The sequence below is a fragment of the Lolium perenne genome, chromosome 5 (assembly GCF_019359855.2).
Source record: "Lolium perenne isolate Kyuss_39 chromosome 5, Kyuss_2.0, whole genome shotgun sequence".
Lineage (NCBI taxonomy): Eukaryota > Viridiplantae > Streptophyta > Magnoliopsida > Poales > Poaceae > Lolium > Lolium perenne.
Window position 1 is genome coordinate 239,939,666 of NC_067248.2, and position 72,089 is coordinate 240,011,754.

The 72,089-nt window shown below is 42.7% G+C and overlaps 3 protein-coding genes across 7 annotated transcripts; 2 read left to right on the forward strand and 1 right to left on the reverse strand.

The window, feature by feature from the left end:
• Positions 1 to 13,251: 13,251 nt before the first annotated feature.
• On the forward strand, positions 13,252 to 19,933 carry LOC127302413 (uncharacterized). 3 transcript variants are annotated; one of them, XM_051332866.2, is made up of 12 exons: positions 13,252 to 13,583; positions 14,894 to 15,401; positions 16,109 to 16,259; positions 16,637 to 16,744; positions 16,836 to 17,395; positions 17,472 to 17,536; positions 18,303 to 18,375; positions 18,464 to 18,537; positions 18,647 to 18,716; positions 18,914 to 19,074; positions 19,150 to 19,222; positions 19,517 to 19,933. In XM_051332866.2, the coding sequence occupies exons 1-12, from the start codon at positions 13,425 to 13,427 to the stop codon at positions 19,681 to 19,683; spliced, it is 2,169 nt and encodes a 722-aa protein (XP_051188826.1). In that variant the 5' UTR covers positions 13,252 to 13,424; the 3' UTR covers positions 19,684 to 19,933. The 3 variants fall into 3 exon arrangements, with proteins under 3 accessions (XP_051188826.1, XP_051188827.1, XP_051188828.1); XM_051332867.1 differs by lacking the exon at positions 13,252 to 13,583 and adding an exon at positions 14,070 to 14,328; XM_051332868.1 differs by lacking the exon at positions 13,252 to 13,583 and adding an exon at positions 14,070 to 14,286.
• Positions 19,934 to 21,866: 1,933 nt separating this feature from the next.
• LOC127302414 (uncharacterized) lies at positions 21,867 to 27,277 on the forward strand. 3 transcript variants are annotated; one of them, XM_051332870.2, is made up of 5 exons: positions 21,867 to 22,344; positions 22,451 to 22,764; positions 23,091 to 23,288; positions 23,478 to 23,628; positions 24,776 to 27,277. In XM_051332870.2, the coding sequence occupies exon 5, from the start codon at positions 26,256 to 26,258 to the stop codon at positions 27,165 to 27,167; it is 912 nt and encodes a 303-aa protein (XP_051188830.1). In that variant the 5' UTR covers positions 21,867 to 22,344; positions 22,451 to 22,764; positions 23,091 to 23,288; positions 23,478 to 23,628; positions 24,776 to 26,255; the 3' UTR covers positions 27,168 to 27,277. The 3 variants fall into 3 exon arrangements, 2 of the variants coding, with proteins under 2 accessions (XP_051188830.1, XP_051188829.1); XM_051332869.2 differs by lacking the exon at positions 23,091 to 23,288; XR_007852890.2 differs by lacking the exons at positions 23,091 to 23,288; positions 24,776 to 27,277 and adding an exon at positions 24,122 to 24,462 and having other exon boundaries at positions 21,876 to 22,344.
• A 1,681-nt stretch (positions 27,278 to 28,958) lies between these two features.
• Positions 28,959 to 29,809, reverse strand: LOC127302416 (uncharacterized). Its single transcript, XM_051332872.2, has one exon. The coding sequence runs from the start codon at positions 29,737 to 29,739 to the stop codon at positions 29,257 to 29,259; it is 483 nt and encodes a 160-aa protein (XP_051188832.1). The 5' UTR covers positions 29,740 to 29,809; the 3' UTR covers positions 28,959 to 29,256.
• Between the last annotated feature and the right edge of the window lie 42,280 nt (positions 29,810 to 72,089).

The following is a 72,089-nucleotide window of genomic DNA, read 5'->3' on the forward strand; positions in this document are numbered from 1 at the left end:
GTATTTATTTGATCATTACAAGATAATACATAGACCGTAACCCAACTGTGTTTATGACTAATAATCCACCTTCAGGTTATCATCCGAACCCCTTCCAGTATTAAGTTGCAAGCAACAGATTATCGCATTAAGCAATATGCGTAAAGTAAACAGTAGAATCATCCTTAGACAAAACATTGTTGTCTTCTCCCTAGTAGCAACAACACATCTACAATCTTAGAAGTTATTGTCACTCTTTCAGAAAACTAGAGGCATGGACCCACTATCGAGCATAAATACTCCCTCTTGGAGATAGAGCCAACTACTTGATCAAGGTAACTACAAGTACCGGAGAGCATGCAAGATCTTAAATAATAGTAGTATGATAATATGATGAACAATCTGATCACAATTCCACAATTTATTGGATCCCAACAAACACAACACCAATTATATCATATAGATCTCAATCATGTAAGGCGGCTCATGAGATCATTGTATTGAAGTACATGGGAGAGAGAGTACCAACTAGCTACAGCCGAGAACCCGTAGTCCAAAGGGGGAACTACTCACGAACCATCATGGAGTCGAAGTGGAGGCGGTTGAGTCGATGGAGATGGCTCCAGGGGTCAATCCCCGTCCCGGCAGGATGCCAGAACAGGAAGTTCTAACCCCGAAACTTGTCTGGACGATGGCGGCGGCGATGGAACTTTTCGTGGACGGAGGCTGGTTGCTTTAGGGTTTTTGCGTTGAAGGCAATATATAGACGGAAGGGCGAGGTCGGTGGGCGCTGATACGTCTCAAACGTATCTATAATTTCTTATGTTCCATGCTAGTTATATGACAATACTCACATGTTTTATATACACTTTATATCATTTTGATGCATTTTCCGGCACTAACCTATTAACAAGATGCCGAAGTGCCAGTTCCTGTTTTCTGCTGTTTTTGGTTTCAGAAATCCTACACAGGAAATATTCTCAGAATTGGACGAAACAAAAGCCCACGGTCTTATTTTTCACGGAGCATTCCAGAAGTCCGAAGAGGAGACGAAGAGGGGCGACGAGGCGGCAACACCCTAGGGGGGCGTTGCCCCACCCCTGGGCGTGCCGCCCTATAGGGTGGGCCCCTCGAGAGTCCCCCGACTCTGCCCCTTCGCCTATTTATTCTCTTTGTCGCGAAAACCCTATCACCGAGAGCCACGATGCGAGAAAAGTTCCAGAGACGCCGCCGCCGCCAAATTCCATCTCGGGGGATTCAGGAGATCGCCTTCGGCACCCTGCCGGAGAGGGGAATCATCACCGGAGGGCTCTACATCACCATGCCCGCCTCCGGACTGATGCGTGAGTAGTTCATCCTTGGACTATGGGTCCATAGCAGTAGCTAGATGGTTGTCTTATCCTCTTGTGCTATCATGTTGAGATCTTGTGAGCTACCTATCATGATCAAGATCATCTATTTGTAATGCTACATGTTGTGTTTGTTGGGATCCGATGAATATTGAATACTATGTCAAGTTGATTATCAATCTATCATATATGTGTTGTTTATGTTCTTGCATGCTCTCCGTTGCTAGTAGAGGCTCTGGCCAAGTTGATATTTGTGACTCCAAGAGGGAGTATTTATGCTCGATAGTGGGTTCATGCCTCCATTGAATCTAGGACAGTGACAGAAAGTTCTAAGGTTGTGGATGTGCTGTTGCCACTAGGGATAAAACATCGATGCTTTGTCTAAGGATATTTGCGTTGATTACATTACGCGCAGTACTTAATGCAATTGTATGTTGTTTGCAACTTAATACTGGAAGGGGTGCGGATGCTAACCCGAAGGTGGACTTTTTAGGCATAGATGCATGCTGGATAGCGGTCTATGTTCTTTGTCGTAATGCCCTAATTAAATCTCATAGTAGTCATCATGATATATGTATGTGCATCTCTATTTGTCAATTGTCCAACTGTAATTTGTTCACCCAACATGCTATTTATCTTATTGGAGAGACACCACTAGTGAACTGTGGACCCCGGTCCATTCTTTTACATCTGAAATACAATCTACTGCAATCTCTGTTCTTTGTTGTTCATCGCAAACAAACATCATTCTCCACACCATACGTTTAATCCTTTGTTTTCAACAAGCCGGTGAGATTGATAACCTCACTGTTAAGTTGGGGCAAAGTATTGTGATTGTGTTGTGCAGGTTCCACGTTGGCGCCGGAATCCCTGGTGTTGCGCCGCACTACACTCCTTCACCAACAACCTTCATGTGGCCTTCATCTCCTACTGGTTCGATAACCTTGGTTTCTTACTGAGGGAAACTTGCTACTGTACGCATCACACCTTCCTCTTGGGGTTCCCAACGGACGTGTGCTTCACGCGCCATCAAGCATTTTTCTGGCGCCATTGCCGGGGAGATCAAGACACGCTGCAAGGGGAGTCTCTCACATCCAATCTCTTTACTTTGTTTATTGTCTTGCTTTACTTTACTTTACTTTCTGTTTTGTTTGCTTTCTTTATATCAAAAACGCAAAAAAATTAGTTACTTGCTTTACTTTATTTTATTTTCTGTCTTGTTCGTTTTCTTATATCAAAAACACACAAAAAATTAGTTACTTGCATTTACTTTATTGGTTTACTTTTGTTTATTTCATCATGCTTCACCCTAAGTTCACTTTGAAAGATATATCGGTAGGAAGTGGGTCTATCATTGGAAGAGATAATATAGAAGAATTTTTCACTCATGTTAGTAGAGTTAAAGATTTTGAAGATATATCCTTGGTAGAACTTGCTCCTAATTATGAAATTGCTACTGCCTCTTTAGCACACATGTTGGAAGCTAGATTTGTTAATCTTAATCCAATAATGCAACATATGTTTCTTACACTCGGTGATATGGAAGAAGGAGAGAAGAAAGATTTTGTTTTAGAAACCCTTCTTAGAGAATTTGGTGATGTAGCTAGAGAAGCTAGGAAAGTCTTTATTCGACATAAGATGCTAGGCTTTTGTACCAATTTTGCAAATATCCTTGAAAAGAGGGAAAAAGATAGGCTAAGATACACTAATAAAGCCAATTGTGAGGGGGAGATTAAAATACCAATACCTTATAAACTCATAGGAATGCATGAGGCATTAGAAAAGAATTTTGATTGGATTGTTCCTGAAAATTTATTTGAGGAGGATAGTAAGCCTAAAGTTAATGAAAAAGGAGTTTCTTACAAAGATAAGATACAATGCATAGTTGAGAAAACTCCAAACACCTCTGTTGATGCTTCTTCTCTTGATGTTACTTGATTTGCACTTTCTGCGCCTAGCTGAAAGGCGTTAAAGAAAAGCACTTCTTGGGAGATAACCCATGTATGTTTTTATTACTATTTTGTTGTGTCTGGGAAGTTGTTACTACTGTAGCAACCTCTCCTTATCATATTGTTGTGCCAAGTAAAGTCTCTGATAGTAAAGTTGATACTAGATTTGGATTCCTGCGCAGAAACAGATTTTTACCTGTCACAAATTTGAGTAGATCTATCTGTAGAAGAATCAAAAAAATCTGCGAAAATTCATGCGTGATCCTCAGATATGTACGCAATTTTCATTAGTTTTGAGCTTTTCCATCTGAGCCTGTTAAGTGCCTCTAAAAAATTCGTCTTTACGGACTATTCTGTTTTGACAGATTCTGCCTTTTATTTCGCATTGCCTCTTTTACTGTGTTGAGTAGATTTCTTTGTTCCATTAACTTTCAGTAGCTTTGGGTAATGTCCAGAAGTGTTAAGAATGATTGTGTCCCCTCTGAATTTTTGATTATGCACTAACCCTCTAATGAGTTTGTTTTGAGTTTGGTGTGGAGGAAGTTTTCAAGGGTCAAGAGAGGAGGATGATATACTATGATCAAGAAGAGTGAAAAGTCTAAGCTTGGGGATGCCCCCGTGGTTCATCCCTGCATATTTCAAGAAGACTCAAGCATCTAAGCTTGGGGATGCCCAAGGCATCCCCTTCTTCATCGACAACTTATCAGGTCACCTCTAGTGAAACTATATTTTTATTCCGTCACATTTTATGTGCTTTACTTGGAGCGTCTGTTTGTTTTTGTTTTTGTTTATGTTTGAATAAAATCGGATCCTAGCATTCCTTGTATTGGAGAAAGACACGCTCCGCTTTTTCATATGAACACTGGTGTTCTTAGCTTTACTTTTAATGTTCATGGCGGAGTTGAAAACCGCTTCGTTGATTGCTATTTGGTTGGAAACAGAAAATGCTTCATGTGGTAAATGGTATATGGTCTTGAATAATTTGATACTTGGCAATTGTTTTGAGCTCTCATAGATCATGTTTAAGCTCTTGCATCATGTAGTTTAAACCTATTAGTGGAGAACTACTGTAGAGCTTGTTGAAATTTGGTTTGCATGATTGGTCTCTCTATGGTCTAGATATTTTCTGGTAAAAGTGTTTGAGCAACAAGGAGACAATGTAGAGTCTTATAATGTTTGCAATATGTTCTTATGTAAGTTTTGCTGTACCGGTTCATACTTGTGTTTGCTTCAAACAACCTTGCTAGCCAAAGCCTTGTACTGAGAGGAAATGCTTCTCGTGCATCCAAAAACCTTGAGCCAAAACCCATGCCATTTGTGTCCACCATAACTACCTACTATGTGGTATTTCTCTGCCATTCCAAAGTAAATTGCTTGTGTGCTACCTTTAAAATTTCATTCCTTGTCTTTGCAATACATAGCTCATGGGAAAATAGCTTAAAAACTATTGTGGTATTGAATATGTTGTTTATGTATCTTATTTCTTATAAGTTGCTTGTTGAGCGGTAACCATGTTTCTGGGGACGCCATCAACTTTTTACACCTTTGTTGAATATCATGTGAGTTGCTATGCATGTTCGTCTTGTCTGAAGTAAGGGTGATTTATCATGATTAAATGGTTTGAGTATGCATATTGTTAGAGAAGAACATTGGGTCGCCAACCAAAGCCATGTATCATGGTGGAAGTTTCAGTTGGACATTAATCCTCAATCTCTTATGAGAATATTATCTGTTGTTGAATTCTTAAGCATTAAAGAGGAGTCCATTATCTGTTTTCTATGTTGTCCCGGTATGGATGTCCTCAAGTTGAGATCTATCAAAACTGAGAAATCAAATGCGATCTATCTCCTTGGACCTTTGTACAGGTGGCATAGAGGTACCCCTTTGTGACACTTGGTTGAAACATATGTAATGCAATGATAATCCATGGAAATCCGAGCTAATTAGGACAAGGTGCGAGCACTATTGGTATTCGATGCATGAGGCTTGCAACTTATAAGAGGTCTTATGCATAACACATATGAATTATTACTACCGTTGACAAAATTGTTTCCATGTTTTCAAAATAAAAAGCTCTAGCACATGAGTAATCCATGTTTCCCTCTGCGAAGGGCCTTTCTTTTACTTTATGTTGAGTCAGTTTACCTACTTCTTTCTATCTTAGAAGCAAACACTTGTGTCAACTGTGTGCATTGATTCTTACATGTTTACCTATTGCACTTGTTATATTGCTTTATGTTGATAACTATCCATGAGATATACATGTTACAAGTTGAAAGCAATTGCTGAAACTTAATCATCCTTTGTGTTGCTTCAAAACCTTCTATTAAGAATCTATTGCTTGATGAGTTAACTCTTATGCAAGACTTATTGATACTTGTCTTGAAAGTACTATTCATGAAAAGTCTTTGCTATATGATTCAGTTGTTTAGTCATTATCTTTACTATTGCTTCGAATCACTTCATTCACTTCATATGCTTTACAATAGTATTGATCAAGATTATGATGGTAGCATGTCACTTCAGAAATTATCCTTGTTATCATTTACCTACTCGAGGGCGAGTAGGAACTAAGCTTGGGGATGCTTGATACGTCTCATACGTATCTATAATTTCTTATGTTCCATGCTAGTTATATGACAATACTCACATGTTTTATATACACTTTATATCATTTTGATGCATTTTCCGGCACTAACCTATTAACAAGATGCCGAAGTGCCGCCTGTTTCCGCTGTTTTTGGTTTCAGAAATCCTACACAGGAAATATTCTCGGAATTGGACGAAACAAAAGCCCACGGTCTTATTTTGCACGGAGCCTTCCAGAAGTCCGAAGAGGAGACGAAGAGGGGCGACGAGGCGGCCACACCCTAGGGGGGCGCGGCCCCACCCCTAGGCGCGCCGCCCTATGGGGTGGGCCCCTCGAGCGTCCCCCGACTCTGCCCCTTCGCCTATTTATTCTCTCCGTCGTGAAAACCCTATCACCGAGAGCCACGATACGAGAAAAGTTCCGGAGACGCCGCCACCGCCAATCCCATCTCGGGGGATTCAGGAGATCGCCTCCGGCACCCTGCCGGAGAGGGGAATCATCACCGGAGGGCTCTACATCACCATGCCCGCCTCCGGACTGATGCGTGAGTAGTTCATCCTTGGACTATGGGTCCATAACAGTAGCTAGATGGTTGTCTTCTCCTCTTGTGCTATCATGTTTAGATCTTGTGAGCTGCCTATCATGATCAAGATCATCTATTTGTAATGCTACATGTTGTGTTTGTTGGGATCCGATGAATATTGAATACTATGTCAAGTTGATTATCAATCTATCATATATGTGTTGTTTATGTTCTTGCATGCTCTCTGTTGCTAGTAGAGGCTCTGGCCAAGTTGATACTTGTGACTCCAAGAGGGAGTATTTATGCTCGATAGTGGGTTCATGCCTCCATTGAATCTGGGACAGTGACAGAAAGTTCTAAGGTTGTGGATGTGCTGTTGCCACTAGGGATAAAACATCGATGTTTTGTCTAAGGATATTTGTGTTGATTACATTACGCGCAGTACTTAATGCAATTGTCTGTTGTTTGCAACTTAATACTGGAAGGAGTGCGGATGCTAACCCGAAGGTGGACTTTTTAGGCATAGATGCATGCTGGATAGCGGTCTATGTTCTTTGTCGTAATGCCCTAATTAAATCTCATAGTAGTCATCATGATATATGTATGTGCATCTCTATTTGTCAATTGCCCAACTGTAATTTTTTCACCCAACATGCTATTTATCTTATTGGAGAGACACCACTAGTGAACTGTGGACCCCGGTCCATTCTTTTACATCTGAAATACAATCTACTGCAATCTCTATTCTTTGTTGTTCATCGCAAACAAACATCATTCTCCACACCATACGTTTAATCCTTTGTTTTCAGCAAGCCGGTGAGATTAACAACCTCACTGTTAAGTTGGGGCAAAGTATTGTGATTGTGTTGTGCAGGTTCCACGTTGGCGCCGGAATCCCTGGTGTTGCGCCGCACTACACTCCTTCACCAACAACCTTCATGTGGCCTTCATCTCCTACTGGTTCGATAACCTTGGTTTCTTACTGAGGGAAACTTGCTGTTGTACGCATCACACCTTCCTCTTGGGGTTCCCAACGGACGTGTGCTTCACGCGCCATCAGGCGCCAGGAGGCCCCACACCACCCCATGGCGCGATCAGGGGTCGCGCCAAGGGTTGGTGTGGCCTCCCTGGTGCCCTCCTCTGTCTCTGCTCTGGACTTCGTCTTCGTGTTGGGAAAAATAGGAACTTTGGCTTTCGTCACGTCCAATTTCAAGAATATTTCATGTACAACTTTTCTGAAATACAAAAACAGCAAAAAATAGGAAGTGGCCCTGTGGTATCTTGTCAATAGGTTAGTTCCGAAAAATGCATAAAAGCTCCACAAAGTGTAGACAAAACATATAGAAATTGGTGTAGAACAAGTAAGGAGCATCAAAAATTATAGATACGTTTGCAACGTATCAGCCGACCACTTAATTGGCCTTCCTCCAGGAGGGGCCCATTTAGGTGGGCTCACCTTTTAATTAATTAATATATATATTTAATATTAAACCATTTAATTAATATATAATACATATTATTTAACTCCTGATGATCCGAGACATATCTTGTATCACTCCAAACATACTTTGGATTTTCCTGGAACCCTTTCCAGTTCTCTCTTCTCTCTTCTCTGGTGTTTCCGATGAATCCTAAACAATTTTAAATTTCGATGAACCCTTAAGTGTGTTTTCCTACGGTTCGAGAATAACACAGACATGATCGAGACATCTCTCTCTGATCAATGATTCTAGGGTATTCTGGAGAACAATAGCAGTCACTATGCATTATACGAAGATGTGATCATCGTTTGAACCATTACGTTGTATCCCATTCCCTTTGTTACTTTGATATTGGCACTTGTCCGAGACTTGATCATCGATATCACGATACCTAGTTCGATCTCGTTACTCAACTCGTTCCGTTCGATTCAATCCTCATGACCTGGTCATGCGTTGCAACTTGGATGTAATCTCACCGAGTGGGCCCATAGTATCTTCGCGCCACACGGATGAACAAATCACGCTCTTGACTCATACACCTCAACCCATCCCATTGGAATACCCAACTACACCTTTATGATCACCCTGTTACGGTGTGACGGTTGATGCAGTCAAAGCAGCCTCTGGTGATAGTGATTAGATATGATCTCACGATCTAAGGATTAGGTTACTACACTTCATAAACATCGTAAGTTTGAACTTGATGTGAATTTGATCGTGTTACAATACTTATATATGGGAATGTCCATCATATCATTCAATCAATGATATGACTCCATTGTCAGTGACTTGTGTGTCCATGATCGGGAAACCTCGATCATCAATTGACCTCAATGAACTAGTTTGCAAATGCTACCTAGGGACCCTTGTTTGTTTACAATACCACATGTGTATTAATGTTTCCGATTAATACAGTTATAGTATGACACTAAACTATTATGAACTATTGATATAATAATAAACATTCTTTATTATTTCCCTCTAGGGCACTATATCCAACACTTTGAGGCTTTGGTAGAGATGATATCTAATTGGGGCGGTGGAATGAGGTTTTTCTCTGCATGTGTTCGCTAAATGCCTCGGTCCCTTCATGGTTTATATTGGGTTTGACAAGGAGGAACCATCAACACATGGTATAGTCAAGCCGTACGGGAGGGCCTGGTCGTTCCAGTGGTTGTTAAGTCTTCTGTGAGTCGTCTCTCAACCCTAGTTTACTTGGTGATGATTTCAGTCTGTGATTCTTCACCAAATGCCCCTTATTTCCTCCTAATTGCTTTCATTTCTACACAAAACAAATAAATTAGAGCAAATGCACATATTGACATTGATTAGAATTTATTAGTGAGTCTAGGAAGATATTCGCTGCATATTGTAATGAAATATCCCGGTTTAGATGAAGACAATGTGGTCATTTTCATGAGCCATTATCTATCCAAGACGTCTCTCAAACATGGAGGACTCAAGTCCAAACGATCAGGGGGTGCCTCGACAACATATAGTTCTTCAATCCTTGCTAACAATGGGGTTATGTGGGAGTTGACGGGGTTGAGTCGGGCGGCCTCACTCTAGGTGTAATTTGCTTTAGAACTATCACCTTCATTAGCGTCAGGAGTCATGACTTTATTTCTTCACCAAGTTAATACATGCTTGGTTTCATCGAGGGTAGTCTCAACTTCATTTAGAACTATCTTAGGTGTCACCATGTAACTTCATTGGTTTTGTACGAGGGAATAAGTACCCCAAGGTCGGTGAAATTGTTTTTTTTTGTTATATAACAACAATTGAGTACAACTATCTATTCAACAATCATGGCACTATATGATTAGGGGTGTATACGACTGACCTAGCTTATGGGTAAAGCTTGTTGTATACTTTTGAGTTGACACAAGCGATGGTGTTTGAATAGGGTTGGCCACCTTGTGGGAGCAGGGATTAATCCTATGCTGGGAGAGGCCACGAGAGAAGCATTTCAACTAGTGTCTAAGGCCAAAAGTGATACCATGAAACTCTCCTTCGATCCCTCGTGGTGGATCCATGCCTTGTATAGGTCCACTAGACCACTTCTCGCGCGAGTCCCGTCAAAGCCTCTCCCCTCGATTTGTATTCCAAGTGAGGGTGATGGTTACATGCCCATGGGAGGGTCTTTATAGGATATGAGTCTTGAAAAATTAAATAACAATACAACCATTGATGGGGATATACATGAGGGGTACTTATGTCAATGTTGGTCTACAAGGTCCATGGTATGTGGTAGACCAAGCCTTCTCATCGCTTTTCCATGATGGTATCATTCTTCTTCGGCCTTCTCATTGGAGTTCTCTTTTACATTCTTTTTCTTGACCATGAGAAGTGGCATGCATAGAATTTGGTTGACCTAGCTTGACTTAACAAGCATCACTTACATGGATTCCCGCACTCACCAACTTAATGGTTGTTGGAGAGGCACCGGAAGCTCGGACTATAAGAAGTTTAGGTGGAGAACGAGCGTGACACATGCCTTCTATCCAATAGATGTGTGTATCACGTAACCCCTTCCACCATTCTTCCATGCATATACTCCAATTTTTCTTAATACAAGTCCGCTTTATATTTTCGGTCGCGCAAAAACAGAAAGAAACATAATGAGAAAATAAGAGGGACTCATTCTCATTTGCACCTTCCCTATAAATATCACAGTCCACCACCAACTTAACCCTCAACCTCCCCCTCCCCCGCGCCGCCACTTAACCTCCGTTCCTTCTTGTTGTCCTCCCTTGATCCTCCCATGGCCTCCTCACCGCCCCGAATACCTCAATAATACTCTCTCTCACCCCCATACCACTTATCCTGCAATCGCACCAAAGAACATAACACATACAGCTTGATACATGAACTCGTCACCCCAGGTTTCTAATTTCTAGGAATTAGTAACCATATCCGTCATCAATCTACCAGGTGACCTCTCATTACTGGTGTCCCTCCTCCATGCCGATCTCGACAATAGCCTCTACCAGGATCCAAAGCAAGAGTTCAAGGTATTGCGCCATGTTCCCAATTCAACGGTGAGGATGTGGTACTCATTAAAATGGTTAGATCTAGATTTCTAATGTTTATTATCTTCATTATTCTATTTCTTCTTCTAAGTTACACTCATGAATTATCATGCTAGTTTTCTGATTCCTAGCAATCATACCCACCAACAATCTTCTTGGTAATCTCTGGCCACCAGCATCATACCAGTCCTGGCATCTCCTCTATATCGCCCACAAGCAGAGCTATCAAAAATAATAACAATATTCGAAGGTATGGCATGTTATCGATTTTTGACTAATCTCTCTTTGGTAATTCTCACAAGTAGTTTATTTGTTTCCAATCTAGAATTTGAATTGTTAAGTATTGCCATTATTGTGTTTCTCCTTGTGAGTTGTACTCTTAGATTTAATAGTTCAAAGTTTTTTTGACATGCGGTATTTCGAAGGTTAGTTGGGGGTTTAGTGGTAACAGTTGGGGGTTTAGTGGCAACAGTTGGTGCTTTTATGGTCCTTCCGCTTATTTCTATCGGGCATTAGTTATTATCATTTGCTCGATCCCAATTGTAAAAGTACAAAATGATTTATTTCTTAAAATTATTGTGAAGACTTGAACAAAGAGCTTGTCAGCCGATATGTATCTCGTAACATGTTAGTGTCTTTCAGTTGGCCATATGATTTTTCAAAATGATAGTTATTTCACAAAAACATATTCAAATGCAGCCCATTTTGTGCTTAATTGCAAGAAGAGCTGCGGTGATTCCGTCTTATAATCGGTGGGTTTATTATCAACGAAGTTCGTAAAAGCATACAATGACCATTTTGAGAACCATAACTTTACCAATAGATCGCCGAATTTTGCAATCTACTACGTTTAAGTTCCTTATATAACAAGGATGCCATTATAATACAGGAACTTTGATCTCATCTGGTATGTGTATGAATTCTACAACGAGGTCCAAATTAATTGTACAGTTCACGTTGTCCCCTTTTTTGTTTAGATATAAGATAATATTTTAATTATCCATTAATTCATTCATTTGAATAAAATGAATGGGCAGTGCCATAAAAGAAACATTTAACATTCTTTCTTTATTTTTCCGTAAATCAATTAGGCATATTGTTTCAACAATACAAAGAAAAAATGAGTAACACTCGGGTTTCTCACGACACTCGGAAGAAAAGATCCTCGCGGATAGCTCTTGGCAAGAAATCTGACCACATTGTAGTTACTCGTGATGTTGCAATTAAAACACGTGGTCCAACATCGAGCTTAAATGGTATGACTTCTTCCGAACCAAATAAAGTTGCAGCTCCAAGCGGTAAGTTTCTTAGCACTCTTGTAACTATTGATAAATACAGCCAGTAAAATATTACGGAGCTCATGGTCAACCTTGTAAAATGGTAGGAAATTGTGCGAAAAGTGTCTTTGGGTTCTACGTGGAGTCGGACAAAGGGATTAATCTATCCGTGGACTTGGATACCACTCCACGAGAATTGGCTCAAAACTACCGTTCACTTGTTCAGATTGGCTCCGATGAAACCTGGCGTGTAGCATCCAAGGGAGAATTTAAAATTGGTGATATTCTGGAAGATGCTCAACTTAAAGCCTCAGTAAAAAGTGGATACATGAAAGAAGTGGCAATGAAAGAAGATATAGGTTCTGGTGACAAGTCACCTGTTTATGGAAGGGCTCGACTTAAAACCTCGATAAAAAATGAAAAACCGGTAGAAGTACCTATGGAAGAAGATATAGACTGTGGTGACAACTCGCCAGTTCATGGAGGGTCTCAACTTACTCGTCGAAGCGATAAACATGAGACTGAACCACCGAAAAGAGTGACAACATTTTGTAATGGTAAGCCGCCAGATTCTTGTCAAGTGTCAACGGACTACAGCCTTGCAGGGTTAAAACCATCATCTCTTGCTTCGGTAATTTCACCAAACCATTTGCACTACTACTATTATTTTGCGCTTGATTGTGCTATATCATTTTTATTGCTGTCTTATTTTTATATGTGTTTTGGAATTACTCTCAGTTTCTCTTATTTTCAGCAACTTGTAGGTCATAGAAACTGAATCATGCGTCAGTTTTCCTTCTTATTTTGTATACCCTATTTAGCCTAATTTTGTTTGAACGAGTTTGTGCGCCCAGACGCAGCTCATTTTTGGTAAAAAAAAAAAATAGGACCAACCCATTGCATATGTGGTCCCCTTGTGTAAGAGACACGAGCTGGAGAAACAGAGCAAAGCTGTCCTGTACCTCTTCAACACTTGCCCATTCCGTGGCCACGGCGATTGACGGCGGAGGTGACGAGCAACGAACGGCGGATGGATCGTCTCGCCCTTTCCACTTTCGCGTCACCGCGTTTGTTTCCATTTCTAGCTCTCTCCGGTCTCCACCCACCACTCCTCTCTCTCTACAAAAAACCCCAACCCACCGCAGAGCCGGCCACCCAGCCACGGCCGCCGCCACACAGAATCACAAACCCTAGAGATCGAGCCCCGCCTGACTCGTTTGTGCGGAAAATTGTGTCAGGGCGGCATGTCTGGCGGCGGCGGAGGAGGAAATGGGGCGGTGGTGCACATGGAGGAAGCGGTGAATCTGCTGGTGGAGCACCTGGTGCGGCCGGTGCTTCCGCGCCGCGCCGGCCAGGACGAGCGCCACATGACGCTGGAGAAGCAGCGGGCCGTCGCGCAGCAGGTGAGCACCCAACAATGCTAGCTTCTTTTCTTTCCGGATAATTAGTAATTAGGACGGGGGATTTTTGGTTGGGCTGTCTTGTCAATCTATGGTGGTAGAATTCCTCACTGTTCGTGCTGGGAGGGGAGGGATGGGGCGAAGATGCTCGTCATCTTTCTCGTACTGTACTGTGTCCTCGTTGGTGGCGGGTGTACATACCGGCCGCCCTTGCTAGATAGTAGGTTGGGTATCGCTCGCTGCGGAGTGGGGAAGTTGGGGGGTGACTTCCTTCCCGGAGACGGATAGGCACCTCGCCGGACGGCCGGAGGAGTTGCGGGGAATGGGAGGCGCCGGGCGGAGGAGCAAGAAGGCGAGGTGGTGGGCCTTAATCACGATGGTGGCGATAGATGACAGGGCTGCCTTAGTGATCCGGTAGTGGGCCTCGACGCGCACGTTTGAGGCCCAATTGGATAAGCCCAACCGAGAACCATGGTGGCCGGGCGATCAGAGCACACGCCACACCATCTGGCTCTATGGTACGAAGATGGCGGCGGCGGCGGCCATCCAGCCGGTTGCTTGGCGGCACATGCGGCGTGGTCTCGTTTACCGGTCGGCGGTGGAGAGCGGGCGTCGTGTAGGAGAGGGGTTGGTTGGAGGCGGAGCGATGGGCGGCAGCACGGGGTCATACGCCTGGGCGGCGATGGAGCGGCGCTAGGCAGCAAAGGCAAGCTGCCAGCGCCCCGTATGCAGTTCTCTTCTCACCATTGTCAGTAGAAATTTCCGGTTCTGCTTTGTTTGTTTGTTTGTTTACTTGCAAAATTGGAGGAGACAGCTCTGTCAATTTGTTGTTGACAATACGGTTGTTGGTAGTAGCCGTGCAAATAGACAGCTGAAGCAGTTGTCTATCTGTCAACAGACTGAGCATTGCAGAAAGATTTGGCTGGCATGCGTAGTTCCAAGGAAATTATTTTCCCATCTAGTGGACCTTGTGACGCCTTTCAAATTTCTCTATGAATTTGGATGTGATTGGATTGGGATTGTGTGAGATAGTTAAATATATGTTTAGTTTACCAATGTAATTACTTAGTCTGTTGGATTGCAGCACTTGCTAGGTAATGCTTACAGTTTGCCTGTCAACTGAGCATTGTAGTTGTATTACAGTACTTTATTTCCTTTGCTATCCATGACAATATCCTCAGTGTAGCCATGAAATGCTCGTCTCCTTTTGCTTGTGTGCAGTGTAATGTGTTTCTTATTCTATTGCTGCTTAAATACATTTAAGATGGTATTCCTCAGCTGCTAACTCATCACACGGCTGTGTCGTTTTGCAGGTTCACACGGCTATCATTATGTACAACTACTACCACAGGAAGGTGTCTCCGAAGCTTGCTTTTGCTGATCCCAAGCGGTTTTTTACGTGCGCTTCTCTTTCTGTTGGAGAAGATTTGTTGCCATACCTGAGCATAGCCCATGCGCGTGAGAATGATTCTGGAGATGATGCCACCTTATCTGTTACTGATAAAGGAGCAATACAAGCTTGTAAGATTGCTGCAGAACTCGATGCGACTAAAATTTATCCAGACATGGGAGTGTGGCCAATAGGCAAAGTTGCTGTGCTTCTTCTGGACCCGACAAAGAAAAAATGTTTGATTGAGTATGGTGCTGACACCAAGGGTGTCTGGTCATTCATAGAAAAGGAATATGATGCTGCATCCGGTATTTCACACAGTACCAACCAACCAGCAGGCGAGGAGTCGACAAATAAAACAACATTTGGTGCTTTGGATGGTCCATTAATTCTTCAACAACTAGCAATGTCAGAGGTGCAGCGTAGAACAGGTCAGTTTTTTTTATCACTACAGCCTTTAATTTATATATCCGTATCTGCAGTTCTCATTTTTTCGTTGGCGAGGTTTTCCTCACTTCGATCAGATTATTAGCAGTTTGCCAACAATATTTCTCATACCATCAAAGATACTTGCGAGAAACAAGAAGAATTGTATGGATCAGAGTTTCTGTTAATTTTGTAAATAGAAGTTTACTATTGTTCCGAATTGTACTAAATTTGAACTTCTAATGAACCCAAAAATGAATTTGAGGTTCACACTTTCTTTACAGAAAACAAGAACGTGCATGGTCCTAGTATGTACCCCAAAATTGTACTTCTCACTTGCTTAGTTAGTGTAAAACCATTTAGTCTCAGGCAGAACAATAACATCAGCAAATAATTTTTGTTAATTATTTGCCTTGGCACTACTCCTCTGATTTGTTTTGGTTGTCTACAAGCTACTAATAATGAAACTTGATTGGAGTTTATCAACTAGCTGATTAAATATAACTTGGGAGACTATGAAGGTTAATTCCCTTGTACATGAACTAATAGCAGCTCATTGTTTGCTAGAGATGTTGTTTATATGTTTGTATAAATATGATCGTGTAAAAGTGTGATACATGAACTTGATTTTGTTAATAATTTGTGCCTTTTCTGTTTGATCCAACCTATGCATCGTTTGCTGCTCCTTATGGTAAACTTATTGTCTTAATAGGTATGGATGGCTCAGACTTGCTTGTTCTTGACGAAGATTTGACATACTCATTGAGTAAAGGAAGGACGACTACCAAGTTGTTCATCGTGGAATATAAGAAAACAACAATGGGCAAACTTGTGGAAGTGTCTCTAGAAGACTTGATTCTCAGGTTTGCTTTTACCTACTAGATAGTTCTATGATTGTAGGTCAGATCCTTTATGATCAACCACTCCTTAGTTTATTAAATAAGACCATAGTATGGTACATCTTGATGCTACGTGAGGCCATTTAAAATGTGTGGCTTGCTTTGTGACCCATTTATTGCATATGTCGGCGCAAGTTGCTTTGCTATAGCTCTTCCCTTTTTTTCTCTGGCGGTAACGCATTCCATGTATATGTGATGTTGTTCTACTGATGCGTATTGCGTAAATCATGTTTTTTTTTTTTTGCCATTTTCCTGTAAAACGAGGATATTTTGCTCAATGTTGTATATTTTGCTATTTCTCGACAATACTGACTTTTTTCCCCCTTTTCCCTCTTCGACAGTATGAACGGTCCAGTATTTGTAAATGATCCGTTCCTGAAAACAACATCGGTAGTCGAGTACTATCACATTCTTCCATATAAGGAGATTTTACAAGGACTCCTCCACAGGTAACATTAGATTTGTTCTCAGCTATTTATGCGTGAAACTTGGACTCCTCCACAGGTAACACAATTGGTCGTAACACTTGACATGTTTCAGGAAATGGCCTGATGTCCCCAGACATAGGTTGAACTCTGGGATAGATGAAAAATTGGAAGAGCAAGGAGAGAATAGCATGTCAAAGATGAAAAAACAAACTGCAGAAGTGTCAACTCCAAAGCAAAACAAACGAGCAATAAAAGCAACTGATGCCAATAGTAAGCAGAACTCCAACATCAGCAAGAACAAGAAAAGTTTCAAAAGAAAAGCTGAAGCCTCCAGGGATACAGCAGCTGAGGGTCTAGATGGTGAGAGCCCCATAATAGAAAACAAGCACAAGAAAAGTTGCAAAGGAAAAGCTGAAGCCTCCAGGACTACAGCAGCGCAGGGTCTAGATGATGAGATCCCCGTAATAGAAAACAAGCACAATAAAAGTTGCAAAAGGAAACCTGAAGCCTCCAGAATTACAGCAACGGAGGGTCCAGATGGTGAGAGCCCCATAACAGAAAATGAATCACTTGTTGTTCCTGATGTCAAAACTTCAGGACTCCCGACTAATAAGTCAATAAATACAAAAGCAACAACAGTAGTAAGTGGAGGACCCATACTCCTACAGTCCGGTGAGTCATTCTTAACCGTATTTTGATATTACAGATATATTGTTTGTTATTAGTGTTCTGATACAATGAACTCTAGGTGGTCAAGTGGACAAGCACAAAACACAGAATGACAATATGCCCCAAGATGTCCTTCTGCCAATGGTAAGCTAAATTACAGCTTGTAAGTATTGAAAAAAAATACAATAATAGTGGCCATTACGAACAACTCTGAAATGGTTATAGAAGTAAACATTCAAATATGGTGACCTAGTAGTAAATATTAATTGTATGGTTCCGTCCTTATCTATACAATATTATTGTGATGTTTGTTGTGCTTTATTCTATTTTTTGTGTTTTCCTACACACTTTATTATATTATATAATATGGAGTTTCGGCATCTGTCATGTTGCAACGTGAATGTTTTGGAAAGTGTGATAGAACACACTTCGTTTGTTAGGGGTTAGGGTGCGGGGAGGAAGCGGACCTAATCCAATATTACCAAATATAAGGAATAATATCCCATTACTTTTTTTTTCGAGAATACACCTTGGTTAGGTGTATTGATCGTATAGAAGAGAGAGCCTAGAAGCCCATACAACACCGTAGAGCGGCTAGGAAAAGATCCATGGGTTAAGATTAATCCTACTGTTAGGGGCTAGTCATCTCAATATAAAGAAAGGAGCCACACTGTACATGTTTAATCAACCAAATAAGTATTTATCCTTTTCATAGGTCAGTTTCTGTCTCGAGCCTTGTCTGATCTACGCTATGATCTAGCGACGAAACACCTTCTGGCGACCAAATAGCCACCATAAGTTAGGCAAATCTTGGCTAACAGTTGTGTTTGATGAGTAGATGATGAGTAGGCTGAGTTTTTATTTGGTTTATTTACTCTGGTTCAACTTAAATAACTAACTGTTGTATCAGGCACCATATGTTGATAACGCAATCGAGAACTGTTCTTCGAAACACCAAAATATGGAAATGACGGGAAACTCAGGTTGCAATAAACCACCCAAGACAGCTTATTTTTCTTATTATTAGTTATTTGTCAGTTCTTAACCAACGTGCTACCAATCTCATTGTAGGCGGCATCACTGAGAACAATAATGACCAGATGTATGAGTCACTACGATCACTTCAGAAAATACGGGATGAAATTGTATGTTATATGTCTTCCCTTTTATTTCAGTCAAAATGGTGCATGTTTCCTTTAATTTTTTCTAGTTGAGAAGCTGATGTGAACTCGTGCCTTTCTCTCTTTGTTTCAGCTTCGCAAGGAATGCATACTTCAGGAACGAAGTATTCAAATTGATATGGAAATTCATACAATCTTGAATGGTAGTGTTTTTCTAGGAGCCATACATTTCCAAAAGTTCTGTACTAAGTTGTCGTGTGGCACACTTCTCATTGCGGACGAATTGTCCACCGCACTCTGTGACAAACAAATCGTCTAGCGGAAGTGGCAAGATTTGGCAAGAAGTTGTTTCTATATCAGTTCCAGTTTCTAGTACTCATCATGTTTAAACCTTATGCAGAAGGGAAGGTGACACCCAAAGCGCTGGCAATAGTGGACAGCTATAAGGGAACTTGCTCAAATATGACGGCAGTTGCCAATTCTGCTTGCTCTGGAGATGGCGGTCAAACCAGGAGCATTAAGAGGAATAAACTGAAGCAGGCATTCCTCAATAAATGCGAGGTAAGAAACCTCGAGCAGAACTGATGTATTAGAATTTTTAAATGCCACCTGTAATTTTGACACCTGTCAATGCAGGAGCTTGATGCCATCTGCAAAAAGTGTGAGTGGATGCTCCCAAGATATGCAATAGTACTTTCAGTGGCGGATGGTATGTATAAATATTTACTTTTATCTCTTTATTTTTCTGCATGGACAAGCATTTGGTCCTTGAACCATATAAGAATAAGAATTAAGAATATCGTACAAGTAGGTCTTGTTCCATGGTACTTTTTGATTACCATTATTGAGTTCAGTCCCTACAGTTGCCTGTAAGTCCTGTGCATTGAAGTGACAACATGTATAGTGTAACTTCTGTTTGATTGACTATCATCGTCTCCCTTTCAGAGCTCTCACACATTGTTTCAAACACTTCTTCACTAGTCATTATCCTATATTTTTTCAGGAATGTTCCGTGCCACTGTACACCTCGCATGCTCTGAGTTTGACATGAGCATCGTTGGTGATCCTAGTCCGACCCCACGCAAGGCGAGGTACTCTGCAGCCGCCAATATGATAGCGGAGCTTGAGAAGAACAAGGAAGAAGAAGATGAAGAAGAGCAGGATAGCTGATGCAAAAGTTGCCTAGTTAAACTCCCAATGCTGGAAGAGCAGGCGGGCTTGAACCCATTAGTCATTAAAACTTTGAACCAAACTCCGTGGGAACCTCGTCTAGCTACTTCACCTTCCAGAGGTTGAATCCTCATGTTGTTATTTGTGTGGAGTTTTCTTAAGGTCGTGATAAACCACAGAATGTTATTTTAAAATCATGTGCTGCTGCAGCCGCAAATTATCGATCTGGTTGGCCAATGTTGGCGTGATATTCAGCTGTTGCTGCCATTGAGCTAAGTTTAATATCTTATCTTTGGGTTTTTTTTTCTGTAAAGGGCCAGTAGATATTTGCCAATAGGGCAATATTGTGAACAGCCGAGGTATTTCAGGTTCATGAAGCTAGAACAGCTGGTGATCTCTTCGAGCATGGAGCCTTCATCCTTCCAGTTCCGGGTACTCGATGATGTAGTTCGAATCTGCAACAGCTCTCTACCTGTGACTGATTTCGAAGTCTTCAACCAAGGCAACGGGGAACAAGACATTGATGAATGGGTCCGTTTGAACGGGGAGCAAGACATGTGAGATAGCTGAAGAAGTTGTTGTCAGTAGAGATAGTCCAGTATCGAATGAATTTTATGTGAGTAAAGAAACCTCAACGTGGCCAATATGAAAAGTTGTCTGCTTCTCCTCAGCCTGACAAGGAAAGAATGTTTGATTGAGTACGGTGCTATTACCAAGGGTGTCTCGTCAATCATTGAGAAGGAATTTGATGCAGCAATTGGTCATTCACACAGTACCAACCAACCAGGAGGCCTGAGTCAAGGTGGAGAAACTATCTTGTCGAGGGTGTGAAGCACTATGGTGGCTACTTCATAGTTCATATGATGACTATTTCAAGTTGAAGAGGCATTGTGGTGGGCTACTTGGGTTGTTTTCTATTCAGAAGTGCACTGTTGTTGTCTAGATGCTTACCTATGGAGCTGCAGATGATCAGACTGATGAGTACATTCGCATGGGTGAGCCACATGCCTTGCTGACACGTAATGTTTTTTTTTCTTTTTTCGCTTCTGCGATGGCAATGTTTACAAAAGAATACAGGAGAGAACCAAATGCTCAAGCCTCAAGGCACAACATGATTGATGGCTAGAAGTTTCCCCGGGATGCTTGAAAGCATCGGTTGTTTGTACTTGAATGGAACAATTGTTCATATGCTTTGCAAGGGCAATATAAAGGTCATGCTGGTGAGGCAACGGGCAACACCTAGAGTCATGCCATCCTTTTTTTGGTATGGTAGGGTCCCACAGCATTAACATGCTTCAACGATCTCTGGTGTTTGCAAGGCTTGCTGAAGAAAATGCTCGGGAGTGCAACTATAAAACCAATGGTCACCACTAGGATAAGGGATACTATCTAGCTAATGGTACCATATCCTCCATGGGCTGACATTTGTGAAGATTATTTCCAACACACGAGTAACAAGAAATCTCTCTCTGCACAACAACAAGAAGGTGCGAGGAGGGATGTGGAACGGGCATTTGAAAGTAACAAGAAATCTCTCTCTGCACAACAACAAGAAGGTGCGAGGAGGGATGTGGAACGGGCATTTGAAATGCTCCAAGATTGTTGAGCAATTGTTCACCATCCGGAAGGACTTGGTCTTCGCAACTGCGGGAGGCCATGGTTGCTTGTGTCGCCATGGACATTATGATCACGGGGATGAGCATGATCTAACTCGCCAATCTTGATATTGATTTAGAATTTTTGTACAGTACATCAACAATTTCAAGACAATTTAGTTGAGCACACGTGGATACATCAAGGCAACCAATGGTGCTAGCTCTCTATTTGCGAATTTGGATCATTGAATTTAAACTACGTAATTTTACTCACCTGAATTATTGTTGATTTCATTTGCACTCTAAAATATTTATGCTTGAATTGATATTGCTGAATAAGTAGTTGTTCAAAATCGGATTGCCTCGAACATCGATTTTGGCAATTTTAGAAGTGGACAAATGGTAGACCACCCTTGGGAAAGTACGAGGCTGATGTGCTTAGACAGAAAAGTGACGGAGTAAAATTAAACTGAGATTTTTCAGCGGAGCAGAGCAGTATTGGTATTTTGACTGTTAAATTATTAAAAATTATTATTGTTGTGAGATACTACTCTCACTAGGACTGAGTCGTGTCTAGCTGGACAAGAAACAACGAACATCGAGTCGACTAGTTCCCCATTTCCCTCTGCTTGTGAGCTGTCGAGACAGGAACGGAAATCCCCATCCTGTCGTCGTCCTCCTCCCGCAGGCATCTCTTCCTCCTGCTGGCTGCTGCCCCGCGGCTCCCCACGATTCCTTCCCTTCCAGCTCGAGGCCAAGCTCTGCTCTCTCTCTCTCCTCCTTCCGATCCATTCCCCGTGTTTTCATTCCTTCCCAAGAGAAAGGGAGGCATGGAGTCCGATCCCAACAGTAATCAGGAGGAGCAGCACCGCATCTTGTTGCCTAGCGATACTGATAGTGCAACAGCAGCCGCAGCAAAGGCCGACCACGGCGAACAAGTTGCCGATCTCGATCTGGATCCCGTTGTGATTGAAGGAGAAGAGGTCAAGGTGGAGAAGAAGAGGAGTAGCCGGAAAGTACGGTTCAACGACTGCAGCCTCACCCAGGTCCTGGAGTTCCAGCCAAGGTACCCACTCACCCTCCCTCCTTTCACCCTTAATCTCATCAGCTGACTCGAGCGAGCGACTCCTCTCCTCGGTGCATGATACTACCTGCACGTCTTATTTTCACAGCACCCAGGAGGACGCCATTTCCCTGTGTGCCCAGCTTTGCACTTGGCTCTGTGGACAGAGGCCAGAAACATAGGCATGCATGCCTGCTTCAAGGAGAAGAGGTCAAGGTGGAGAAGACAAGGAGTATATGCTTGTGTTGATTCTTGGAGTTCACTGATATGGCAACAACAAGAAGCCGGAATTTAGCTGAATGAGGGATGGAGGGATGGTCAGAGATACAAGGAAACATGCATGGATGTGTATATGTATGGTCGCTCCATTTCCTCGCAGGCATCCAGCTAATGTCCTCGCCTCAGTTTTGGTGGTTCCATCTTGTGAGTGTAATCAATCAATTCGTTGCATCAGTACCTTGTAGTTCTTGCTAGTTTGCTTCAGCTGTATTAGGTCCTTTTAGATATATCTGTATAAAGAAAGGAGCCACACCCTCCATGGCCAGTCATCAATCGCTAAATATTTATTCTTTTCATAGCTCAGTTTCTGTCTCCAGCCTACCCTACGATCTACTAGCAATTATAACATCTTTTGGTGACCAAATTAGCTGCCATAAGTTCTTGGCTGACACTTGTGTATGATCTGTAGGGCAAGTTTTTGTGTGATTCATTTACCCTGCTTCAACTTGAATAACTAATCCTTGCATCAGGCGCCTTGTCTTGGATCCTGTAATGAAGAACGGTGCTTTCGAACGCCAAAATGGCATCTTGTCTTTCCTATTATTGGTTATTGCTCATCCATGTTCATAAACTACGTGTTCCAAGTTTCGTTACCCCTCTTCACATCTGAACATGGAATTGACAATCACGCTGTAGAACTACTACAGTTTTTTGGCAAACATTTGTGGGTATGTTCTGCTGGGAGCCATAAATTTTCAAAATTTCTGCGCTAATTGTGGTGTGCCACACTTTTCACCGTGGACAAATCCTTCTCCGCACTTTGTGACGAACAAATCGTCCAGCGGAAGTGTGGCAAGAATAATTTTATACATAATTTCCACATTTCTAGTTACTCACCATGTCTAAAACTTATGCAGAAGGGAAGAGACACCAAAAGCGCTCTCAGTAATAGACAAATATAAGTAAACTTCCTCAAATTTGATGAAGTGGCCAAAGGAGATGGTGGTCAAACCATGAGCACAAAGAGGAAGTGAATGAGGGGGGCACTCCTCGTACAAGAGATGCCAGGTACGGAACCTCAAGCTTGAATGGACCATATAAGCATAAGAATTAAGAATGGCATATGGAGGGGGTTTTCTGCCACCTACTTCCTGATAATCATATATTGAATTCAATCCCTACAGATACAGGTTAGTTTCGTGCATTGAGATGATAACATACACAGTGTGCTGCCATAACCATGCTTAGGCCAAAAGAGTTCTCAAGGTTTCAGATCAATAGACTGCTTGTTTGTTTACCAATTGGTGTGGTTCATTGAAGTGTTAGGCCTATTTAATGTCAGGGTTCAGTTCATTGTTACTGAATATGTGTACACCTTTGTAGGCTTTATTAGCCATACTGCCATAGCATTGCAATCACTTGTAAATAACTGACTACTTGATTAGGTTCCTAGCTAGCAATAACCAGTAACTGCTGTTTGATTGACAATCATTGTCTCTCTTTTAGAACTCACACATTGTTCTGAGCACTTCTTCACTAGTCACTTTCCTATGTTTTCAAGAATGTTTCATGCCAGTGTACATCTTACAAGCCCCCCATGCGAGGTCAGGTGATCTGCAGCTACCAATATGATAGTGGAGCTTCACAGAAAGGCAGAGGATAAGAACAGCAGGATACCTGATGCAAATATGCCTGGTTAAACTCCCAAAGTTGGGAACTTGCGGCCACTGAAACCAGTAGTAGTCACCGACCTCTGTTAAAAACATAATCGTCTTGGTGCCTTGTCTAGCTATTTTACCTTCTGAGAGTTTGCCTGCTCGTGTTGTTGTTCTTATTGTGGCTGTTTTAAGGTCGTTGTAAACTCCAGACTTTTATTTCATAATCTTCTGATCTTGAAAATTCTGGGACGCTGCAGCTGCACTATTAATTTTGTGATGTGAGTGAACACAAGCTGTTTCTGGAATTCTGGTTGGTTGATAATGTTTGCTGTGTATTCCGAATATTTTTTGCGAAGTTCTTAGCTGTTGCTATCTTTGTTCGACAAATTGTTTGGTGGCGTAGCAAGTGAACAGCCTATGTGTTTTTGTATTGAATGGGCATATGTGAGTAGATAATAGTGTGAATTAAGGTAGGTTCATGTAACTGGAATAGCTGGTGCGCTCTTAGAATAATCAAAAGCCAAAGGCTTTCATTTCATCAGGTTTCTTCCTTTCAGGTACTAAAAAACTAACCCTGGCATCCTTTTTTGGGACGGAGCGAGTAGTTCCAATCTGCAACATCTGTCATTCTCAGGTTTAAAGTTTTTCAACCAAAGAAACGCATGGTGTGCACCAACTCTCAACCAATTGTTGTTCTGATCTGTGAACAATCAGACAGAGATAACAATGTGCATGTGAAATACTCTAGACCGTAACCATTTTTGGACAGAGAGAGTAGAATGGATGATAAACACCAACTCTTTCCATTTGGAGATCTGTGGTGTGAGCAATATCAGGCAAGGACAATAACATCCATGTGAAATTCTGAAGTGTAACCAGAATGCGGGGTTGCATTAACGAACTGGTTATGCTCACATTGAACAGGTAAACGACCAGATCAAGCTAGGTGTGCGAATAGTCAGTGCAAAGATTAATAGTGCATTGGGATTAAAACCCCTGGTACATTGGACAACATATAAATGGGGCCAAAGCGCAATCCTGAGAAATACTGTACACTGTTGTCAATGGCAAAGAACCTGTCTTGAACATCTTTGATTTTGTACACTGTTTCTAGAGTTCTGGTTATTAGGGAGAATGACTTTTTCAGATGCCTATATCTGGACAAGAGTGCAGCTAACATGGAGAAGTACAAGGTGGCGAGAAGGCTGCAAGGCGGGCGGTGAGTGAAGCAAGGGATCGGGCGTATGAGGACCTCTACCAACGTTTAAACACGAAGGAAGGCGAAAGGGACATCTATAAGATGGCCAAGTTTAGGGAGAGGAAGACGAGGGATGTCAACGAAGTCAAATGCATCAAGGACGGAGAGGATCAGCTTCTTGTGAAGGATGAGGCGATCAAGCATAGATGACGGGAGTACTTTGACAACCTTTACAATGGAGAGGTTGAGAGCTCTACCATTGAGCTAGACGACTCATTTTGATGATACCAGCATGTGCTTTGTGCGACGTATCCAGGTCTGAGGTTAAGGAGGCGCTAAGGAGGATGAAAGGAGGCAATGCGATGGGTCCTGATGGTATCCCCATCGAGGCGTGGAGAGGCCTTGGAGACGTAGCGATAGTATGGCTAACTAAGTTTTTCAACCTCATTTTTCGGTTAAACAAGATGCCCGAAGAATGGAGGCGGAGTATTTTAGTACCAATCTTCAAGAACAAGGGGGATGTTCAAAGTTATACTAATTACCGTGGAATAAAGCTGATGAGCCATACTATGAAGCTATGGGAGAGAGTCATTGAGCACCGCTTAAGAAGGTTGACAAGCGTGACCAAAAACCAATTTGGTTTCATGCCTGGGAGGTCTACCATGAAAGCCATCTTCTTGGTACGACAGCTGATGGAGAGATACAGGGAGCAAAAGAAGGACCTTCATATGGTGTTCATTGATTTGGAGAAGGCCTATGATAAGATACCTCGGAATGGCATGTGGTGAGCCTTGGAGAAACACAAAGTCCCAATAAAGTACATTAACCTCATCAAGGATATGTATGATAATGTTGTAACAAGTGTTCGAACAAGTGATGGCGACACTGATGACTTTCTAATTAGAATAGGGCTACACCAAGGGTCAGCTTTGAGCCCTTATCTTTTTGATTTGGTGATGGATGAGGTCACAAGGGATATACAAGGAGATATCCCATGGTGTATGCTCTTTGCGGATGATGTGGTGCTAGTCGATGATAGCCGAAAGGGGGTTAATAGAAAGTTAGAGTTGTGGAGGCGAACTCTAGAATCGAAAGGTTTTAGGCTTAGTAGAACTAAAACTGAATACATGAGGTGCAGTTTCAGTTCTACTAGGCACGAGGAGGTGGTACCGGAGCGAGACACTTTTCGATATTTGGGGTCCATGTTGCAGAAGGATGGCGATATCGATGAAGATGTGGGCCACCGAATCAAGGCTGGTTGGATGAAGTGGCGACAAGCTTCTGGCGTACTCTGTGACAAGAGAGTGCCACAAAAGCTAAAAGGCAGATTTTATAGGACAGCTACCCGACCTGGGATGTTGTATGGCGCGGACTGTTGGCCAACGAAGAGACGACATATCCAACAGTTAAGGGTAGCAGAGATGCGCATGTTGCGATGTATATGTGGCCACACAAGAAATGATCGGGTACGGAATGACGATATACGAGAGAGAGTTGGGGTAGCACCGATTGAAGAGAAGCTGGTCCAACATCGTCTCAGATGGTTTGGACATATCCAACGGAGGCCTCCGGAAGCGCCAGTGCATAGCGGACGGATAAAACGTGCTGAGAATGTTAAGAGAGGTCGTGGTAGACCTAACTTGACATGGGAGGAGTCTGTTAAGAGAGACCTGAAGGTTTGGAATATCGATAAAGATTTAGCCATGGATAGGGGTACGTGGAAGTTAGCTATCCACGTTCTGAAACCATGATTTGGCTTCGAGATCTTATGGGTTTCAACTCTAGCATATCCCAACTTGTTTGGGACTGAAAGGCTTGGTTGTTGTTGTTGTTGTTGTTTCTAGAGTTCTGATTGGTCAATAATGTCCACATAGTATTTAGCTCTTTTGTATTTTTTGCAAAGTATTTAGCTGTTGCTGCATTTGTCATACCAAGTGAACAGCCTAGGTGTTGTTTTTGTTTGAAATGGAGATGTGCGAGTAGATAACAGTGTGAATTAAGTTAGGTTCATGAAGCAAGAATAGCTGGTGCTACCTTCTTCAAATACTTAAAAGTTAAAGCCTGTTATTTCATATGTCTTCTTCCAGCAAGTTTCTCTAGAGACCTTGGGAAAGATCAATGACGAGCTCAATTTCAAGTATAGCTGCAATCTGCAACATCAGGTAACATTGGTACATGTGACAGATTTCAAGTTTTCAACCAAAGCAACGAATGATGTAGAACAACTAGTCATTTACAGCCAGGGACAACTACGTCCATGTTAAAAAAGCAATGGACAAAATGCACCAACTCTAACATCCAGCGTTCTGATGCCGGAACAATAATATCAGGCAGGGATTACTATCCTTATGAAATTCTGAAGTATAAACAATACTGTGCAGTACCAGTTCTCGGACATTCATGAACAGATTGGTAATGTTAAGGTAGTATCCAGCAGGCAACGACCAGACCAAGCTATTGCTTTGGATAGCTACTCATAGGTAGGCAGTGCAAAGATTATCAAGCAAACTACTTGTTGGGAATAACATCCTGACTTTCTTCGGTGAAAGCACAACCCTCTGGGATCCTGTCAATGTCAAATACCTTGCCTCGAACATATGGAAGATGAGAATCAAGTGTCATGGGGTACTTCTTGTATCAACAATGTTTCCTGTCAAATTAAGATGTGAATGATGCAATCTTTGCTTATTTATATGCTTCTCAAAGCAGTACAGTCTTACAGAGATATGCACACACACACAAAATGTTAGCATTCAGCATTTGTGGATGTCACCTAGCATTTTGCTATTGTAGACGCCATCTCCAAACCTAATTTACTCATGTGAAGCTTATCACTCTTGAATTGGTTCCTGAATTGCTTCCAAAGCATTTTGGTTAACTAAGTAATGGCATTATGATAACAAATGCAACAGGACTAGCAACTTTTGGTCTTCTAAGGCTATCATTATTCTAGTGCCAATGTTTGTAGATATGGAAATGGAACTCCGAAAGACAAATAGATGAAAAGGAGGAACAGGTCAACAGTGGACAAATTCACTCGAATGTTACTCCAACACCAATACACTACTCTTACATGCTTCATCTTTCCTCCTACTATTCAACATTTCATTTTTGAAGACTACCAGCACCCTTGCCTTAAATCTTCCATTCCCGCAAATCCAAGATCATGACCAAATACCTATAGAAGTCTGGTCACACTGCTTCCAAGTTATAGCAGCATTTGCAATGGTGGAGAACCAAGCACTGGGTTGATGGCTTGAGCTCACAATGGTTAGCTCGCCCATGAATTAAACGGGGTACTATCCAGCGCGCATAAATCCACCGCTGGAGAGGTCTCATCTTCTACCTAACAACGGACAGCCAAGGGAGGGATTCATCCCCCTTTGGTCAATGTAGCATTTGCAATGGTAGCAGCTAAAAATATACTTCAGGAAACGTGTACATGGAATTGATAACATCTTTTACCCAGCAGTTTCTAGGATGTCGATTATCATTTCTAACAAATTCAGAATGGAGACCAGTTTAAAGCAACACCAAGGAGCTAAGCAAGCATTCAAATCAAGTATGAGAAAGAAATAGAAATGCAGAAAGTATATGCCGAGCTGCAAGCCTGCAACCAAGAATACATCAAATGTACAGACCAAAACAAACAAAGAAAAACAGGGGTAAATGGCAAAGGGGTTCCATATTACATCATCCACACGCTCCACATCCAAAGGAGACAAAGAGTTTGAGAAGCAGCTCTAAGTTTTGCCGATCGAATTCATTATTCTTTCATCAAATCCGTACCATGAAACGGAAGGTTTGCGGCGTGGTGGAAGGCCGCTCGCGGAGGGCGGCTTACGGGATGTCCCATGGCTTGGGCTCGGGGAGGGCGACGACCATCCCCTGGTGCTCCTTGCCGAGCACGACCTGGCAGCCGAGGCGGGCGTGCTTGTTGAGCTCCCGGTTCCGGGAGGCGCGGGTGAGGACGTAGCGCTCCTCGTAGGAGGGCGGGGGCAGCTTCTCGAGCCACTCCTGCGCGATGTGGACCTCGCACTCGGCGGAGCAGGCGTCGATGTCGTCGAGGCGGTGGGAGGCCGGCTCGATGAGCTCCGCGTTGGCGAGCGCGCGGAGGAGGGTCTGCCCGGCCAGGCCGACCACCTCGCGGCGCGCGCCGTCCAGGTCGATGGCGAGGACGCGCACGATGCGGTCCGAGACCTTGGCGGAGGAGGGGGCGGGGGCGGCTGCGGCGGCGGCCGGTGAGACGGCGCAGAAGGGGCGGGCGAGAGCGGGGGCGAGGTGGAGCTGGAGGCGGCGCAGGGCGCGCGCCGCGATCGCCATGGTTAGGGTTCGTGTGGGGGAGAGATCTGAGCTGACGATGGGGAATGGAGAGGGTGGAGGTGGACGTTGGGGACAGAGTGAGGAGGCCTGCCACTGAAGGGTGGGCCTGCTGTTGGAACTTTCTGGGGCCACCTGTCTGTGTCTGTTCGATGTTTAAGATTACTAAAACAGTACTTTATTATAGTATAACGGAAATTCAATTCAGCTCTTGGATGTATATGCAACCGAATTACTTTATCGTACTTTAGTCTCATGTTCACATACATCTGCAAAATGTCTAAGAAACCAACTGAATTCATACTCACATCATAGATTTTATGCACCTTCACAACTCTCCATTTTCCGAGATATATCTTGTTGCAGCTTCTGTTGATCAACACAATCTGCATAATTGAATATAAAATGGTAATACCGTAATTTTCATGCTTCACATAAACTTATCCAACGGTCTGATTGGTATAGGTACATGTAATTCGATTGTGTCTCGAAAGTGCGGCATAAAACGTGCGGGAAAAATGGCATGGTACTACATAGAAAGATATAAACAATTAGTGGTTATACTAAGTACGAACAATAACATTGTGAATGCAGCAACATGGTTAGAATTCAAAGGAACTAAAGCCACCCTCTTTCTTTGACCGATTGTGGTCTTGCTCGTAGTGTAGACGTAGTAAGTGATCTAGGGATTGAATCTTCTAGTTATCCACCTCAAATTTCTCATTCTTCATCTAATCATGTCAACACCATTTCCAAATCACACTAGTTACATTATTTGATATACATACATGTACATGTTACCATAGTATACAAGTTTCACTAGTTTACATCACATGGTGGATAGCTCATGTCACTACTAGGAAAAGCACTAATGTCGGCACACCTATTTCATCTATTGTCGGCTCATATGACACTGTAAAGAATCAGAAGTTGGCATTGTCATTAGCCAACCAAACTAACATAGATAAATCTTTCATAGTAGAAATTCCTAACATACATAGTCAAAGGACGAGATGTCGCCTAGAGGGAGGGTGAATAGGCGTTTAAAAACTCTTACGGATTTGGCTTGTAAGAATGCAGAATTAAACTAACGTTTAGTTTACAAGCACAACCCCTAAATATGCTAGGCTCAACTAAGTGCAACAACAACAACTAGAGTTGAGCAAGATAGGCACAAGATATATGTAACACAAGTGATAGCAAGATATATGTACTTCAAACACAATGGCTATCACAAGAAAAGAAAGCTCGGGTATAGAAATAACCAAGGCACGCGGAGACGAGGATGTATTCTCGTGTTCCCTTCCTTTTCAAGATGGTACGTCACGTTTGGAGGAGTGGAGGTCCCACGAAGGATTCCCCAACGCCACGAAGGCTCACCCTATTCTCCGAGCAAAACCCACGAAGGATAATGGCCCTTTCCTTATGGTTAGCTTTTCCTGCACTCCGGAGATGGCAAGCTCCACAACCACTTCACAAGCTCCACGAAGGAGAAGCCCGGGCCTCTTCACAATCTTCCTTGAAGAGATCACCGGAGCACCAACCACCAAGCCAACTAGGAGGTCTCCCTCCAAGAGTAACAAGTTCACGGTCTCTCACTCGAACTAATCGTGGTGGAGAGCTCAACAATATGCAATGATGCAAAGCAAGAACACTAGAGGTGTTCAAATCCTTCACACTCAAATCCCACAAAAGCAAAAAAATGCTAGGATGAGATTAGAGAGGAAGAACAAAGAGGAAATCAACAAATGACTCCAATATCTAGATCCAAAGGGTTTCCCTCACTTAGAGGAGAGATGGATTGGTGTGGATTGTAGATCTAGATCTCCTCTCTTAGATCTCTCAAGAATGAGCAAGAATCATGGGGGGGAATCAAGAGAGAGGGCAAGTTCTTCAAAGTCAACGATGGAGGAGAGAGAGTGGAAGAACTTATACAGCCCAAGGTGGAAGAAGGGCTATTTATAGCCCAAGAGCAAATATAACCGTTGGGGAAAAATTGGGCTGAGTCAACCGTCGAGGAGGCCAGTCAACCGGGCCTAGGACCGGGTCGTCCGGCCTAGGGGCCAGTCAGACCGGGCCACCGGCCGGACCCGTCCTGACCAACACCAGGAGAAGCTGGAAGACTTACTGGATAGTGCCCGGTTGGCACCTGTCCAGGGGTCGGTTTGAACCGGGCCATCCGGTGGGACGGACGGTCACGCCGGACGAGAAACCGGGCCAGCAGGAAAACATGCTATACAAAAAACTGTGATAACTTTTGTGTCCGGGCCCCGATTGACATGAAACCAATTTTGTTGGAAAGATACCGATGAATAGAATCCCAACAAATATGGAGACTCCTCACAGGATATTTTTAGATGTTTTTAGAGAGGGAGTCTCCCGCCGTCAAGAAACGGTGAAGACGTCCAAACTCGAAAACGCATTAGAAGATGCATGCGGATTCCGTTTTCGATGAACTTGGGCTTGATGTAAAGCTAGCAACAAGCTCAAGAACCTCTCACATAGAAACACTAAGAAGCAATAGGGATATGCAAAGTATGCAAAGTATTGAGCTCCCTAAGACGATGTGATCAAGTTACCCAACCGAAAGCCCCTCTTGATAGTGTGGCTATCTATCCTATAATCCGGTCTCCCAACAACCACCTTGAGACAGGTAAAAGGAAAACCTAGCAAGGCCATACCTTTGTCTTGCGCATCCCGCTTGATCTTGATGATAACTCTTCAAGCTCCACTCAAGCCGGAATGCCTTACTTGATCATTGTTGCTTCGTGAGGACTCACAAATGCTCCCCCATACACCATGATGGGTGATGACCCACAAGTATAGGGGGTGTATCGTAGTATTTTCGATAAGTAAGAGTGTCGAACCCAACGAGGAGCAGAAGGTGTTGACAAGCAGTTTCGATGAAGGATTCACTGTAAATGCTCACAGACAAGTATTCAGGGGGTTTGTTTTGATATAGCAGATGAATAAAGTACGAGTAAGTGAAATGCGAGAGAAATAATTGCAGCGATTGGCCCAATCCTTTTTAGCACAAAGGACAAGCCGGTTTGTTTACTTATAATGACCAAACGTTCTTGAGGACACACGGGAATTTAGTCTAGTGCTTTCGCTTCATATAGCTGATTAATCTTCATTGTTTTGATAAGTGTTGTGTGGGTGAACCTATGCTAATGCACCGCCCTTCCTAGGACTAATACATACTTGTGATTATACCCCTTGCAAGCATCCGCAACTACAAGAAAGTAATTAAGATAAATCTAACCACAGCCTTAAACTCTGAGATCCTGCTATCCCTCCTGTATCGATATACCAACGGGGGTTTAGGTTTCTGTCACTCCGGCAACCCCGCAATTAGCAAACGAGTACAAGATGTATTCCCCTAGGCCCATAAAGGTGAAGTATCATGTAGTCGACGTTCACATGACACCACTAGAAGAATAACACCACAACTTTAATATCATAGCATTGAATATTACCCAACCATAATTCACTACTAACATTTAGACTTCACCCATGTCCTCAAGAACTAAACGAACTACTCACGAGACATCATATGGAACATGATCAGAGGTGATATGATGATGAATAACAATCTGAACATAAACCTTGGTTCAATGGTTTCACTCAATAGCATCAATAACAAGTAGAAATCAATACCGGGAGAGTTTCCCCTATCAAACAATCAAGATCCAACCCTAATTGTTACAGCGGTGACGAGGTGCAGCGGTGGAGACGGCGGTGATGATGATGGAGATGATGGTGATGATGATGGAGATGATGTCCAGCTCGATGACGGTGACGATGGCGTCGATTTCCCCCTCCGGGAGGGAATTTCCCCGGCATATTTCAGCCTGCCGGAGAGCTCTTTTCTCTCTGGTGTTTTCCACCCCGCAGAGGCGGCTGTGACTCTTCGCGACTATCCTCTGGAGCTTAGGTTTTCGGTACGAAGAAGTATGCGAAGGAGAGGAGGCCAGAGGGGGTTGTGGGCCCCCTCCCCACAAGGCGGCGCGGCCAGGCCAGGGCCCGCGCCGGCCTATGGGGGGCCATGGTGGCCCTCCTCGGCTCCTCCTTTTGGCTATCTTCATCTTCTAGAAAAATAGGATTTTCAGTATAATTTCCGTCAATTGTTGATCTTCCGAAATATTGCATTCTGACGGCGCTTTTTCCAGCAGAATCCTGACTCCGGTGCGCGATTCTCCAACAATCATGAAACATGCAAAATAGACGAAATAACATAAGTATCATCTCCAAATATGAAATATATCAATGAATAACAGTAAGTTATGATATAAAATAGTGATGCAAAATGGACGTATCAACTCCCCCCAAGCTTAGACTTCGCTTGTCCCCAAGCGAAACTGAACTCGATAAATAGGACCACATGTTTATGGAGTGAAGAGTCGATAAACAAAATACGGACAAGAAGCATCATATTAATTCACACAAGACATTCTAGTGAACAACTTCCTCATATAATTTAACTTGAAACAAGTAGAAGGTAATCACAAATAAAGGTGCGTAAGAAATCATAGTTGGTGATGGCAAACTTCGTTCTTGGTCAGTGAACAATTAACAGATTATGTTAAAGTTTATATGGCATAACTTGCATACTCAATCATAATGATCTCATCATAATCATTGATAACTTCCAAAGCTATATTCTTTCAGATAAAACTTGTACTAAACAAGGAAGAGTAGAAGGCATGATGAAGTAGATCACAATATAAATGGTTTGATCACAACAACTCAATTGCTTGCTTAAGATGGAGGGAAATAAGTTTACTGACTCAACATAAAGTAAAAGACAGGCCCTTCGCAGAGGGAAGCAGGGATTAAATCATGTGCTAGAGCTTTTTCAGTTTTGAAATCATATAAAGAGAATAAAAGTAACATTCTGAGAGGTGTTTGTTGTTGTCAACGAATGGTAGCGGGTTCTCTAACCCCCTTGCCAGACAAACCCTCGAAGAGCGGCTCCCATAAAATTTTATTTTTGATTGACACTCCTTCCAACCTTTGCTTTCACAAACCACGGCTAACCGAATCCTCGGGTGCCTTCCAATCATTCTCATACCATGAAGGAGTGTGTTTTTATTTTGGTTTTATTTAGATGACACTCCTCCCCACCTTTGCTTTCTCACGCCATGGCTAACCGAATCCTCGGGTGCCTTCCAACAATCACATACCATGGAGGAGTGTCTATTTGTAAAATTATGAAGGTTAATTAATTGGGGCTGGGAACCCCGTTGCCAGCTCTTTTTGCAAAATTATTGGATAAGTGGATGAAGCCACTAGTCCATTGGTGAAAGTTGCCCAACAAGATTGAAAGATAAAACACCACATACTTCCTCATGAGCTATAAAACATTGACAGGAATAAGAGATAGTAAATTTTGAATTGTTTAAAGGTAGCACACGAAGTATTTACTTGGAATGGCAGAAAATACCATGTAGTAGGTAGGTATGGTGGACACAAATGGCATAAGTTTGGGTTAAGGTTTAGATGCACGAGAAGCATTCCCTCTCAGTACAGGTTTTTGGCTAGCAAGGTTGATTAGCAAGCATAAGAGTTGAGGGAAACAAACAAATATACATGTGATAGAAACAATCATGCATCTTCCTTGTAAGCACAAACAATTTTAACTTCATAATAATAAGCTAAGAGCTAACAAGAAAGAAAGACAATGAAATAACATATCTACATGTATTTCTCTTTTCTACTTAAACCTCAAAATGTTGTTGCTATTGACCAATGCTAAGTTTGCCAAAACCAAATAGATTTACTCAATGCTCCCAAAGTGATACCAATACTAATAACAAGATCAATCATATAATAGAGATTGCAAACTAAAATAAGATGTGCAATATGTAAATGATAAGACTTCTCATTAATATTTCATAACGATAACTCACACCAAGGGATACATAGACAACCAACTAAAGGAGAGATACTTCCACACTGCAACCCATCTTATATGATAACTTCCGTACTCATGATATGACACTACTTGACAGTAAAAATAAAAGATAGTGATGATGTGATACTGCGGCACTCCCCCAAGCTTGGAACAAACCAAGGGGATGCCAATACCGATGATGAATTACTCCTTCGGCGGTGGTGGTGATGAATTCTCCCCATCATCAGACTTCCAAGGAAGAGGCTCTCCATCAACAAACGACATCTTGGTCTCGGGAATCCTGAAACTAGCAGCATAGCTTATGTGTTTAAACCTGTTTTCATACTCACAGTTTTGATTCTGAACATCATAGAGTTGAGCTTGGAGTTTGTTGGTGGTGTCGTGAAGCGAGAGGATGTCGTCCCACAGCTTTGCAGTCTCCTTTTTGTGTCCATCAATAAGTTCAGACACAATCTTGTGGAAGATGTCCACTTCACGCTCAGCCATCTTCTTGTAGTTGAAGACCTCTTGTTCTAGCTTCTCCATCCTGTCTTCCAAGCTTCCTTCTCCTTTAGGACCCTGGACATCTTTGATCTGCAACTCTCCATCTACGAGCAGCAATTCCTTGGGGTGCATCTTCAGCTCGTTCATGTACGGGTTGACGACGTCCTCAAAGAAGCTGTCCTTCGGAGTTCCCGGCGAAGACATAATGGCTCTAGATCCGAAGCAGATCCTGGCAGAAAATAGCTCGAAACAAAACACGTCGAGAAAACGATATACGGACCTCCAGGGGTCCGGGGGATTATATAGCAGGAATTTTTACGACAAAAGGAAAGTACCAGGTCGAACCAGAGTCAGAGAGGGGCAACGAGGGAGCCACCTCATAGGGCGGCACGGCCAGGCTGGGGCCCGCGCCGGCCTATGAGGGCACACCCTCGTGCGTCTCCTCCACTCCGTTTCGATCTCGTAATTTTTCATATTTTCCAAAAACAGCAAAAACATTGTTCGGAAAGTAAAACGCGAACTTTTTATTACCAGTACTGTTACCTATTCAAAGTCGAACTCTGTCGGACTGTCAATTTGACCTTTGATGAAAGCTTACGGAGTCACCACTCGAATAACATCAACATCTTCATTATAAGAATCACCTGAGATATAATGCTTGAGTCTTTGTCCATTCACCACTTGTGTGGCATCGCCTTGGAGAGAACTAATTTTAATTGCTCCTGAACGATACACCTCCACAATGACATATGGTCCTTCCCATTTCGAGAGTAATTTCCCTGCAAAGAATCTGAGACGAGACCGATACAATAGGACTTTATCCCCAACATTAAATTCTCTTTTGATAATTCTTCTATCATGCCATTTCTTAACTTTCTCTTTAAAGAGTTTAGCATTTTCATAAGCTTCACTTCTCCATTCATCTAGAGAACTCAATTGTAGCAACCTCTTCTTACCGACAAGTTTAGGATCTTTATTTAGTTCTCTTACAGCCCAATAAGCTTTGTGCTCTAGTTCTAAAGGTAAATGACAAGCTTTCCCATAAACCATTTTATAAGGTGACATACCCATGGGATTTTTATAAGCAGTTCTATAAGCCCATAGTGCTTCCTTCAATTTACTAGCCCAATTCTTTCTAGATTTATTAACAGTCTTTTGCAAGATAGATTTAATCTCTCTATTTGATAGTTCTACTTGCCCACTAGTTTGAGGATGATAAGCAGAAGCAATTCTATGATTAATACCATATTTAGCAAGAGTTTTTCTAAAACCCCATGAATAAAATGAGAACCTCCATCAGTCATAAGATATCTAGGAACTCCAAATCTAGGAAAAATAATATCTAAAAGCATTCTTAAAGAGGTCTCACCATCAGCACTTTTTGTGGGTATGGCTTCCACCCATTTAGTAACATAATCAACAACAACAAGTATATGAGTGTTACCTTCTGAAGAGGGGAAAGGTCCCATGAAGTCAAATCCCCAACAATCGAATGGTTCAATAACAAGAGTATAATTCATAGGCATTTCATTGCGTCTGGAGATATTACCAACCCTTTGACATTCATCACAGGATAAAATAAATATTCTTGCATCTTTGAAGAGAGTTGGCCAATAAAAACCTGATTGTAGAACCTTTTGCGCGGTTCTATCTCCGGCGTGATGTCCTCCATAAGCACTACCATGACATTTACTCAATATCTCTTGTTGTTCATATTCGGGAACACATCTTCGCAGAATACCATCCACTCCTTCTTTATATAAGTGTGGGTCATCCCAAAAATAATGCCTCAAGTCATAAAAGAATTTCCTCCTTTGCTGAGCTGAAAAGGTTGGAGGCAAGTACTTGGAAACAATAAAGTTAGCATAATCAGCATACCAAGGACTATCTCGCGAGCTCACCTTTATTACCGCCAATTGTTTATTTGGAAAACTATCATTAACAAGAACAGGATCATAAGCAATATTTTCCAATCTAGACAAATTATCAGCAACATGATTATCAGCACCTTTCCTATCTATAATATGCAAATCAAATTCTTGCAACAGAAGCACCCATCTAATAAGCCTTGGCTTAGCATCTTTCTTTTGCATTAGGTATCTAATTGCAGCATGATCAGTATGAATTGTAACTTTTGAATCAACAATATAGGATCTAAATTTGTCACAAGCAAAGACTACAGCTAACAAGAGTTTTACTAGCATAATGAATAACATTTAATTTTTTATCTACTCGCTGTCCAAGAACAGCGCCTACAGCAAAATCACTAGCATCACACATAATTTCAAATGGTAAGTTCCAATCAGGAGGTTCGACTATAGGAGCGGTTGTTAAGGCTTTCTTTACAGTTTCAAAAGCTTCCTTACAATTGATACGCGTACAACACGCGTCCGTTGGGAACCCCAAGAGGAAGGTGTGATGCGTACAGCGGTAAGTTTTCCCTCAGTATGAAACCAAGGTTTATCGAACCAGTAGGAGCCAAGAAGCACGTTGAAGGTTGATGGCGGCGAGATGTAGTGCGGCGCAACACCAGGGATTGCGGCGCCAACGTGGAACCTGCACAACACAACCAAAGTACTTTGCCCCAACGAAACAGTGAGGTTGTCAATCTCACCGGCTTGCTGTAACAAAGGATTAGATGTACAGTGTGGATGATGATTGTTTGCAGAGAACAGTAGAACAAGTATTGCAGTAGATTGTATTTCAGATGTAAAGAATGGACCGGGGTCCACAGTTCACTAGATGTGTCTCTCCCATAAGATAAATAGCATGTTGGGTGAACAAATTACAGTTGGGCAATTGACAAATAGAGAGGGCATGACCATGCACATACATGATATGATAAGTATTGTGAGATTTAATTGGGCATTACGACAAAGTACATAGACCGCTATCCAGCATGCATCTATGCCTAAAAAGTCCACCTTCACGTTATCATCCGAACCCCTTCCAGTATTAAGTTGCTAACAACAGACAATTGCATTAAGTATGGTGCGTAATGTAATCAATAACTACATCCTCAGACATAGCATCAATGTTTTATCCCTAGTGGCAACAGCACATCCATAACCTTAGAGGTTTCTGTCACTCCTCCAGATTCACGGAGACATGAACCCACTATCGAGCATAAATACTCCCTCTTGGAGTTACTAGCAAAAACTTGGCCAGAGCCTCTACTAATAACAGAGAGCATGCAAGATCATAAACAACACATAGATATAAATTGATAATCAACATAACATAGTATTCTCTATCCATCGGATCCCAACAAACACAACATATAGCATTACAGATAGATGATCTTGATCATGTTCGGCAGCTCACAAGACCCGACAATTAAGCACAATGAGGAGAAGACAACCATCTAGCTACTGCTATGGACCCATAGTCCAGGGGTAGACTACTCACACATCACTCCGGAGGCGACCATGGCGGTGTAGAGTCCTCCGGGAGATGAATCCCCTCTCCGGCAGGGTGCCGGAGGCGATCTCCTGAATCCCCCGAGATGGGATTGGCGGCGGCGGCGTCTCTGGAAGGTTTTCCGTATCGTGGCTCTCGGTACTGGGGGTTTCGCGATGAAGGCTATTTGTAGGCGGAAGGGCAGGTCAGGGGGCGTCACGAGGGGCCCACATGATAGGTCGGCGCGGCCAGGGCTTGGGCCGCGCCGCCCTATCATCTGGCCGCCTCGTGGCCCCACTTCGTTAGCTCTCCGGTCTTCTGGAAGCTTCGTGTGAAAATAGGCCCCTGGGCGTTGATTTCGTCCAATTCCGAGAATATTTCCTTACTAGGATTTCTGAAACCAAAAACAGCAGAAAATAGCAACTGGCTCTTCGGCATCTCGTTAATAGGTTAGTTGCAGAAAATGCATAAATATGACATAAAGTATGCATAAAACATGTAGATATCATCAATAATGTGGCATGGAACATAAGAAATTATCGATACGTCGGAGACGTATCAGCATCCCCAAGCTTAGTTTCTGCTCGTCCCGAGCAGGTAAACGATAACAAAGATAATTTCTGGAGTGACATGCCATCATAACCTCGATCATACTATTGTAAGCATATGTAATGAATGCAGCGATCAAAATAATGTAAATGACATGAGTAAACAAATGAATCATATAGCAAAGACTTTTCATGAATAGTACTTCAAGACAAGCATCAATAAGTCTTGCATAAGAGTTAACTCATAAAGCAATAAATCAAAGTAAAGGTATTGAAGCAACACAAAGGAAGATGAAGTTTCAGCGGTTGCTTTCAACTTATAACATGTATATCTCATGGATATTGTCGTTGCCTAATCGACGGTACCTCGGAGGAGGGATCCTCACGAGGGGGAGAAGAAGTAGGGGCCATAGGGCGGAGTGCACACGGGACGGTGGTACGCGATTTACCCAGCTTCGGAACACCTGCACGATGACAGGGCCTACTGCTGCTTGTCTGGAATTATCTGGGCGCTTTCGCGTTGTTACAATGAGTTGAGGTTCTGCCTCTAGGGCTCCCAGGATCCGGCTTATAAAGGCGCACGGATCTAGGGTTTACATGGAGAGTCCTAGCCGGATTACAGATAGCCTAAATACGGTACAATGTCTTGCCGTGTACGTCAAGGATCCGCCTTCCATATAGGTCGTACTGGATCCGGGTTCCTCACGGGCCTCCGCGGATCCGGGTTCTTCCTAATGTCGGTACGGATCCGGCTTACTGATCCTGGGCTGGACTTCTTCCTTCATGATCAACAGCAATTGGGCCGCCCGATGGGCCACATGCCTCATCACCATCTGTGGGCCACCCGGGCTTGCCGGATCTAGGCACCGTCGATGGTACACCCATGAAGTATACCCACAACAGTAGCCCCCAGAGTTCTCCTAGTTTCGCCTGCAGTTTCCGCCTTCGCTAGTCCATCATGGTTTCGACAATGTCAGCAACGCGGAGAAACTTGAAGAACTCCAACTTCACATTTTCTTCCTTTCCCAACTTTTAGTCGGAAAAATGTTCCCATTCCGCGGGACTTCATCCATCGATGTTTTGAATACGTTTCCGGGTTGCCCCTGCGTCAAATGAGAACCAACTTACCCTCGCGCGATTACCCGGAATCTTTAAAAGACTCAAACGGTTCCGCCAATTCCGGCGCCATTTTCGCGCGATTTGTGCGGTAACTTATCTCTAGCCATTTTTACCGTTTAGGGTTTTGGACACGTGTCACACATCCAACGGTGCGACGCTTGCGTTCCGACCACAGGATGCGGAGCACGAATCTCGTTCCTCCGGCCTATAAATATCCACCGTCAACCCTAACTCCTCATTCACCCCCCTTTCTCACCTCTCCACGCAGCGCCGCTCGCGAGCTCTTCCTCCGCCGTGCCGGAACCCGCCGGAAATTTCGCCGGAGCATCACCGGAGCGATTTCACCACCGTGGTGTTCATCGTGTTCTTAACTCCGGCGAGCCACCGTACGAAAACCTCGTCGCCGGCGACTCTGACCACCGCGGAATCCATTACGGTAAGTTCTCCGAGCCTCGACCCTTTGCCGTAGTTGGTAGGGATGATCGCTAGGTTGACGATGCCGGATCCGACTAAAAAATGTTTCCGCCAAAACCTTTTCTTCAGATGTCTTCAACGACTCCGCCTCCGACCTCAGAACCTATCATGGCGACCCCTATCTCCTCCGCCCCTCCACCCTTCGTTCCAGTCCGACTGGATCCTTCAAAGGATTCCGGCAAGGAGGCTAAAGGGACCTCTGCTCACCCGGAGAAAGCCTCCGGGGCGGATCAAACGGAGCACCAGGCGGAAGAGGTCATCAAAAAGTCGAAAGCTCGCCAACGAGACTCCGAAGCCAAGGGAAAATGGTGGCCCTGCACCACCACCGAGATGGAGCTAAAGAACCTCGAGGCGGAGGGTTTCCTGCAACCCGGAAGCTGGAGGTCAGTTCCAAATGAACTAGCTCCAGCTCCTAAGGACGACGAGATGGTGCTGACGAAAGCACTGGTGGAGCGCGGTTTTTCATTTCCGCCTTCAGATTTCTTCCTAGAGATTCTGAATACTTATGGGCTCCAACCCCACAATATTTCTCCGAACAGCGTGCTTGCAATCTGCAACCACGTCACCCTCTGCGAAGGCCATCTCCGGGTAACCCCCGAGCTCTCTCTGTTCCAGTACTACTTTACTGTCAAGAAGGAGAGGATCCGGCAATCCAGCGAACTAGCTACATGCGGATCCATCACCTTCATGATCCGCCCGGGCCGCGTCTACCCCCCCCACCGACCGCCACGAATCTGCGAGGTACTGGTCTGGGGGTTTCTTCTACTTGAAAGACGTCTCCGACCCCGCGAGCGAAAGAAAGCTGCCGCCATTCAAGAACTGCCCCGCCATTGAGCTTCTGGCATGGTCGCACTGCCCTCACCTTTCCGAATCGCCCCAGCTCTCACGCGCCGTCAGGCGGATCTGTAAGCTGACGGAGGAGGGGCTGACGGGGAAGGACTTAACCCTTTCCTGGTTCACCAAGCGGATCCAGCCGCTCCAACACAGGGACCGCCTGATGTTCCAATACACAGGGCGCGACGACCCAATGCGCGCCACAAAAGAGAATCTTTCCGCCGACGCCATCGACAAGAGGATCCGGCTCCTCATCAAAATCCCACGTGAACTTCACGTTCATGTGTGCAACAAAGACATCCACACGAATGGCTCTGGAACCGCGGTACGTCGTCTTGACTTTAGTCTATTGTTTCTCTTCGCATTCAAACTTTTTTGTCTAAATGTTTAACTTTGCATTAGCTCGAGGCGCTTGAAGAAAACGAACTCGGAACTCTCCTCCGGGTTCCTTCCACTGGTAACACGGATCCGGAAGCTGCATCGGAGGCGGAAGCTCCCGAGGCCCCACGCCCTGCTAAGAGGAAGAAGCCAGCTCCTTCCAGCCCCTATGCGAAACGCGCCCGCGAAGTGCTTAGCACTGCGGCTACCCGGAAAGCGGAGGCGGAAAAGAAGCGCCTTTCACTGATTAATACAAGCAACAAGGGGCAGCCTGCCATCCAGCATTTCTTCAAGCCTTCCGGGTAAGCGCCTACTTCCGAGATCCAAGTTCTGGCTTCACGCTCAAACTCTTATTTATACTTTTATGTTTTTTCTGAAGCTCCGGAAGCCAGCCCCCCAAGGCCCCAAGGGTCCCGAAGAAAAGAGCTAAGCCATCTCCGGCTTCTATTCCTGTTACTCCCGAGGTTGAAGTTCCGCCCAAGGCTTCATCCGCCTCCAAGCCGGATCCGAAAGATGTCATCAACCTTGATGACCTTCCTGAAGATTCTGCTCACCATAGCGACTCCGCCAAGGGGGCCTCCTCATCTGTTCCTCCGCAAGATCAACCAAGCGCCGCTTTCACGGAGCCCACAGAAGAACAACAGGAGCAAAAGGTAAAGCTCCTTCAAGTCACCAACGCGACTCGGGTCGACCCTCGACCGACTCCGTCCCTTCAAAAGCTTACCCTTGCACAGCGTCACGCGGAAGTTTCCACCATGCTGAACAAAGTGTGGGGAAAGCCGGACGAGGAGATGCGAGAGCTCGCTGACCTGGAGGACGGCCTGAAGGAGTTTTTCGCCAAGCACAAGGAAGTGCGGCAGGTGATACTAGCCCCCAAGCATTGGGTGATATATTTCCGTGTAACATGTATTAGCCGATGCTTTCCCAAAATGTACTTATAGGCGGAAATTTAAAATTTATACCAAGACTTTGAATTCTTCGCTAGCCTCCAAGATTTTAATATCCGACTGACTCCTTGCTGCTTCGCAGACCACGCGGAAATTGCACGAAGACCTACGCGTGCACGTGCTGGAGCAAATCACGGAGATCGAGGGGCTGCACCAGCACGCGGAAAATAGCCAAAAAGCTATCCAGCTGCTTGAGACCCGCCTTCAAGGTACGAGATCCGGGTCTTTACGTTTTGTGCTGACATAGTTGTTCAGGATGCATAATATGTGCAACTTTCTGCCTTCAGAAGAAACTGTCAAGCACTCCTCGTTTGATGAGCTATCCGCCAAGGTCAAGGTGCTTGAGGCGGAAAACGAATCCCTCAAAACCTTCATCCAAGAATCCTCCAACAAGGAGACTGAGGCGAGGAAGGAGCTCTCCGACAAGCATGCCCGCGTCCTGGCGGATCTGAACGAAAAACTAGAGAAGAGCCAAGGTCGCGTGATCTCCATGGTAGCCAAGAACAAGGTTCTAGAAGCGGAGGCGGAGGCCATCGACCAACTTATCTTCCGTAAGCTTTTTTCCGTGTCATTGTTCCGACTGCCTTATATGCTCTCTTTCTAACGGAACTGGACCTCCTTCTTCCACAGCGAGCCTTGGCTTCGAGTGGTCAAAAGAGTCGAACCTGAAGAGGACGGAGGCATACGATGAAGCGCGGATTTCTATTGACGCGTTATTTGAAGCCTGTCGCGGAATCGCCAAGACTCTGTCTCTGAAGAAGGCAAAAACCACAATCATCGATACGATGACCAAACTTATGGAACAAGTGCCGGATTTCATCAAGGACTGGCAAAAATCTTCAGCACGCGGAGTCGCTTCCCTGGTCTTGGCCACCTGCAAGGCTCACGTCCCCTCGCTCAACTTTGCGAATGTTGCACGCGGAGCCCCCAAGGGTTCCGACATGGGTGCCCTTCTTGCGGAAACCCAAGGCTATGAGCAGTTGTTTGTCAGGCGAGTGAATCACTCGTTCTGGTATAACAAACACGCTCTGCCCAAGGGGTTTTCCGATGCAGAGGAGGAGGAGGAAGGTGAGCCGGAGTATTATGGGGAAGGCTCCGGGTCAAGCGTCGAGCATTCCGGAGGAAGCTCTGGTGACGACTCCGAAGCCGGATCCGGTGACAGTGGTGACGACGGCTCCGCCTACCAGGAATCTGAAGAAGAGGACTCCGAGTAGAGTTCCTGTTTGGACAATGAAACAAGTTGCATCATTTTGTCCCCAGAGTGGATTTGTAATAAGACTTTAAATTCTTAAGTAGCTAGGAAACGAAACGACTATGCATGGGGCGGAAACACTTATCCTGCTATCCGTTAATATTATGCGCATGTTTCGTTTTATGTTGGAAAGCAAGTGCTGATTTTATTGTTTTTCCGGCTTGCCCGCTTGACCTTCCGCAAGCCGGAGGACCTTAGCCGGAAACACTCGCCAGCGGCGACGAAGCCCAATGGCAATCCGTCCATAACCGCGGAAACAAGCCCCCAGGCATAGGTGCCGGAAATCGCTACTAGGAATCCACGAGTTCGCAACAGGTAACAACTTAATCAGAAAACTTAAGCTTACGTCTTAAAGGACGATTTTGAAAATCATAACTTTCATACACGCCTAGGCGGAAAAATCCAGCTCTACGGTTTTAGTCGGAAAACATACATGATCTAAAAATGAACAAGTAAGGAGGTAAAAGACCCAGAGAGTGAACCATAAGCTTTATTTCATTGATCATGTATAACTATTACAGAGTTTGTAACTCGGAAAAAATATGCTAAGTGTAGAAAGGACGTAGCTGTGCGATGTTCCAAGGGCGATCTGTCTCATCGTAGATGTCATCCGGATCCTCACGCTTGCGTTTCCGGTGCCAATTAGCAGGTCTATCCCTCAGCTCGCGGAAATCAACAAGGTAGTACGACCCGTTATGAAGCACTTTACTAACGACGAAGGGTCCTTCACATGGAGATTGCAACTTATGGTCTTTCACCTGTCGAAGGCGGAGGACCAGGTCTCCTGCCATGAAGGAGCGATTCCGAACTCGACGACTGTGATAACGTCGGAGCTTCTGCTGGTAGATGGCGGAGCGCTGGTCAGCTAAGTTTCGAGCTTCCTCGATCAGGTCCACAGATAGCTGTCTGGCCTCATCAGCTGTTTCTTCATTGTAGGCGGAAACTCGCGGTGAATCGTGGATGATGTCGGAGGGAAGCACGGCTTCGGATCCGTATACCAGGAAGAATGGGGTAAACCCTGTTGATCTGTTAGGGGTGGTTCTTAAACTCCACAAAACAGCTTCCAACTCGTCAGCCCAAGCTCCAGCTGCTCGTCGCAGCGGTTCTTCAAGGCGCGGCTTAATTCCTGATAATATTAGACCGTTAGCCCTTTCAACCTGACCGTTGGATTGTGGATGAGCCACAGATGCAAGGTCCAGTCGAATCCCTACTGTGTCACAATAATCCCTCAATTCTCCTTGAGCGAAGTTTGTGCCATTATCTGTGATTATGCTGTGTGGGATGCCGAATCGCATCACGAGGCTGCAGACAAATTTGAGTGCCGTAGCACCATCGGCTTTCCTCACTGGCTTTGCCTCGATCCACTTGCTGAATTTGTCAACAGCGACCAGAAGGTATTCAAAACCGCCAGGAGATGATCTTTTTAACTTACCAACCATATCGAGCCCCCAGACCGCAAATGGCCAGGTGATAGGTATGGTCTTCAGCTCTTGGGCTGGAGCGTTTGGTTGAGTAGCGTAGTACTGACAACCTCGGCAGGTCTTGACTATTTTGTCAGCATCTTCTTTAGCTGTGAGCCAGTAAAAACCTAGCCGAAAAGCTTATGCAACGAGCGATCTGGGGGCGGCATGATGCCCGCAGTCCCCTGCATGGATCTCTCTGAGGATTTCAATGCCGTCTTGATTGGAGACGCATTTGAGAAATACCCCTGCTGCACTTCGTTTGTAGAGCTGTCCATCAACAATTGTGTAGGATCTCGCTCGTCTGACGATCTGTCTTGCGAGGACCTCGTCCTCTGGCAACTTCTGATCGATGAGGTAGTCCAGGAAAGGTTGTGTCCAAGCCGGAATGATGGCCATCACTTCCCTAGCCGGAGACACTGCCACTTCTGTAAAGTAATATAACAAGTGCAATATGCAAGTAATATAACAAGTGCAATATGCAAGTATGTAGGAATCAATGCACAGTTCACACAAGTGTTTGCTTCTTGAGGTGGAGAGAGATAGGTGAACTGACTCAACAATAAAAGTAAAAGAATGGCCCTTCGCGGAGGGAAGCATTGATTGCTATATTTGTGCTAGAGCTTTGATTTTGAAAACAAGAAACAATTTTGTCAACGGTAGTAATAAAGCATATGTGTTATGTAAATTATATCTTACAAGTTGCAAGCCTCATGCATAGTATACTAATAGTGCCCGCACCTTGTCCTAATTAGCTTGGATTACCGGGATTATCGCAATGCACATGTTTTAACCAAGTGTCACAAAGGGGTACCTCTATGCCGCCTGTACAAAGGTCTAAGGAGAAAGCTCGCATTGGATTTCTCGCTATTGATTATTCTCAACTTAGACATCCATACCGGGACAACATAGACAACAGATAATGAACTCCTCTTTAATGCATAAGCATGTAGCAACAATTAATTTTCTCATATGAGATTGAGGATATATGTCCAAAACTAAAACTTCCACCATGATTCATGGCTTTAGTTAGCGGCCCAATGTTCTTCTCTAACAATATGCATGCTCTAACCATTAAATAAGTGGTAAATCGCGCTTACTTCAGACAAGACGGACATGCATAGCAACTCACATGATATTCAACAAAGAGTAGTTGATGGCGTCCCCAGGAACATGGTTATCGCACAACAAGCAACTTAATAAGAGATAAAGTGCATAAGTACATATTCAATACCACAATAGTTTTTAGGCTATTTGTCCCATGAGCTATATATTGTAAAGGTAGAGGAACAGAAATTTTAAAGGTAGAACTCAAGCAATTTACTTTGGAATGGCGGAGAAATACCATGTAGTAGGTAGGTATGGTGGACACAAATGGCATAGTGGTTGGCTCAAGTATTTTGGATGCATGAGAAGTATTCCCTCTCGATACAAGGTTTAGGCTAGCAAGGCTATTTGAAGCAAACACAAGGATGAAGCGGTGCAGCAAAACTCACATAAAAGACATATTGAAAACATTATATGACTCTACACCGTCTTCCTTGTTGTTCAAACTCAATACTAGAAATTATCTAGACTTTAGAGAGACCGAATATGCAAACCAAATTTTAGCATGCTCTATGTATTTCTTCATTAATAGGTGCAAAGTATATGATGCAAGAGCTTAAACATGAGCACAAAAATTGCCAAGTATCACATTATCCAAGACATTTTAGCAATTACTACATGTATCATTTTCCAATTCCAACCATATAACAATTTAACGAAGAAGAAACTTCGCCATGAATACTATGAGTAAAGCCTAAGGACATACTTGTCCATATGCAACAGCGGAGCGTGTCTCTCTCCCACACAAAGAATGCTAGGATCCATTTTATTCAAACAAAGCAAAAACAAAAACAAACCGACGCTCCAAGAAAAGCACATAAGATGTGATGGAATAAAAATATAGTTTCAGGGGAGGAACCTGATAATGTTGTCGATGAAGAAGGGGATGCCTTGGGCATCCCCAAGCTTAGACGCTTGAGTCTTCTTGATATATGCAGGGGTGAACCACCGGGGCATCCCCAAGCTTAGAGCTTTCACTCTCCTTGATCATGTTGTATCATCTCCCTCTCTTGATCCTTGAAAACTTCCTCCACACCAAACTCAAAACAACTCATTAGAGGGTTAGTGCACAATCAAAATATACATATTCAGAGGTGACATAATCATTCTTAACACTTCTGGACATTGCACAAAGCTACTGAAAGTCAATGGAATCAAAATATCCATCGAATATATCAAAACAGGCAATGCGAAATAAAAGGCAGAATCTGTCAAAACAGAACAGTTCGTAAAGACGAATTTTATTGAGGCACCAGACTTGCTCAAATGAAAATGCTCAAATTGAATGAAAGTTGCGTACATATCTGTGGATCACTCACGTAAATTGGCATAATTTTCTGAGTTACCTACAGAGAATTTTGCCCAGATTCGTGACAGCAAAGAAATCTGTTTCTGCGCAGTAATCCAAATCTAGTATGAACCTTACTATCAACGACTTTACTTGGCACAACAAAACACAAAACTAAGATAAGGAGAGGTTTCTACAGTAGTAAACAACTTCAAAGACTCAAATATAAAATAAAAATACTGTAGTAAAAACATGGGTTGTCTCCCATAAGCGCTTTTCTTTAACGCCTTTCAGCTAGGCGCAGAAAGTGTGTATCAAGTATTATCAAGAGGTAAAGCATCAACATTGGTGTTGGGAGTTTTCTCGACCATGCATTGTATTTTGTAAGTTTCAGAGGCTCCCCTTTAATTAGTCTTAGGCTTGCTATTCTCATCAAACAAATTTTCAGGGACAAGCCAAGCATAATTATAATCTAGCGCTTCTTGTATTGCTAGGAGCTTGCATGGTATTGGTGCTTTAATCTCCCCACCATCATTTACATTTTTAGTATACCTTACTCTATCCATGTCCATCTTTTCAAGTGTTCTTTTAAAATCGGTGAACATACCAAGCCTCTTATGCTTAATGAAAACTTTCCTAGCCTCTTTAGCTATATCTGCAAATTCTCGCACTAGGAGTTTTAGAACAAAATCTCTCTTCTCTCCCATCTCCATATCTGAAAGTGTAAGAAACATTTGTTGTATCATGGGGTTGAGACTAATAAATCTAGCTTCCATCATGTGTACTAAACAAGCAGAGGCACTTTCATAAGTGGGGGCAGCTTTTAATAGTGGTGTATCTTCAAAATCTTCATCCATGCTAACGTGGGTGAAAAATTCTCTATATTATCTCTTCCAATTATAGACACTTGTCCCACAGGTATATCTTTTATGGTAAAATTAAAAGGAAACATGTTGAAAAAAGTAAAGCAAATATAAGTAACTAATTTTTTTGTGTTTTTTTATAGAGTGCAAACAAGATAGCAAATAAAGTAAAACTAGCAACTAATTTTTTTGTATTTTGATATAATGCAGCAAACAAAGTAGTAAATAAAATAAAGCAAGACAAAAACAAAGTAAAGAGATTGGATTGTGGAGACTCCCCTTGCAGCGTGTCTTGATCTCCCCGGCAACGGCGCCAGAAAATCTGCTTGATAGGCGTACAGCACGCGTCCGTTGGGAACCTGATACGACTCCGACGTATCGATAATTTCTTATGTTCCATGCCACATTATTGATGATATCTACATGTTTTATGCACATTTTATGTCATATTTATGCGTTTTCCGGAACTAACCTATTGGCGAGATGCCGAAGGGACGATTCTTTGTTTCTGCTGTTTTTGGTTTCAGAAATCCTAGTAAGGAAATATTCTCGGAATCGGACGAAATCAACGCCCAGCATCTTAGAATTCCCGGAAGCATCCAGAACACCCGAGAGCCGCCAGAGGGGGGCCACAGGGGCCCCAGATGATAGGCCGCCTTATGGTGTCGTCACCTCGTTGACCTCCTGACGCCGCCTCTTCGCCTATTTAAGCCCCCTCGACCTAAAACCTCGATACGGAAAAGCCACGGTACGAGAAACCATCCAGAGCCGCCGCCATCGCGAAGCCAAGATCTGGGGCACAGGAGTCTCTGTTCCGGCAGGCCGCCGGGACGGGGAAGTGCCCCCGGAAGGCTCCTCCATCGACACCACCGCCATCTTCATCACCGCTGCTGTCTCCCATGAGGAGGGAGTAGTTCTCCATCGAGGCTCGGGGCTGTACCGGTAGCTATGTGGTTCATCTCTCTCCTATGTACTTCAATACAATAATCTCATAAGCTGCCTTACATGATTGAGATTCATATGATGATGCTTGTAATCTAGATGTCATTATGCTAGTCAAGTGAGTTTTACTTATGTGATCTCCGGAGACTCCTTGTCCCACGTGTGTAAAGGTGACAGTGTGTGCACCGTGTGGGTCTCTTAGGCTATATTTCACAGAATACTTATTCACTGTTATGAATGGCATAGTGAAGTGCTTATTTATATCTCTTTATGATTGCAATGTGTTTTGTATCACAATTTATCTATGTGCTACTCTAGTGATGTTATTAAAGTACATTTATTCCTCCTGCACGGTGTAATGGTGACAGTGTGTGCATCCGTGTTAGTACTTGGCGTAGGCTATGATTGTGATCTCTTGTAGATTATGAAGTTAACTATTGCTATGATGGTATTGATGTGATCTATGCCTCCTTTCGTAGCGTGAAGGTGACAGTGTGCATGCTACGTTAGTACTTGGTTTAGTTGTGTTGATCTGTCGTGCACTCTAAGGTTATTTAAATATGAACATCGAATATTGTGGAGCTTGTTAACTCCGGCATTGAGGGTTCGTGTAATCCTACACAGTTAGTGGTGTTCATCATCCAACAAGAGGGTGTAGAGTATGCATTTATCTATTCTGTTATGTGATCAAAGTTGAGAGGGTCTGATACGTCTCCGACGTATCGATAATTTCTTATGTTCCATGCCACATTATTGATGATATCTACATGTTTTATGCACATTTTATGTCATATTTATGCGTTTTCCGGAACTAACCTATTGACGAGATGCCGAAGGGCCAGTTGCTGTTTTTTGCTGTTTTTGGTTTCAGAAATCCTAGTAAGGAAATATTCTCGGAATCGGACGAAATCAACGCCAAAGATCTTAGAATCCCCGGAAGCATCCAGAACACCCGAGAGTCGTCAGAGGGGGGCCACAGGCCCACCAGACCATAGGCTGGCGCGGCCAAGGGGGGGCCCGCGCCCCCCTATGGTGTCGTCGCCTCGTTGACCTTCTGACGCCGCCTCTTCGCCTATTTAAGCCTCCTCGACCTAAAACCTCGAGACGGAAGAGCCACGGTACGAGAAACCTTCCAGAGCCGCCGCCATCGCGAAGCCAAGATCTGGGGGACAGGAGTCTCTGTTCCGGCACGCTGCCGGGACGGGGAAGTGCCCCCGGAAGGCTCCTCCATCGACACCACCGCCATCTCCATCACCGCTGCTGTCTCCCATGAGGAGGGAGTAGTTCTCCATCGAGGCTCGGGGCTGTACCGGTAGCTATGTGGTTCATCTCTCTCCCTATGTACTTCAATACAATAATCTCATGAGCTGCCTTACATGATTGAGATTCATATGATGATTCTTGTAATCTAGATGTCGTTATGCTAGTCAAGTGAATTTTACTTATGTGATCTCCGGAGACTCCTTGTCCCACGTGTGTAAAGGTGACAGTGTGTGCACCGTGTGGGTCTCTTAGGCTATATTTCACAGAATACTTATTCACTGTTATGAATGGCATAGTGAAGTGCTTATTTATATCTCTTTATGATTGCAATGTGTTTTGTATCACAATTTATCTGTGTGCTACTCTAGTGATGTTATTAAAGTAGTTTATTCCTCCTGCACGGTGTAATGGTGACAGTGTGTGCATCCGTGTTAGTACTTGGCGTAGGCTATGATTGTGATCTCTTGTAGATTATGAAGTTAACTATTGCTATGATGGTATTGATGTGATCTATGCCTCCTTTCGTAGCGTGAAGGTGACAGTGTGCATGCTACGTTAGTACTTGGTTTAGTTGTGTTGATCTGTCGTGCACTCTAAGGTTATTTAAATATGAACATCGAATATTGTGGAGCTTGTTAACTCCGGCATTGAGGGTTCGTGTAATCCTACACAGTTAGTGGTGTTCATCATCCAACGAGAGGGTGTAGAGTATGCATTTATCTATTCTGTTATGTGATCAAAGTTGAGAGTGTCCACTAGTGAAAGTCTAATCCCTAGGCCTTGTTCCTAAATACTGCTATCGCTGCTTGTTTACTGTTTTACTGCGTTACTACTGCTGCGTTACTACTTCTTGTTTACTGTCCTAGGCAAAGCACTTTTCTGGTGCCGTTGCTACTACTTATTCATACCACCTGTATTTCACTATCTCTTCGCCGAACTAGTGCACCTATTAGGTGTGTTGGGGACACAAGAGACTTCTTGCTTTGTGGTTGCAGGGTTGCATGAGAGGGATATCTTTGACCTCTTCCTCCCTGAGATAGATAAACCTTGGGTGATCCACTTAAGGGAAACTTGCTGCTGTTCTACAAACCTCTGCTCTTGGAGGCCCAACACTGTCTACAAGAATAGAAGCTCCCGTAGACATCAAGCACTTTTCTGGCGCCGTTGCCGGGGAGGAAAGGTAAAAGGCACTCATACTCCGGTTCCAGGTAACAGTACTTTTCTGGCGCCATTGTGTGTGTGCTCGAAGCTATTTCCTTTAGATCCTGCAATTGCATATTTTTGTTTCTTGTTTACACTAGTTAGGCATAATGGAAAACAACAAAAATATAAGAGATCTTTATGAACTTTATCTTGAATTAGGACATGATGTGTTTGAAGAGAGAATTAAAAAATCCATGGAACTTTATATGCATGCTAATGGGAATGTTATTAATATGAATGCTTTGAACACTATTGTTGCTAATGCTATGGAAAATTCTAAGCTTGGGGAAGCTGGTTTTGATGAGCATGATATTTTTAGTCCCCCAAGCATTGAGGAGAAAATTTACTTTGATGATACTTTGCCTCCTATTTATGATGATTATAATGATAATAGTCTTTTGTTACCACCTATTATGGAGGATAAATTTGATTATGATTACAATATGCCTCCTATATTTGATGATGAGAATAATAATTATAGCTACTTTGTTGAATTTGCTCCCACTATTACTAATAAAATTGATTATGCTTATGTGGGTAGTAATAATTTTATGCATGAGACTCATGATAAGAATGCTTTATGTGATAATTATATTGTTGAGTTTGCTCATGTTGTTACTGAAAGTTATTATGAGAGAGGAAAATATGGTTGTAGAAATTTTCATGTTACTAAAACACCTCTCTATGTGCTGAAATTTTTGAAGCTACACTTGTTTTATCTTCCTATGCTTGTCACTTTGCTCTTCATGAACTTGTTTATTTACAAGATTCCTATGCATAGGAAGCATGTTAGGCTTAAATTTGTTTCATACTTGCCTCTTGATGCTCTCTTTTGCTTCAACTACTATTTCTTGCGAGTGCATCATTAAAACTGCTGAGCCCATCTTAATGGCTATAAAGAAAGAACTTCTTGGGAGATAACCCATGTGTTTATTTTGCTACAGTACTTTGTTTTATATTTGAGTCTTGGAAGTTGTTACTACTGTAGCAACCTCTCCTTATCATATTTTATTGCATTTGTTGTGCCAAGTAAAGTGTTTGATAGTAAGGTTCATACTAGATTTGGATTACTGCGCAGAAACAGATTTCTTTGCTGTCACGAATCTGGGCAAAATTCTCTGTAGGTAACTCAGAAAATTATGCCAATTTACGTGAGTGATCCTCAGATATGTACGCAACTTTCATTCAATTTGAGCATTTTCATTTGAGCAAGTATGGTGCCTCAATAAAATTCGTCTTTACGGACTGTTCTGTTTTGACAGAATCTGCCTTTTATTTCGCATTGCTTCTTTTGCTATGTGGGATGGATTTCTTTGTTCCATTGACTTCCAGTAGCTTTGAGCAATGTCCAGAAGTGTTAAGAATGAATGTATCACCTCTGAACATGTGAGTTTTTGATTATGCACTAACCCTCTAATGAGTTGCTTTGAGTTTGGTGTGGAGGAAGTTTTCAAGGGTCAAGAGAGGAGGATGATACAATGTGATCAAGAAGAGTGAAAAGTCTAAGCTTGGGGATGCCCCGGTGGTTCATCCCTGCATATTTCAAGAAGACTCAAGCATCTAAGCTTGGGGATGCCCAAGGCATCCCCTTCTTCATCGACAAATTATCAGGTTCCTTCTCTTGAAGCTATATTTTTATTCGGTCACATCTTATGTACTTTACTTGGAGCGTCTGTGTGCTTTTGTTTTTGTTTTTGTTTGAATAAATGCTTGTGTGGGAGAGAGACACGCTCCGCTGGTTCATATGAACACATGTGTTCTTAGCTTTTAATTTTCATGGCGAAGGTTGAAACTGCTTCGTTAATTGTTATATGGTTGGAAACGGGAAATGCTACATGTAGTAATTGGTATGATGTCTTGAACAATGTGATACTTGGCAATTGTTGTGTTCATGATTAAGCTCTTGCATCATATACTTTGCACCTATTAATGAAGAAATACATAGAGCTTGCTAAAATTTGGTTTGCATAATTGGTCTCTCTAAGGTCTAGATAATTTCTAGTATTGAGTTTGAACAACAGGGAAGACGGTGTAGAGTCTTATAATGTTTACAATATGTCTTTTATGTGAGTTTTGCTGCACCGGTTCATCCTTGTGTTTGTTTCAAACAACCTTGCTAGCCTAAACCTTGTATCGAGAGGGAATACTTCTCATGCATCCAAAATACTTGAGCCAACCACTATGCCATTTGTGTCCACCATACCTACCTACTACATGGTATTTCTCCGCCATTCCAAAGTAAATTGCTTGAGTGCTACCTTTAAATTTCTATCCTCTACCTTTACAATATATAGCTCATGGGACAAATAGCTTAAAAACTATTGTGGTATTGAATATGTACTTATGCACTTTATCTCTTATTAAGTTGCTCGTTGTGCGATAACCATGTTCCTGGGGACGCCATCAACTACTCTTTGTTGAATATCATGTGAGTTGCTATGCATGTTCGTCTTCTCTGAAGTAAGGGCGATCTACCACCTTATGGTTAGAGCGTGCATATTGTTAGAGAAGAACATTGGGCCGCTAACTAAAGCCATGATCCATGGTGGAAGTTTCAGTTTTGGACATATATCCTCAATCTCATATGAGAAAATTAATTGTTGCAACATGCTTATGCATAAAAGAGGAGTCCATTATCTGTTGTCTATGTTGTCCCGGTATGGATGTCTAAGTTGAGAATAATCAATAGCGAGAAATCCGATGCGAGCTTTCTCCTTAGACCTTTGTACAGGCGGCATAGAGGTACCCCTTTGTGATACTTGGTTAAAACATGTGCATTGCGATAATCCCGGTAGTCCAAGCTAATTAGGACAAGGTGCGGGCACTATTAGTATACTATGCACGAGGCTTGCAACTTGTAAGATGTAATTTACATGATACATATGCTTTATTACTACCGTTGACAAAATTGTTTCTTGTTTTCAAAATCAAAGCTCTAGCACAAATATAGCAATCGATGCTTTCCTCTTTGAAGGACCATTCTTTTACTTTTATTGATTGAGTCAGTTCACCTATCTCTCTCCATCTCAAGAAGCAAACACTTGTGTGAACTGTGCATTGATTCCTCCATACTTGCATATTGCACTTGTTATATTACTTTACATTGACAACTATCCATGAGATATACATGTTACAAGTTGAAAGCAACCGCTGAAACTTAATCTTCCTTTGTGTTGCTTCAATACCTTTACTTTGAATTATTGCTTTATGAGTTAACTCTTATGCAAGACTCATCGATGCTTGTCTTGAAAGTACTATTCATGAAAAGTCTTTGCTATATGGATCGTTTGTTTACTCATGTCATTACCATTGTTTTGATCGCTGCATTCATTACATATGCTTACAATAGTATGATCAAGTTTATGATGGCATGTCACTCCAGAAATTATCTTTGTTATCGTTTACCTGCTCGGGACGAGCAGAAACTAAGCTTGGGGATGCTGATACGTCTCCGACGTATCGATAATTTCTTATGTTCCATGCCACATTATTGATGATATCTACATGTTTTATGCACATTTTATGTCATATTTATGCGTTTTCCGGAACTAACCTATTGACGAGATGCCGAAGGGCCAGTTGCTATTTTCTGCTGTTTTTGGTTTCAGAAATCCTAGTAAGGAAATATTCTCGGAATCGGACGAAATCAACGCCAAAGATCTTAGAATCCCCGGAAGCATCCAGAACACCCGAGAGTCGTCAGAGGGGGGCCACAGGCCCACCAGACCATAGGCTGGCGCGGCCAAGGGGGGGCCGCGCCCCCCTATGATGTCGTCGCCTCGTTGACCTTCTGACGCCGCCTCTTCGCCTATTTAAGCCTCCTCGACCTAAAACCTCGAGACGGAAGAGCCACGGTACGAGAAACCTTCCAGAGCCGCCGCCATCGCGAAGCCAAGATCTGGGGGACAGGAGTCTCTGTTCTGGCACGCTGCCGGGACGGGGAAGTGCCCCCGGAAGGCTCCTCCATCGACACCACCGCCATCTCCATCACCGCTGCTGTCTCCCATGAGGAGGGAGTAGTTCTCCATCGAGGCTCGGGGCTGTACCGGTAGCTATGTGGTTCATCTCTCTCCCTATGTACTTCAATACAATAATCTCATGAGCTGCCTTACATGATTGAGATTCATATGATGATGCTTGTAATCTAGATGTCGTTATGCTAGTCAAGTGAATTTTACTTATGTGATCTCCGGAGACTCCTTGTCCCACGTGTGTAAAGGTGACAGTGTGTGCACCGTGTGGGTCTCTTAGGCTATATTTCACAGAATACTTATTCACTGTTATGAATGGCATAGTGAAGTGCTTATTTATATCTCTTTATGATTGCAATGTGTTTTGTATCACAATTTATCTGTGTGCTACTCTAGTGATGTTATTAAAGTAGTTTATTCCTCCTGCACGGTGTAATGGTGACAGTGTGTGCATCCGTGTTAGTACTTGGCGTAGGCTATGATTGTGATCTCTTGTAGATTATGAAGTTAACTATTGCTATGATGGTATTGATGTGATATATGCCTCCTTTCGTAGCGTGAAGGTGATAGTGTGCATGCTACGTTAGTACTTGGTTTAGTTGTGTTGATCTGTCGTGCACTCTAAGGTTATTTAAATATGAACATCGAATATTGTGGAGCTTGTTAACTCCGGCATTGAGGGTTCGTGTAATCCTACACAGTTAGTGGTGTTCATCATCCAACAAGAGGGTGTAGAGTATGCATTTATCTATTCTGTTATGTGATCAAAGTTGAGAGTGTCCACTAGTGAAAGTCTAATCCCTAGGCCTTGTTCCTAAATACTGCTATCGCTGCTTGTTTCTTGTTTCTTTGCGTTACTACTGCTGCGTTACTCGCTTGTTTCTTGTCTGGGCAAAGCACTTTTCTGGTCCCGTTGCTACTACTTATTCATACCACCTGTATTTCACTATCTCTTCGCCGAACTAGTGCACCTATTAGGTGTGTTGGAGACACAAGAGACTTCTTGCTTTGTGGTTGCAGGGTTGCATGAGAGGGATATCTTTGACCTCTTCCTCCCTGAGATCGATAAACCTTGGGTGATCCACTTAAGGGAAACTTGCTGCTGTTCTACAAACCTCTGCTCTTGGAGGCCCAACACTGTCTACAAGAATAGAAGCTCCCGTAGACATCAGGGTCCACTAGTGAAAGTCTAATCCCTAGGCCTTGTTCCTAAATACTGCTATCACTGCTTGTTTACTGTTTTACTGCGTTACTACTGCTGCGTTACTACTGCTTGTTTACTGTCCTGGGCAAAGCACTTTTCTGGTGCCGTTGCTACTGCTTATATATATTCATACCACCTGTATTTCACTATCTCTTCGCCGAACTAGTGCACCTATTAGGTGTGTTGGGGACACAAGAGACTTCTTGCTTTGTGGTTGCAGGGTTGCATGAGAGGGATATCTTTGACCTCTTCCTCCCTGAGATCGATAAACCTTGGGTGATCCACTTAAGGGAAACTTGCTGCTGTTCTACAAACCTCTGCTCTTGGAGGCCCAACACTGTCTACAAGAATATAAGCACCCGTAGACATCAAGCACTTTTCTGGCGCCGTTGCCGGGGAGGAAAGGTAAAAGGCACTCATACTTCGGTTCCAGGTAACAGTACTTTTCTGGCTCCATTGTGTTTGTGCTCGAAGCTATTTTCTTTAGATCCTGCAATTGCATCTTTTTGTTTCTTGTTTACACTAGTTAGGCATAATGGAAAACAACAAAAATATGAGAGATCTTTATGAACTTTATCTTGAATTAGGACATGATGTGTTTGAAGAGAGAATTAAAAAACCCATGGAACTTTATATGCATGCTAATGGGAATGTTATTAATATGAATGCTTTGAACACTATTGTTGCTAATGCTATGGAAAATTCTAAGCTTGGGGAAGCTGGTTTTGACGAGCATGATCTTTTTAGTCCCCCGGGCATTGAGGAGGAAATTTTCTTTGATGATACTTTGCCTCCTATTTATGATGATTATAACGATAGTAGTCTTTTGGTACCACCTACTATGGAGAATAAATTTGATTATGATTACAATATGCCTCCTATATTTGATGATAGCTACTTTGTTGAATTTGCTCCCACTACAACTACTAAAATTGATTATGCTTATGTGGAGAGTAATAATTTTATGCATGAGACTCATGATAAGAATACTTTATGTGATAGTTATATTGTTGAGTTTGCTCATGATGTTACTGAAAGTTATTATGAGAGAGGAAAATATGGTTGTAGAAATTTTCATGTTACTAAAACACCTCTCTATGTGCTGAAATTTTCAAGCTACACTTGTTTTATCTTCCTATGCTTGTTACTTTGCTCTTCAAACTTGTTTATTTACAAGATTCCTATGCATAGGAAGCATGTTAGGCTTAAATTTGTTTCATACTTGCCTCTTGATGCTCTCTTTTTCTTCAAATATTATTTCTTGCGAGTGCATCATTAAAACTGCTGAGCCCATCTTAATGGCTATAAAGAAAGAACTTCTTGGGAGATAACCCATGTATTTATTTTGCTACAGTACTTTGTTTTATATTTGTGTCTTGGAAGTTGTTTACTACTGTAGCAAACTCTCCTTATCTTAGTTTTGTGTTTTGTTGTGCCAAGTAAAGTCTTTGATAGCAAGGTTCATACTAGATTTGGATTACTGCGCAGAAACAGATTTCTTTGCTGTCACGAATCTGGGCAAAATTCTCTGTAGGTAACTCAGAAAATTATGCCAATTTACGTGAGTGATCCTCAGATATGTACGCAACTTTCATTCAATTTGAGCATTTTCATTTGAGCAAGTCTGGTGCCTCAATAAAATTCGTAAATACAAACTGTTCTGTTTTGACAGATTCTGCCTTTTATTTCGCATTGCCTGTTTTGTTATGTTCGATGGATATTTCGATTCCATTGACTTTCAGTAGCTTTGTGCAATGTCTAGAAGTGTTAAGAATTATTATGTCACCTCTGAACATGTGAATTTTTGATTATGCACTAACCCTCTAATGAGTTTGTTTCGAGTTTGGTGTGGAGGAAGTTTTCAAGGGTCAAGAGAGGAGGATGATATACTATGATCAAGGAGAGTGAAAGCTCTAAGCTTGGGGATGCCCCGGTGGTTCATCCCTGCATATTTCAAGAAGACTCAAGCATCTAAGCTTGGGGATGCCCAAGGCATCCCCTTCTTCATCGACAACATTATCAGGTTCCTCCCCTGAAACTATATTTTTATTCCATCACATCTTATGCACTTTACTTGGAGCGTCTGTTTGTTTGTTTCTATTTTTGTTTTTGTTTGAATAAATCATTGTGTGGGAGAGACACACGCTCCGCTGGTTCGTATGAACACATGTGTTCTTAGCTTTTAATGTTCATGGCGAAGGTTGAAACTGCTTCGTTAATTGTTGTATGGTTGGAAACGGAAAATGCTACATGTAGAAATTGGTAGAATGTCTTGGATAATGTGATACTTGGCAATTGTTGTGCTCATGTTTAAGCTCTTGCATCATATACTTTGCACCTATTAATGAAGAAATACATAGAGCTTGCTAAAATTTGGTTTGCATAATTGGTCTCTCTAAGGTCTAGATAATTTCTAGTAAAGAGTTTGAACAACAAGGAAGACGGTGTAGAGTCTTATAATGTTTACAATATGTCTTTTATGTGAATTTTGCTGCACCGGTTCATCCTTGTGTTTGTTTCAAATAACCTTGCTAGCCTAAACCTTGTATCGAGAGGGAATACTTCTCATGCATCCAAATCCTTGAGCCAACCACTATGCCATTTGTGTCCACCATACCTACCTACTACATGATATTTCTCCGCCATTCCAAAGTAAATTGCTTGAGTGCTACCTTTAAAATTTCTATCCTTTACCTTTGCAATATATAGCTCATGGGACAAATAGCCTAAAAACTATTGTGGTATTGAATATGTACTTATGCACTTTATCTCTTATTAAGTTGCTCGTTGTGCGATAACCATGTTTCTGGGGACGCCATCAACTACTCTTTGTTGAATATCATGTGAGTTGCTATGAATGTTCGTCTTGTCTGAAGTAAGGGCGATCTACCACCTTATGGTTAGAGCGTGCATATTGTTAGAGAAGAACATTGGGCCGCTAACTAAAGCCATGATCCATAGTGGAAGTTTCAGTTTTGGACATATATCCTCAATCTCATATGAGAAAATTAATTGTTGCTACATGCTTATGCATAAAAGAGGAGTCCATTATCTGTTGTCTATGTTGTCCCGGTATGGATGTCTAAGTTGAGAATAATCAATAGCGAGAAATCCAATGCGAGCTTTCTCCTTAGACCTTTGTACAGGCGGCATAGAGGTACCCCTTTGTGACACTTGGTTAAAACATGTGCATTGCGATAATCCCGGTAATCCAAGCTAATTAGGACAAGGTGTGGGCACTATTAGTATACTATGCATGAGGCTTGCAACTTGTAAGATATAATTTACATGATACATATGCTTTATTATTACTGTTGACAAAATTATTTCTTGTTTTCAAAATCAAAGCTCTAGCACAAATATAGCAATCGATGCTTTCCTCTTTGAAGGACCATTCTTTTACTTTTATTGTTGAGTCAGTTCACCTATTTCTCTCCACCTCAAGAAGCAAACACTTGTGTGAACTGTGCATTGATTCCTACATACTTGCATATTGCACTTATTATATTACTCTATGTTGACAATATTCATGAGATATACATGTTATAAGTTGAAAGCAACCGCTGAAACTTCATCTTCCTTTGTGTTGCTTCAATGCCTTTACTTTGAATTATTGATTTATGAGTTAACTCTTATGCAAGACTTATTGATGCTTGTCTTGAAGTACTATTCATGAAAAGTCTTTGCTATATGATTCATTTGTTTACTCATGTCATTTACATTGTTTTGATCGCTGCATTCATTACATATGTTTACAATAGTATGATCAAGTTTATGATGGCATGTCACTCCAGAAATTATCTTTGTTATCGTTTACACTCGGGACGAGCAGAGAACTAAGCTTGGGGATGCTGATACGTCTCGACGTATCGATAATTTCTTATGTTCCATGCCACATTATTGATGAAATCTACATGTTATATTCACATTTAATGTCATATTTATGCGTATTCCGGAACTAACCAAATGACGAGATGCCTAAGGGCCAGATGCTGTATTCTGCTGTTTTTGGTTTCAGAAATCCTAGTAAGGAAATATTCTCGGAATCGGACGAAATCAACGCCCAGCATCTTAGAATTCCCGGAAGCATCCAGAACACCCGAGAGCCGCCAGAGGGGGGCCACAGGGCCCCCAGATTATAGGCCGGCGCGGCCCAGGCCCTAGCCGCGCCGCCTTATGGTGTCGTCGCCTCGTTGACCTCCTGACGCCGCCTCTTCGCCTATTTAAGCCCCCTCGACCTAAAACCTCGATACAGAAAAGCCACGGTACGAGAAACCATCCAGAGCCGCCGCCATCGCGAAGCCAAGATCTGGGGGACAGGAGTCTCTGTTCCGGCACGCCGCCGGGACGGGGAAGTGCCCCCGGAAGGCTCCTCCATCGACACCACCGCCATCTTCATCACCGCTGCTGTCTCCCATGAGGAGGGAGTAGTTCTCCATCGAGGCTCGGGGTTGTACCGGTAGCTATGTGGTTCATCTCTCTCCTATGTACTTCAATACAATAATCTCATGAGTTGCCTTACATGATTGAGATTCATATGATGATGCTTGTAATCTAGATGTCATTATGCTAGTCAAGTGAGTTTTACTTATGTGATCTCCGGAGACTCCTTGTCCCACGTGTGTAAAGGTGACAGTGTGTGCACCGTGTGGGTCTCTTAGGCTATATTTCACAGAATACTTATTCACTGTTATGAATGGCATAGTGAAGTGCTTATTTATATCTCTTTATGATTGCAATGTGTTTTGTATCACAATTTATCTATGTGCTACTCTAGTGATGTTATTAAAGTAGTTTTATTCCTCCTGCACGGTGTAATGGTGACAGTGTGTGCATCCGTGTTAGTACTTGGCGTAGGCTATGATTGTGATCTCTTGTAGATTATGAAGTTAACTATTGCTATGATGGTATTGATGTGATCTATGCCTCCTTTCGTAGCGTGAAGGTGACAGTGTGCATGCTACGTTAGTACTTGGTTTAGTTGTGTTGATCTGTCGTGCACTCTAAGGTTATTTAAATATGAACATCGAATATTGTGGAGCTTGTTAACTCCGACATTGAGGGTTCGTGTAATCCTACACAGTTAGTGGTGTTCATCATCCAACAAGAGGGTGTAGAGTATGCATTTATCTATTCTGTTATGTGATCAAAGTTGAGAGGGTCCACTAGTGAAAGTCTAATCCCTAGGCCTTGTTCCTAAATACTGCTATCACTGCTTGTTTACTGTTTTACTGCGTTACTACTGCTGCGTTACTACTGCTCGTTTACTGTCCTGGGCAAAGCACTTTTCTGGTGCCGTTGCTACTGCTTATATATATTCATACCACCTGTATTTCACTATCTCTTCGCCGAACTAGTGCACCTATTAGGTGTGTTGGGGACACAAGAGACTTCTTGCTTTGTGGTTGCAGGGTTGCATGAGAGGGATATCTTTGACCTCTTCCTCCCTGAGATCGATAAACCTTGGGTGATCCACTTAAGGGGAACTTGCTGCTGTTCTACAAACCTCTGCTCTTGGAGGCCCAACACTGTCTACAAGAATAGAAGCACCCGTAGACATCAGAACCCCAAGAGGAAGGTGTGATGCGTACAGCGGCAAGTTTTCCCTCAGTATGAAACCAAGGTTTATCGAACCAGTAGGAGCCAAGAAGCACGTTGAAGGTTGATGGCGGCGAGATGTAGTGCGGCGCAACACCAGGGATTCCAGCGCCAATGTGGAACCTGCACAACACAACCAAAGTACTTTGCCCCAACGAAACAGTGAGGTTGTCAATCTCACCGGCTTGCTGTAACAAAGGATTAGATGTATAGTGTGGATGATGATTGTTTGCAGAGAACAGTAGAACAAGTATTGCAGTAGATTGTATTTCAGATGTAAAGAATGGACCGGGGTCCACAGTTCACTAGAGGTGTCTCTCCCATAAGATAAATAGCATGTTTGGTGAACAAATTACAGTTGAGCAATTGACAAATAGAGAGGGCATTACCATGCACATACATGATATGATGAGTATTGTGAGATTTAATTGGGCATTACGACAAAGTACATAGACCACTATCCAGCATGCATCTATGCCTAAAAAGTCCACCTTCAGGTTATCATCCGAACCCCTTCCAGTATTAAGTTGCTAACAACAGACAATTGCATTAAGTATGGTGCGTAATGTAATCAATAACTACATCCTCGGACATAGCATCAATGTTTTATCCCTAGTGGCAACAGCACATCCATAACCTTAGAGGTTTCTGTCACTCCCCCAGATTCATGGAGACATGAACCCACTATCGAGCATAAATACCCCCTCTTGGAGTTACTAGCAAAAACTTGGCCAGAGCCTCTACTAATAACGGAGAGCATGCAAGATCATAAACAACACATAGATATAAATTGATAATCAACATAACATAGTATTCTCTATCCATCAGATCCCAACAAACACAACATATAGCATTACAGATAGATGATCTTGATCATGTTCGACAGCTCACAAGACCCGACAATCAAGCACAATGAGGAGAAGACAACCATCTAGCTACTGCTATGGACCCATAGTCCACGGGTAGACTACTCACACATCACTCCGGAGGCGACCATGGCGGTGTAGAGTCCTCCGGGAGATGAATCCCCTCTCCGGCAGGGTGCCGGAGGCGATCTCCTGAATCCCCCGAGATGGGACTGGCAGCGGCGGCATCTCTGGAAGGTTTTCCGTATCGTGGCTCTCGGTACTGGGGGTTTTGCGACGAAGGCTATTTGTAGGCGGAAGGGCAGGTCAGGGGGCGTCACGAGGGGCCCACGTGATAGGTCGGCGCGGCCAGGGCTTAGGCCGCGCCGCCCTATCATCTAGCCGCCTCGTGGCCCCACTTCGTTAGCTCTCCGGTCTTCTGGAAGCTTGTGTGAAAATAGGCCCCTGGGCGTTGATTTCGTCCAATTCCGAGAATATTTCCTTACTAGGATTTCTGAAACCAAAAACAGCGGAAAACAGCAACTGGCTCTTCGGCATCTCGTTAATAGGTTAGTTCCAAAAAATGCATAAATATGACATAAAGTATGCATAAAACATGTAGATATCATCAATAATGTGGCATGGAACATAAGAAATTATCGATACGTCGGAGACGTATCAACAATCATCATCAAAAACAAAAGGAACATCTTTTTGAAGAAGATTAGTAAGAGGTTTTGAAATCTTGGAAAAGTCTTTAATAAACCTCCTATAAAACCCAGCATGACCAAGAACACTACGAATACCTTTAACATCCCTAGGATAGGGCATCTTCTCAATTGCTTCAACTTTAGCTCTATCAACTTCAATACCTCTCTCGGAAATTTTATGTCCCAATACAATTCGTTCATTAACCATAAAGTGGCATTTCTCCCAATTAAGAACAAGGTTAGTTTCTTCACATCTCTACAAAAGTTTATCAAGGTTTCGCAAGCAATTGTCAAAAGAATTCCCATAGACAGAAAAATCATCCATGAATACCTCTACAATATTCTCGCAAAAGCCGTGAAAAATAGCAGACATGCATCTTTGAAAAGTAGCAGGAGCATTACATAAACCAAAAGGCATACGTCTATAAGCATAAGTTCCATAGGGACAAGTGAAAGTGGTTTTCTCTTGATCTTTAGTTTTAACAGCAATTTGTGAAAACCCAGAATAACCATCAAGAAAGCAAATAACCTTTCTAACATTTGATCAATAAAAGGTAAAGGGTAATGATCTTTCTTAGTAACTTTATTAACTTTTCGATAATCAATGCACATTCTATACCCTACAACTACTCTTTGAGGGATGAGCTCATCATTATCATTAGGCACAACAGTCATTCCTCCTTTCTTAGGAACACAATGCACAGGACTAACCCATCTACTATCAGCAATAGGATATATAATACCAGCTTCAAGAAATTTTAATACCTCATTCGTTACCACATCCTTCATCTTAGGAATTAGACGACGATGATGTTCAACAACAGGCTTTGCATCATCTTCCATATTAATGGCATGTTGGCAAATAGAGGGAGAAATCCCATTCAAGTCATCAAGAGTGTAGCCAATAGCTCCTCGGTGTTTCTTCAATATTTCCAATAACCTTTCTTCCTCAATCTCTGAAAGCTTAGAACTAATAATAGCAGGATATATTTTCTTATCATCAATATGAGCATATTTAAGATTATCAGGCAATGGTTTTAAATCAAAAACAGGATCTTCTTTTGGTGGCAGGGTTGTACCTAGATCTTCTACCGGTAAATCATGCTTAAGAATAGGTTGACGAAGGAAAATTTCATCAAGCTCATTTCTTTCTTCCCTAAAGACTTCACTCTCACTATTCTCCAGATGTTGCTGCAAAGGATTATTAGGAGCAAGAGCAATAGATGCACACTGTTCAACTCTAAAATCATTATTAGGTGAATCAGCTTTATAAAGAGTTTTGGTAAATTTAGAGAAATTAAACTCATAAGATTCACCAGCAAATTTATTCAAAATTTTCTCTTTCTTGCAATCTATAACAGCTCCACAAGTATTTAGAAAAGGTCTACCAAAAATGATAGGACAATACTTACTAGCAGCAGAACCAAGTACCAAAAAGTCAGCAGGATATTTAATCTTACCACATAGAACTTTCACATCTCGAACAATACCAATTGGAGAGATAGTTACTCTATTAGCTAGCCGAATAACCACATCAATATCTTCAAGTTCACAAGAACCAATTTCATGCATGATCTCCGTGTAAAGCTCATAAGGAATAGCACTAATACTTGCACCAATATCGCATAAACCATAATAACAATGATCACCAATTGTAACAGATAGCATAGGAACACTAGTTTTCCTAGACTTAGTAGGATGCGAAACAATATTAGAAGCATTTTCACTAATATGACCATCTTCCACATTTTCAGTCACAAGATCTTTAACTATTGCAATAGCAGGTTCAACCTTTATTTGCTCTTCAGGTTCTATAGGTTTCTTTGCACTTTTATTAACAACACTATTTATAACAGAATACTCCTTCATTTTAGCAGGGAAAGGAGTTTTTTCAATATAAGCTTCAGGAATAACATGATCAACAGTTTCAGTTACAACACATTTATTTATAGATGAATCAATTTTATCTTTATACGGTTCATGATACTTATCAAAATTCTTCTTAGGCAATTCATAATGAGAGGCAAAAGCTTTATAAAGATTTGCAACGACTTGAGAATCAAGACCATAAGTAGCACTCATATTACGAAATTTATCAGTATCCATAAAAGTTTCAATGCATTTATAATCATAGTTTATACCTGACTCTCTATCTTTGTCGTTCTCCCATCCTTCAGTATTCTCCTGAATCCGATCAAGAAGGTCCCTTTTAAACTCTTCTTTGTTATGTGTAAATGATCCAGAACAAGAAGTATCCAGCAAGGTCTTATCTTGAAAAGAAAGTCTTGCATAGAAATTATCAATGATAATATTACCAGGAAGCTCATGAATGGGGCATTTGAGCATTAAAGACTTCAATCTCCCCCACGCTTGGGCAATACTCTCTCCATCATGAGGCCAGAAATTATATATGCGGTTCCGGTCTTTGTGAATTTCACTTGGAGGATAGAATTTAGAATAAAATAGGGGTACAATATCATTCCATTCAAGAGAATCCCCATTCTTCAGTAATTTATACCAATGCGCCGCTTTACCAGACAGCGATATAGAGAATAGTTTCTTCCTAACTTCATCCATAGCAATACCTGGCGCCTCATCCACTACCTTTGCAGTAGTAGTAGATTTTCCAAATAAAAATTCAAGAGAGGATCTCTCCATAATGAATTATAGCAGCAGGCAGAAATAAAATCAGCACGAACAGTAAAAGTTTCCCTTACCAATTCCACTTACCAATGGCGCTTCACTCCCCGGCAACGGCGCCAGAAAATAGTCTTGATGACCCACAAGTATAGGGGGTGTATCGTAGTATTTTCGATAAGTAAGAGTGTCGAACCCAACGAGGAGCAGAAGGTGTTGACAAGCAGTTTCGATGAAGGATTCACTGTAAATGCTCACAGACAAGTATTCAGGGGGTTTTGATATAGCAGATGAATAAAGTACGAGTAAGTAAAATGCGAGAGAAATAATTGCAACGAGTGGCCCAATCCTTTTTAGCACAAAGGACAAGCCGGTTTGTTTACTTATAATGACCAAACGTTTTTGAGGACACACGGGAATTTAGTCTAGTGCTTTCGCTTCATATAGCTGATTAATCTTCATTGTTTTGATAAGTGTTGTGTGGGTGAACCTATGCTAATGCACCGCCCTTCCTAGGACTAATACATACTTGTGATTATACCCCTTGCAAGCATCTGCAACTACAAGAAAGTAATTAAGATAAATCTAATCACAACCTTAAACTCTGAGATCCTGCTATCTCTCCTGCATCGATATACCAACGGGGGTTTAGGTTTCTGTCACTCCGGCAACCCCGCAATTAGCAAACGAGTACAAGATGTATTCCCCTAGGCCCATAAAGGTGAAGTATCATGTAGTCGACATTCACATGACACCACTAGAAGAATAACACCACAACTTAAATATCATAGCATTGAATATTACTCAACCATAATTCACTACTAACATTTAGACTTCACCCATGTCCTCAAGAACTAAACGAACTACTCACGAGACATCATATGGAACATGATCAGAGGTGATATGATGATGAATAACAATCTGAACATAAACCTTGGTTCAATGGTTTCACTCAATAGCATCAATAACAAGTAGAAATCAATACCGGGAGAGTTTCCCCTATCAAACAATCAAGATCCAACCCTAATTGTTACAGCGGTGACGAGGTGCAGCGGTGGAGACGGCGGTGATGATGATGGAGATGATGGTGATGATGATGGAGATGATGTCCAGCTTGATGACGGTGACGATGGCGTCGATTTCCCCCTCCGGGAGGGAATTTCCCCGGCAGATTTCAGCCTGCCGGAGAGCTCTTTTCTCTCTGGTGTTTTCCGCCCCGCGGAGGTGGCTGTGACTCTTCGCGACTATCCTCTGGAGCTTAGGTTTTCGGGATGAAGAAGTACACGAAGGAGAGGAGGCCAGAGGGGGCTGTGGGCCCCCTCCCCACAAGGCGGCTCGGCCAGGCCAGGGCCCGCGCCGGCCTATGGGGGGCCCATGGCGGCCCTCCTCGGCTCCTCCTTTTGGCTATCTTCATCTTCTGGAAAAATAGGATTTTCAGTATAATTTCCGTCAATTGTCGATCTTCCAAAATATTGCATTCTGACGGCGCTTTTTCCAGTAGAATCCTGACTCCGGTGCGCGATTCTCCAACAATCATGAAACATGCAAAATAGACGAGATAACATAAGTATCATCTCCAAATATGAAATATATCAATGAATAATAGTAAGTTATGATATAAAATAGTGATGCAAAATGGACATATCAATGGGAAAGCTCATTTGATGCACATCTTCACATGTCCATTATCACAAAATGGACTGCAAGCTTCAAGCATATGATCCTCTTGAGATGCTCAACTTGAACTTGCCCAACTCAACCTTGATGACTGATACGTCTCCGACGTATCGATAATTTCTTATGTTCCATGCCACATTATTGATGATATCTACATGTTTTATGCACACTTTATGTCATATTCGTGCATTTTCTGGAACTAACCTATTAACAAGATGCCGAAGTGCCAGTTGCTGTTTTCTGTTGTTTTTGGTTTCAGAAATCCTAGTAAGGAAATATTCTCGGAATTGGACGAAATCAACGCCCAGGGTCCTATTTTGCCACGAAGCTTCCAGAAGACCGAAGAGTCAACGAAGTGGGGCCACGAGGTGGCCAGACCACAGGGCGGCGCGGCCCAAGCCCTGGCCGCGCCGACCTATGGTGTGGGCCCCTCGTGACGCCCCTTGACCTGCCCTTCCGCCTACAAATAGCCTTCGTCGCGAAACCCCCAGTACCGAGAGCCACGATACGGAAAACCTTCCAGAGACGCCGCCGCCGCCAATCCCATCTCGGGGGATTCAGGAGATCGCCTCCGGCACCCTGCCGGAGAGGGGAATCATCTCCCGGAGGACTCTACGCCGCCATGGTCACCTCCGGAGTGATGTGTGAGTAGTCTACCCCTGGACTACGGGTCCATAGCAGTAGCTAGATGGTTGTCTTCTCCCCATTGTGCTTAATTGTCGGGTCTTGTGAGCTGCCGAACATGATCAAGATCATCTATCTGTAATTCTATATGTTGTGTTTGTTGGGATCCGATGAAGAGAGAATACTTGTTATGTTGATTATCAATTTATATCTATGTGTTGTTTATGATCTTGCATGCTCTCCGTTACTAGTAGATGCTCTGGCCAAGTAGATGCTTGTAACTCCAAGAGGGAGTATTTATGCTCGATAGTGGGTTCATGTCTCCGTGAATCTGGGGGAGTGACAGAAACCTCTAAGATTAAGGATGTGCTATTGCCACTAGGGATAAAACATTGGTGCTATGTTCGAGGATGTAGTTACTGATTACATTACGCGCAATACTTAATGCAATTGTCTGTTGTTAGCAACTTAATACTGGAGGGGGTTCGGATGATAACCTGAAGGTGGACTTTTTAGGCATAGATGCATGCTGGATAGCGGTCTATGTACTTTGCCGTAATGCCCAATTAAATCTCACTATACTCATCATAATATGTATGTGCATGGTCATGCCCTCTTTATTTGTCAATTGTCCAATTGTAATTTGTTCACCCAACATGCTGTTTATCTTATGGGAGAGACACCTCTAGTGAACTGTGGACCCCGGTCCAATTCTCTATGCTGAAATACAATCTACTGCAATACTCGTTCTACTATTTTCTGCAAATAATCATCATCCACACTATACATCTAATCCTTTGTTACAGCAAGTCGGTGAGATTGACAACCTCGCTGTTTCGTTGGGGCAAAGTACTTGGTTTGTGTTGTGCAGGTTCCACGTTGGTGCCGGAATCCCTGGTGTTGCGCCGCACTACATCTCGCCGCCATCAACCTTCAACGCGCTTCTTGGCTCCTACTGGTTCGATAAACCTTGGTTTCATACTGAGGGAAAACTTGCCGATGTACGCATCACACCTTCCTCTTGGGGTTCCCAACGGACGCGTGCTGTACGCGTATCAAGCTCTTTTTCTGGCGCCGTTGCCGGGGACGAGAAGGAAATTACACCACATAGATTTCTAACTCCCTCGTCAACTACGCGCCAGCAGCTCTTTTTCTGGCGCCGTTGCCGGGGAGATCAAGACACGCTGCAAGGGGAGTCTCCACATCCCAATCTCTTTACTTTGTTTTTGTCTTGCTTAGTTTTATTTACTACTTTGTTTGCTGCACTATATCAAAATACAAAAAAATTAGTTGCTAGTTTTACTTTATTTACTATCTTGTTTGCTATATCAAAAACACAAAAAAATTAGTTACTTGCATTCACTTTATCTAGTTTGTTTTATTTACTGTTGCTAAAATGGGTACTCCTGAAAATACTAAGTTGTGTGACTTCACAACCACAAATAATAATGATTTCTTATGCACACCTATTGCTCCACCTGCTACTACAGCAGAATTCTTTGAAATTAAACCCGCTTTACTGAATCTTATTATGCGAGAGCAATTTTCTGGTGTTAGTTCTGATGATGCTGCTGCCCATCTCAATAATTTTGTTGAACTTTGTGAAATGC

Bases quoted from the DNA above. Each gene is read 5' to 3' on its own strand.
- LOC127302413 (XM_051332866.2), top strand. From the start codon at position 13,425: ATGTCTGGCGGCGGCGGAGGAGGAAATGGGGCGGTGGTGCACATGGAG. The intron at 15,402-16,108 runs GTCAGTTTTTTT...TTGTCTTAATAG, and splicing joins AGAGGTGCAGCGTAGAACAG to GTATGGATGGCTCAGACTTG. The intron at 18,717-18,913 runs GTAGTGTTTTTC...AACCTTATGCAG, and splicing joins AATTCATACAATCTTGAATG to AAGGGAAGGTGACACCCAAA.
- LOC127302414 (XM_051332870.2), top strand. From the start codon at position 26,256: ATGTATGATAATGTTGTAACAAGTGTTCGAACAAGTGATGGCGACACT.
- LOC127302416 (XM_051332872.2), bottom strand. From the start codon at position 29,739: ATGGCGATCGCGGCGCGCGCCCTGCGCCGCCTCCAGCTCCACCTCGCC.